The sequence below is a fragment of the Pseudonaja textilis genome, chromosome Z (assembly GCF_049901715.1).
Source record: "Pseudonaja textilis isolate UNSWEBS1 chromosome Z, rPseTex1.2, whole genome shotgun sequence".
NCBI lineage: Eukaryota > Metazoa > Chordata > Lepidosauria > Squamata > Elapidae > Pseudonaja > Pseudonaja textilis.
The window spans coordinates 13,535,104-13,607,192 of NC_142008.1; the positions used below are offsets into that span (position 1 = coordinate 13,535,104).

At 39.3% G+C, this 72,089-nt stretch overlaps 1 long non-coding RNA gene across 1 annotated transcript; it reads left to right on the forward strand.

Annotated features, from left to right (window-relative positions):
* The first annotated feature begins 11,631 nt into the window (after positions 1–11,631).
* LOC148123908 (uncharacterized) lies at positions 11,632–35,272 on the forward strand. Its single transcript, XR_015740019.1, has 3 exons — positions 11,632–11,770; positions 32,489–32,606; positions 34,124–35,272. It is a non-coding gene; the product is annotated as an uncharacterized LOC148123908 (long non-coding RNA).
* Positions 35,273–72,089: the final 36,817 nt, after the last annotated feature.

Below are 72,089 nucleotides of genomic sequence, written 5' to 3' on the forward strand. Positions count from 1 at the left end.
TATTAATCACATGCTCTAGAAAACGTTACATTTCCTTGAGAGATAAGAATAGAGAAGGTTACTGCAGATTAATACTGAATAAATCTTCAATCTGTTGTCTAGGTTTCATTTTCTCCCCTGTAAGCCATTGTATAATGTTGTAAAAAAAAAATTTTTCAGTAACTATCAAAACTTCTCACATAGTCAAAGACATTTTAGCAAAGTGATTATGGCCTCAAAGAATAAAGTCAATAGATACATTTTTCTTGATTTTTTTAAAAAATATAAACTTTATCTTTGTTCCAGGTTTTAATTAAACATGGGATCTGTTATTTTTTTTCCTTAAGAGCAAAGAGCTTGAAGTATTGAAATGTGTGGGGTACCAGAAAAAGCATTATTACTCAGATCTCAGCTATTGCTTTATTACATCTCATAGAATTATAGCTTTGGGATAGTAGCTGTTATGGAAATTCTCAGATATCCAGGTCATAGTTGTCTCAAAGGTGCTTTTTTCTTCAAAACACAACTGGACTGTTTTTCCTTGAGGAAGAAGAAGAAAATGTTTCACTTCTCATCCAAGAAGCTTTGTTATTGTTTAATTTACAATAAAAAGATAGGTATTGACAGTTGAGGGACACAGTGGCTCAGTGGCTCAGATGCTGAGCTTGTCGATCAGAAAGGTCAGCAGTTTGGCGGTTCGAATCCCTAGCACCGCATAATGGAGTGAGCGCCGTTTACTTGTCCCAGCTTTTGCCAACCCAGCAGTTTGAAAGCATGTAAAAATGCAAGTAGAAAAATAGGAACCACTTTGGTGGGAAGGTAACAGCGCTCTGTGCGCCTTCAGCATTTAGTCATGCCGGCCACATGAGATGTCTTCGGACAGCACTGGCTCTTCGGCTTTGAAACAGAGATGAGCACTGGAAGCTGGAAACAACTAGCATGTATGTGCGAGGGGAACCTTTGCCTTTATTGACAGTTGAGACTGGATAGTAAAGGAATGGAAGGAAAGGTTCTCCTAAGACATGGGAGGGATGGAAGAATTGTATTTTTTTTTTTTTTTTTTGGCAGTCATCTGGTCTTTAGCACTCTCTGAGAGCTGTTGATAAACTTGGGGATTTATCTCTACTCTCAAGGTCACTGAATCAGGGTACAATTGGTTGTGGAATTTTCTTGAAACTGCTGGGTCTTATTCCCACCACCCACTGAGAGTGGAGTGTTCAGTTCTAATATAGATGGATTCTTTTATCCCTCTTTCAATTCAATTCAATCCCTCTCTATCCAAAATGTGGACAGTTGAGGCCGTCCAACCTCAAATGTCAGCACCTATTCTTACATTCCCCTGCCATCAGAACTGATGAAGTCTCTTGGATGAGAAGTGAAACATTTCTTCTTCCTCAAGGAAAGAAAGAATAGTCCAGTTTCCTTTTGAAGAAAAAAGGCTTTGGTATAGAACTAATAATTTTCAACATGTCCAGCTGAATTATTTTGAGTAGATAGGACAAACTCATAGAGTGAACTGATAAGTTTGTTTATTGACGATATGGATGGAGAGCTGGACTATTCAGAGAATCCCAGTCTGAATAGCAGGTACACGAAGTGCCCTGTGTTCAATAATTAGACTGCTAATTTTGGTTGTCCTAAAAGAGCACATATCAACATACACTTAATTAGGGTAGGTTTGTTTGTTTAATTTTCAGGGAACAGCATTTTTATGTTATTCTGCTCTAGGTGCTATAATGGTGGTGCAGTGGTTAGAGTGCAGTACTGCAGGCTACTTCTGCTGACTGCAAATTGGCAGATTTAATCTCACCAGGCTCAAGGTTGACTCAGACTTCCATCTTTCTGAGGTGGGTAAAATGAAGACCCAGATTTTGTGGGGCAATATGCTGACTCTGTAAACCACTCAGAGAGGGCTGTAAAGCACTGTAAAGCAGTATATAAGTCTAAGTGCTATTGCTTTGCTATAATAGCTTCTCCAGCACTGGATCCTTATGTGATGATGGGAATGGATGCTATATACTGCTCTGAGTCAGCCAGATTTCTTCATCCGATCCTAGGCAAGATTCCACTAACAATGGACTACTATAGAACAACAATAGAAACATATTGAAGTTCTCTAGATGATCTCCTGGGAAATATTTGGTTGACCTTGTGTTAAAATCTGGATTCTGGATTAAGTATATTTTTTACGTGTTTTCTCTTTCAAAAAGCCTGGCATTAATCCAAATTATTATAGGAAAGGCGAAAGTTGAGAAAAACAAGGTATTTTCTTTTTACTCAATGATGGAAAAAATACATCAATGTTCAACTGATTAGCAATATTTATCTTATTCTGCATGGTTTATGGTGATGGTAATATAGTCCTTAATGTTAATCTTAGCCAATGCAAATACCTGTATTACTTAACAAAACCACTGAAGGTGTTTTTGTTGTTGAATACAATTATATCTATCCATCTTAAATTACAGATAGGTATCAGATCACACATCTCACCAAGTATTTCTTCTCCATTGGAGGCACAAGGAGTTGAGAGAGACGCAAGTCTTCTTGGTAAAAGTCCCCACACTTAAGATATGTTCTCTCCAGAAGTTGGGTTATCCCTAGCTTTTTTCACCTTTAGATAATTTTTGAAGTCCTTGTTTCAATGGGCTTTCAGACAATAATAGATCAAAATTATAGCTAATTTTTACTATTTATTTCAGTTTGGATATTACTTTAGTCATGAAAGAGGCTTAGACATCAGGATGAAAAACAATAACGAATAAGAGTAATGTATTAATGATATTACTCATGGTCCTCGACTTACGACCAAAATTGGGACCAGAATTTCTGTTGCTTAAGCAAGGTGGTTATGAAGTGAATTGTGACCAGTTTTATCACCTCTTTTGCCAAAGATTTGACAAAAGCAGTAAATCTGTTTCCCCCCTATTGATTACTTGTTGGAAGCTACCTGGGAAAGTTGGAAACCAACAGGCTGGTTGCCAAGCACACAACATAACCTTGGGGTTGCTGAAAAAGTGTAAAGGACTGCACTGCAGCCAAAAGTGCTTGTCTCCCATCCTACTCCCATCTTGTTTCTCCATCTCTTTCTTAAAAGTCCAGTCTGAATTGTAGTAGATAGGGAAAAGGTGTCATTAAATCCAGATTATGGTTATCACAAGAACTGACAGTTCCCAGATTCTTGGTTTCTTAAGTGCCTCTCTAGAGTTCCTCTTTTAAAGATTTTTCCAGGGGTGAGATTCTACCAGTTCACACCTATTCACTAGAACCGGTTGTTAACATTCTAAGCAGTTGAGAGAACTGGTCGTTAGAAGAAATTACTGGCCTAATCCTGTAAGGAGGGCAGGAAGGAAACATCCTGGTGTTGCTTATAGAAACTGCCTCTCCGTTAACCCTTATTACATTCTTGGCAGGACTAGACTTCTTGTCTCAGGAACATCTCTGGAGTTTTTTCCCCTTCTTTGCTGGCACTTTGCTTGTGTGGAGTGACCATTCAAAGTTACAATGGCACTGAAAAAAGTGACTTATGACCATTTTTCACACTTACGACTTTTGCAGCATCCTCACAGTCATGAGAGGCCAAGCGAGGAGATGCGTGCCTCGATGTGAGTGATATTGAGTTGGCCACGCCCAGCCAATAACATGACCACCAAACCACATCCACCCAGTTACATGACCACCAAACCATGCCCACCAACTAAGCCATGCCCACAGAACCGGTTGTTTAAAAATTTGAATCCCACCCCTGGATTGTTCCCTTCTCACTATTCCCTATGCTTGTAACAATTCTAATTTGGTCACTTGCCCAATCTTTCTTAACGCTTTCCATAGAAGTAGAATATCTAGTTTGTCCTCTTTTTATTTTCTCAGAACAATTCTTCCCCATCTATGACCTCAAAATGTTCTCAAGACTTAACAAAATCAATAGACATATTTTCTAACTCCAGGGTGAATCACCTTTCTAAGATTTTCTTATTCTATACAACAGCACTGAGTCACAAAGAAACCTTTCTTGTCATCCTGAGCATATCCTGAAATACATTGTTCAGCATTCTGCAACATGGCTTCAGACTACAAAGGTGCTGAGTAACAATTTTTTAAAAAGAAAAAGCCAGCAATATCTTCTTGTCTTTTTCTTATTTTCACAAGCATTTCCCGTTAGCCATGTTGTGTAATTTCTATGTGAAGCTCTAAGTATTAATATGAAAAAAATCTCAGGTTGTTTTTTTAAACCAGGAGACAAATTTCTGATTAATAATTCTAAACCTGTCCTCCCACACTTCTATGGATGCCCAAGAATAGACAAGCCCAATATACCTCCTCATCCAATTATACCATTATCATCAACTTACAATAACCAGGTTGTTCTTCTGATTTGTTGATACATCTGTCCATCAAACTAAAAGTAGACAGTGAAGCAGAGATTCTGACTATTGCAATTTTAGTGTAGTTGGCTAGGTGTGTTTTGCAGTAGTGCTCTCATGGATTCTGTCACTAATTCTGGATCTATTGATACTGTTGTGTGATATTGCTAAGATGATAATAATTTTATTTTTAGATTTTTTTATTTTCTGGAGGTGGCTGTAGTGGACAATGGATAGAGTATTTGCTCCCCTCTATGATCTGTTCAACCTATATCAATAGGGCTGGAAAAATTCAATTTGTTGCAACTGTGATGCTGATATGCAACCTATTAATCAATTCCCAAGACTGGGAAGCATGAGTGCTTTCCAATTCCTTAGAAAACCTGCATGAAGCAATGACAGAGACAATCACCTGGATAGCTGAAATGGACATGCTGCTATGAGGCCGCAGCCATATCCCTGTAGAAGTTTTGAATGTGACTATGTGGATTGTATGAATATGGTTACTTCTCTTTGTGATTTTTCTCACCGTACATTAAATAAATAAATATTAATTCCTGGTGTCACTTGTAAATTTTATGAGTTCTCCTTCTACTCTCCTCCTCTAAATTATTTATGAAGCTGTTAAAAATACCAGGACTAAGAAAGAACATTGGGATACCCTACTGCATGCTTTCTTCCATTTAGATTGAGGATTATTGGAATCCTTACTGTATAAGGATTTTTTTGTTGAAAGAAGAAAAGATTAAATAAATGATTGCTGGATTTGGTGATTAAAAAAACATGAAGAAAATGGAAGAAGGAACAAGATGGTGTTTACTCAATAGAAATAAAAGTGGAAGGCATAATTATATGTTTTATTTTCCTTTCCCATTCTTCTCTTTCTCTTACTTTCCATCTTTTTGTTCTGTATACCTTTGTATATTTTATTATATTATTATATTAAACAATTCTAATAAAAATATCTAAGTATGGCAGAATTTTTTTCATTTGAAGAACCCATTCTATTATGCTATCTAGATGTTCTAAAGCGCCACACCAACACACACCCATAGACAGGTGTGCTACTATCTTTATCTATACAGAGCAAATCCAACCCTCCATATGAATAAAGCACAGCAGCAGAAATGTTTGCAGACCTGGTGCCTGCTGAATATATAGAATACTTAGAAGGAGGTTAGGGAAGAAAGAAAGGAAGATATAAGATTGCAAAGACTGGCAAAAAGAAGAGGATAGATTAGAAACTGCTGGACTGTCCTTATCACACCTGTACAACTTCCCTCTCTATCTGTGCTGCCTGGCTTGAAGTAACCTACTGATTAGGCAGGGGAAAAATATGTTTTTTTCCCCAAGCTGGGGAGTAGTGGTTGGAGGAGTGGTAGAAAGGAAGCTAGGCACTGAAAAAGTGAGTTTCTTTTGACATTCATTCCCTGCAACCCAAGCTGGAAAGATTATCGAAACTGTTGGAGAGAATAAACTACTGTACCACCCGTAAGAGTTTATCTCCTTGGTTAGGTTTTTTTTTCCTTCTTTTTTTTTACTCCGAACATTACTTTTAAGGCTTTTATTGGGACTACAGGGCTCCAAAGAGTCTGTTTCTACTTTCTAAAACCTATTCCTGATGGCTCAAGGGACTGAGAAGGATAAACTTGAGCAGATGCTTCCAAGTCCAGTGTTTGCTTTGCTTTATATGCTAGTCAGCTCTCCACTGTCTTACTGCAAGGGTCTCTCTGCCACAACTTTATCCCAAGAAGTGTAGTTTGGATGCACATCAAAACGTGGGACCCAGAGGGTTTGCTGAGCTGGAATTTGACCAGTGTACAGTAATGTCTTAACATCTCATGTTCATAAAGATAGTTGTCTTCTTTGTAGTCACCAAACTGCCTTGCTGAGCACTTTTAAGACAATTTTAAAAGCTTCTTACAATGGGAGCTACTAATCTGGTTAACTTAAGGTGTCAAACTTTACAGAATAACAGAAAAAGGAAGTAAGGAGGGATCTTGGAGGTCTTCTAGTCCACCCCATTTCTAAGCAGGAGATCCTATATCATTCCTGACAAATGGTTGTTCAATCTCTACTGAAAAGCCTTAAGTGTTGGAGCCAGGGTTGGATTCTACCGGTTCTGTCTGGCTTCATAGAACCAGTAGCTCTGAAGAGCAGCGGACACAGAACCGGTTCTGTGTCTGCTGCTGTTTTGGCCCACCCACGCACCCGGGCTCTTACTTGACCTTTATTTCCTGCTTTTTTCAATCTCAGCTGCTTTGTGTGGGCACAGCTACGGTTGAAAAAGCAGGAAAATAGTACTTTTTCAAATGCTGCGCACCTGCGCGCAGCACTGCTCAGTTGTCCGGGCAGAACAGCAAAACGTAAATCACCAAACCAGTAGTTGCACCAGTCAGATCCCACTCCTGGTTCGACACCCCCACAACTTCTGGAGGCAAGCCGTTTCATTGGTTAATTGTTCTAAAACATACCTAACGCTTCAACCTATTTTTCCCACAACAACAACAACCTTGTGACATGGATTAGGCTGACAGAGAAAGTGACTAGCCCAAAGTAGCTTAATTTTCCTCATAAAATTGTTTTATGCCTAAGGGAGACCTAGAAATCACATTGTCTCCCTTCTAATCCTGACACAAGTCTTGTGTAATGTTACACAGTTTTTAATTAATGTTCTGCACTTTTTAATTACAAAGAGACCAAAAAGGTTAGGTGAATGCTACCCCCCTCCCCAAAATAAGTGTTTTTTTTTAAATGTCTGTATCATGTGGACATTGAAAAGGTGATATGTGGATGCATCAAAACAGAATATCCTCCATAACCTCTTTGCGATCTCTTGAAGCTTGAAGGGAATTTTAAAGCTTACTGAGAATAAGATACAGGTAATCCTTGACTCACAGCAGTTCATTTAGTGACCAGTCAAAATTACAACAGCTCTGAAGAAAGTGACTTAGGACAGCTTTTCACACTTATAATGGAGGCCTCCCCATGGTCACATGCTCAAAATTCAGATACATTGGTAATTGACTCAGATTTGTGAACTTTGCAGTATCCTGGGCTCATATGATCAACTTTTGTGACCTTCTGATAAGCTAAGTCGATGGGGAAGCCAGATTCATTTAACAACTGTGTTATTATCTTAACAACTGCAGTGATTCACTTAACAACTGTGGCAAGAAAGGTTGTAAAATAGGGCAAAACTCAGGTAATAAATGTTTCACTTAACAACGGACACTTAAGTCGAGGACTACCCGTACAAGAAACCACTTTTTTTTAGGGAAGAAAACACTTGAAAATTCACAAGGCAGCTTTCAGTGCAGATTAAAAACAGGCTTATCATTATTTCCTTAAGTCTCAAACTTCTAGATTGCTACTAGAAAACTGTTGAGAGGCTGGATGTCCCCATGATATCAGTGACGCAAACATATATACCATGAATCACGTAAGCTCCTTGTTTCGGTTGCTTAAACCTTTACTCTTTTCCATGACAGAAAAGTTACCAATGAATTGCAACCTGTTACACACCCTGATGGTTAGTCATACTGACTGAAACCATTTGTCAGAGTTAGCTGGATGTCAGGGTTCCAAACAATGGACCCATAGAAAGTAAAACTTTGAGGCAGGAAAATTCCTCAAAGAACAGTTTTATTGGATACATTGTATTGGCCCAACTAGTGAAAGCCAACTCTAAAACCCGTGGCTTTCACCTAATTAAAAGTAAAAGTTTCCTCTTTCTCCCAAGTCACTGGTCACACTGTCCAATCCAGGAGCTGGACGGTTGCTTGGTTACTTAACTCCTCCTCTGGCCAGCCACCTGTGAGAATATCCTTGGTTCCCACAGGAAATATTTATTGTTTTGGCTACAAAACTCCATCTAACTATTTCCCCCATCCCCCTGTTGTGTGGCAACCCTGAAGCCCCCAAGATGGCCTCAGCCAGGTTCACTTCAGGGTTGACATCATTGTTGTATAAGATTTTGTTAACTTTTAAAACAGGGGTGTCAAACTCAAGGCCTGGGGACTGGATCCAGCTCACAGGGTGCTTAGATCTGGCCTGCACGGTTTCCCTGAAAATAGTGAAAGACCAGCCTCTGCCAGCAAAAATGGAGGTTGGGAGGGCCGCATATGGCACCCCCGCCACTGTTTTCATTGGCAGAGCACTGCAGAAGGCTGTCACAATTGAAAATGGACCCTGGGGTGGGTCACATGTGATCCCTTGAGCTCTGTTTTCATTGGCAGAGTGCTACTACTCTTTACAAACTACTAGCAAAAGTGGATCCCCTCAGCCCCACCCGGGCCATCACAGGTGCCCCCTGACATGAGTGATGTTGAGATGGTCATGCCCTCCTGGCCCGCCGAGGTCAAACACAACCCTGATGCACAACCCTTCAATGAAATTGAGTTTGACACCTCTGTCTTAAGGCAATGAGAACATCTACAAACATTCCCAGTGGATATCTTTAATCTAGTTAGTCAGGCACTGCATTTATTTATATACATTTTGTATTTAGAAAATGGTCTTCCAGATTGTTTACAACAAAACAAACCCAAAAACTAATTTCAAAAGCATCCTTCACTTCCTCCAGCCCACAGGGCAAGCATCGTTTTACTTCTCAGCCACCATTTTGATGTAATTCAAATCAAAATTCAATTCAATGGTCTGAATGGAAAAAAGTAACAAGAAAACATATCCCATTTCTATTGTTGGACTAACCCTTTCTTTGGATCAAGCACAACATGGCAAAAAGAATATCTCATCTTTTCTGTCCCCCCAGAACTTATAAGCCCAAGGATAAGAGAAGAAAGAGAAGAAAAGTCTCAGAATTAGGCAAAGTATTGCAATTGTAAGCTATACAGCAAAGAATCAATTTTATCAAGAACACACCTTCTAGATCCACCAGTATAAAAGAAAGTCAAATAGGACCCATTAGCATCGACAACTCCTTTTGCCCAAGTTTGTTTATATGTCCTAGATTTAATTCTTTTTTTTTTGATTCTATTAATTAAAAATTAACTCATTAATTAAAATTAATTAACCTGACAAGGCTGCAAAGCAGTGTACCAACATCTAGCATCATCTCTACGAGACAGTTAGATGTGTGCATTCTAGCTCTTTTCCGTTCTTACTGTTTCATATGCAAAGAAAGGTTTCCATAACCTTTTCTCCCTATATTAGATGTTTGTTCTAGGAGAAAATAATTTTTTTCTTTATCTACATCAAATAAGTTCAATTTATAAGATCAGAACTAAGAATGACTCATAGTGTAATATCCAATGTTAGAGGACTACTGTAAGTCAGATGAATCCCTGAAAACCAGCTGAAGGAAGTCTGAAGTGCAGGTGGAAGATGCTGCATAATTAATCAATCCTTGGAATCTCTAAGTCAATCTGGAAAAGGCTTTTGCCTAAAACCTTGTAAAATTGCTGCCAGGCAATTAGAATAAGAGCCATGGTAGTGCAGTGGTTAGAATGTAGTACTGCAGGCTAATTCTGCTGACTGCCAGCAGTTTGATCCTGACCAGATCAAGGTGGACTCAGTCTTTCATCCTTCTGAAGTCAATAAAATGAAGACCCAGATTGTTGGGGGCAACTAAGGGGCCTTCAAAAGCTTGGAACTTTTGTGCAGCAGTTCTGATTAGGGCTTATGGGAATTTTAATATGTGAAAGACAAGTGGTCCCATATAAGCCAGTCTAAGCTCAATGAAAGGCTGAGCTTTTTTAGTCATGAAGGCCAACTGGGTGATTTTAGACCACTCCCTCTCTCTCCTTCCAACTCACCCGACAGGGTTGTTGTTATGGGGAAAATAGGAGAAGGAAGGTGTATTGGATATGTTCACCTCCTTAAGTTATTTGTAAAAATAATAAAAATTGGAATAGAAATACAAATACATGCATACATATATAAATACATACAAAATAAGAGCCGTGGTTAGAATGTAGTACCGCAGGCTAATTCTGCTGACTGCCAGCAGTTTGATCCTGACCAGATCAAGATTGACTCAGTCTTTCATCCTTTTGAGGTCAATAAAATGAGGACCCAGATTGTTGGGGACAATATGATGGCTCTGTAAACCATTTAGAAAGGGCTGTAAATCATTGTGAAGTGGTATATAAGTCTAAGTGCTAGTGCTACATAATTTGGAAGGAAGGAAGTTGCCTTAACCAACACTTTCTTCCCTATGCATGTGTTCCCAGTGCAAACTGAATTGTATCTTGATGAAGTGAAAGGAAACAAAGGGGAAATTTGAGGAAGGGGAAATTCATATATCTGCCAGAAGCTTATGTGCTGAAGCTATTGACTCAAGTTAGTTAAATGTTTTCTTTTCCTGTATAAGTGATGTCTTGTTTTCTACCATATGTTTGGAATGCTTGAGGGCTTTTTAAAAATTTCTTATAGTGATATCTTATATTTTGGAAAGTAGTAGAAGAAGCTATTGCAGCTCTATAGTTTGCTAAGTTCATCAATTTTACAATCTCTCTATGATCACTCTTGCTCTGTTTATCTTCAAAAAGTCTGATGGGCAGTTTTCGTAAAATCTTGGGATTTAATGAAAGACTTTGAGAAGCCAAAGAGGCTGCAGATTGCTGAATGGATGGAGGTGGATGAGTCGCCAACAAATAGTTAGGACATTTGCATACATTCCTTAGCTATTTCATCCTCAAATCATGGGAAGTTCACTCAAATTCACGTCTCTTTTGAGACACATTTCAAACAGGCATTCTGCCTATCAAAATGAAAAGGACGGGGGGAATTCAGAAAGCAACCTCCACAGCTCTGAATGTACAAGTGATTATTCATTTGAAGAGTGGCTATTGGAGTGATTTATTTGTTTACTTAGTTACATAGGAGTTCCCAGACATAACTGCTCATTCTTCCTTGCCATTTCATCACCATTTTCACTGCATGGCAGATTATCAGCATAGAAGTTGTGTCAACTTTCCACCAACACAGTTTGCAAAAAAAAAAAAAAAAACCCACTTAAATGCTCTTCTTGACAATGGGCTATTTTCTCTCAAGTAGTAACCTAAATTGTACTTCCTTGGGCCACAGTTCCTTGCTGAACTTGCAAAGGAAAACCAACAGGCTGTGCTGGATAACTGTACATAATGAAATTCATATTTGTTGCAACATTGTACAGAGCACATCCAACCAGGTAAGTACTGAATGCCAGCACCTTGTGTCAACATGTTGAAAGAGGATTGTTTTGTTTTGTTTCTTCCCCAGTTGTGTAAAAAGACACAAATCAGCTGATTCATCTGTTCCCAAACATGAAAGGTGTAGCTCTAATTTCCAGTGTTTCATTTTCTAGCATTCCTGTCAAGCTATTGCTCTAAGTCTTGTTTGAGTCCCATTGAAAACAATGGAATGACTTATTTGCTACACTGATTACAATTTGACCAGCTTTTTCCAAACCCTGACTGAACATGGTAAGAGCATCTATTAATGATTATATCATGACAATCAATGTAGCAACATGTAGTTATTTTCTCTTTGTTATTGCATTTGGGGATGTAACCTGGGCAGCTCTGTTACAGGTGCCCCAGTCCTTTCTAGGGAGGTCTAAGTGAAACAAACCATCTGAACAGCTTCTGTGAAGATTGTTTTAGGCATCTGTCACTTCCATGGATTTATTCAAATTTGGACCTCAGCTGCATAGCCCAGGTGATTGGCTGGGATATGCTCTGGCAAGACTATCTTGGAAAACTTTTGTTAAATCTGGGAGGACGGTTCAAGAACAGAGGCAAGACTCAGATAGTAACTAAAGCTCTTTATTTGTGACTTCAGATCTGAGCAACTAACCCCAGCCGCAGCAGCCCCTTATATAGGGCTGGCTGCGGCTAGGCAGCCAATGAAGGCGATTTGAGTTTGCCGCTCTTGGCAGGGCCAATCGCGGCAGCCCATTTACTGGCCAATCGCATCAGTCTATGGCGACCAATCACGATCGGCTTTCAGCAGGCCAATCAGATTTGCAGGCTATGAGCCTGCTAGTCTGGAACACCCCACCGCTCTCGGTTCCGTTTAAGGGGTGGAGTAATATAGTCTCGCAGGTAAGCAGGTCTTCGCACCTGTCTGCCTAACTTACGCAGTTCCGCTTGACCCTGTTCAAACCCGGGTTCAGATGGACTGCTTGCTGGATCAAACAGGAACGGTGAACCGGTGTCATGGTCAGGGCTCTCCTCTGGTGCCTCCGGGGTGATGAAGTCCTCAGCCTCGCTGTTACTGCCATGGCTCCCGGGGCTCGCTGAACCTGCCTGGCTGCTGCTTCCTGGCGAAGCGTTCGACTGTCCAGTTTCAGTTGCAGCTGGTGAGTGTTGCCAACCATGGTGCGGTGATCTCGGTGATAGCTCGGAATAGACAGGTGTTGGTTCTAATTCTGAGTTCACTGCTTCCCCTCCCCCCCTAGTGTCAAAGTTAGGGTCAGGGTTGGAAGATGTGGTTAGTCTGGAGCGCAGTTGGTCAATATGGCATTTCCATGGTCTGCCATCAGTGGTGAGTAGACAGTAGGAGCGGGGGCCCGTAACTTGAGTTACCTGGGCAGGAATCCAAAGGGGATCCCCAGAAAAGTTTTTTGCAAAAACAAGGTCTCCTACCTTGAAAACACGGTGCTTGCTGCTGGAACCCAGGGGCTTTTCCGGGGTGTAGGCAGTGTGCAAACGATCTAGAGGCGATCTGAGTTTCCTGGCCATCAGGAGTTCAGCTGTGCACTTGCTGGTCGTGATGTTTAGTGTGATGTGTTGTAGGAGCAGCATTCTAGTGACTTTGTCGTGGATGTTGCCTTGATCCATTTTCTGTAGGTTTTTTTTCGTAAACTGAACCATTCGTTCAGCCCGGCCATTCGCCGCAGGTTGAGTCGGCGATGTGAGTGCGTGTCGGATGCCCCGTTCCGCTAAATACTGTTCAAAGGCTAAGGCAGTAAATTGGGGCCCATTGTCAGAGACCAAGACATCTGGTAACCCGTGTGTGGCGAAGAGTCTGTTCAGTTTTTTAATGACCGCCTCAGTAGTGGTTGCTTTCATTTTATTGACCTCAAGCCAGTTTGAGTAGGCATCAACAGTTATTAAGAAGGTGTGGCCTCTCATAGGTCCCGCAAAGTCAATATGAATGCGAGACCAAGGACCCCTGGGTGTTTCCCATTCTGTTGGTGGGGCTTTAGGTAGAGCTGAGTGGTTTTCCTGGCATTTGTTACAAGAGGCGACCCAGGTTTTGATTTGTTTATCTATACCTGGCCACCAGGCGTAACTTCTTGCCAGCGCTTTCATACGTACGATGCCCGGGTGTCCATCATGTAGCATTTGCAAAACCCTTTTTGTAACTTAGTTGGTACAACAACTCGGTCTCCCCACAAAACGCACCCTTTTTGTGAAAAAGTTCCGTTTGTCTGTTTTTAAACGGCTTAAACATTTCCTTAGTGTCGTAATCTGGCCATCCCCTCTCCACCCAGCCAAGAACTCGCGCCAAACAAGAGTCTCTTTTGGTTTCAAAGGCAATGTCTTGAGCCATTAGTGGAGGTGATGGCATTGTCTCTATTTGCAGTACGGGGAGTGTGGGAGCTGGGTCTTCCTGTGGCTCGGGTAGCGGTGAGCGGCTCAAGGCATCTGCATGGGGAATAGATTTCCCCGGGCGGTACTTTAATTGATAGTCGTAGGCAGCGAGAAATTCCGACCATCGCGTCATTCTGGGGGAGAGAATGTGTGGAGTAGGTTTGTCGCCCGCCAGGATCCCAAGTAGTGGCTTATGATCCGTTATAATAGAAAACGGTCTCCCATAAACATATTCATGAAATTGTTTTATTGCAGAGACAATAGCAAGGGCTTCCTTATCTAACTGGCTATAGTTTCTTTCTGTTTTTGATAGAGTTCGTGAAAAAAATGCAATTGGTGCTTCTGAGCTGTTTGGTAGGACGTGGCTCAGGATAGCCCCTACCCCAAATGGTGAGGCATCACACGTGACCGTCAAAGGTAGTGTCTCGTTATACTGAATTAGTACTGCCTTTGAGGTAAGGAGGTCTTTTACTTGCTGGAAGGCGTGTTCCTCCCGACGTCCCCAAATCCAGGATGCCCTTTTATCGAGTAGTCTATGAAGGGCTCAGCAACAGTCGCCTTCTGGGGTAGGAAGATGTTATAAAAGTTAATAAGTCCCAGGAAGGCTTGGAGGTCGGTTTTGTTTTTAGGTCTTGGGGCGTTTTTGATAGCTGCCAATTTTTTTTCTGTGGGGTGGATTCCCTGCTTGTCAAGGAGGTAGCCAAGAAACTCCACCCTTTCTGTGCAAAGCTGGCACTTTTCCTTCTTAACCTTGAGGCCAGCATCTTTGAACCTCTGAAGGACTGTTCTGAGACGTTTTTCTAATTGGTTTTTTGTGGGTGCTGCTATTAATACATCATCAAAATAGGGCACGGCCCCTTTTATCCCTTGTAATAGTCTCTCCATCAGGCTTTGAAAGATGCCTGGGGCTACGCTTACACCAAACTGGAGCCTGTTGCATTTGAATGCACCACGATGTGTGACTATAGTTTGGGCTTCTGCAGTCTCGGGATCAACTGGTAGCTGTTGATACGCTTGGGCCAGATCTAATTTTGCGAATATTTTGCCACCCCCAAGTGAATGCAGGATATGTTGAACAACTGGCACTGCGTAGGCGCTCTGCTGTAGCGCGTGATTGAGGGTGGCCTTGTAGTCACCACAGATTCTTATGGACCCGTCAGGTTTTATGGGGGTGACGATTGGTGTCTCCCATCGGGCGTGGTCAATAGGTTCTAACACGCCTTGCACAATTAATTTGTCCAGTTGCTCGTCAATTTTGGATTTAAGAGCAAAGGTAACTCAGGCGTGGCTTTAGACGAATGGGTGCTATGTCGGGCGAAGATTAAATGAAATAGGGGACCCCTTGTACTTGTCTAGGCTTTCGTTGAACACTTCTCAGAAGTCGTGGACGAGAGCCGCCTCCCAGTCATTGTCTTCAGTATGATGGATGCCAGCCACTCCGATTCCTAATGGCGCGAACCACTGAAGACCCAATAGACTTTGGCGGTCTCGGTCTATGACGGTGAGTGGTAGAATTGCCTTATGTCCCTTGAGCGAGACCTGCACATGGCGGGTACCTGCGACTGGAATCCGGTTGCCTTGATAGTCTTTCAGTATGAGTCTCTGACTGCTGAGGTCTTGGCGTCGGATGTTGGGGACTAGCTGCTTGAGTGTTCTCCAGGATACCATGGATAGTGATGACCCAGAGTCGACTTCCATGTTGCACGGTTTGTTTTCAATCGTGACCTCTACTCGGATCTTTTTAGCATCAAGTGATGAGGTGTGGCCGATGGTGATGGTTTGATGAGCCTCCTCTCGTCTGGGGGCGTCGTTAAACCTTCGGGGTCTGCTGTACTGGTTCCACTGGTTGCTAGGGCGGTCCCTCTGCGTGGTGGCGTTGCCATCGTTTCTCTTTGGGCTGCTCCCTCTCCATCTGGGGCTGGAATTTCTCTTGTTTCTGCATACCTTCGCGATGTGTCCTCGTTTCATAAAAACAGCATATGGCATCTAAGAATCTGCATTCGGATCGAGGATGGTTTCCCCGCATCCGGCGCATTATAGTTGGCTTTAACTGCGACCCGCTGAGTCCCGTTGCTCACGTTCTGACTGAGCCTGTGGACTTCTTCTTCCTCGCTGTCTGAGGATGACTTGATGTCTTCGTGATGGGTGGTTGATGTGTACTTGTCTGAAGGTTTCCCAGCATCGTTGGTGGGTTGGCGGTTGGTCCCGCTGGTTCGACGCATTCGTGCTGCCGATTCTGAGCGGCTTCGGCTGCTGTGGCATCTGCTATGGCATCTGCAAGCGAGATGTCTCCCTTGGCCATAATCTTGCTCTGGACGGTGGGATCTCTGAGGCCAAGGACAATGCGATCTCTCATGGCTTCTTCGAGGTTGGCGAAGCCACACAAACCACCCAGTTTCCTCAGGTCTGCCACAAAATCCCCAACGCTCTCACCTTCACGTTGGTCCCTCTGGTAGAACTCATGCCTGCGAATGAGAGTTGGCACGGCTGGGGCGTAATGGTTGCGCAGGATGGGAGCAAGGGTGTCTCAATCCATGTTTTTAACTTCAGCTGGTTTGGCTAAGGCTTTAGCCATCTTAAAAATGGCTGGTCCACAGTGGGTTAGAAAAACGGCTCGTTTCTTGCTGAGCGTGACATCTTTGAGGTTGTTGGACTCCAGGAACATTTGAAATCTGTCCATGTATGAGTCCCAATCTTCGCTAGCTGGATCGAATGGTGCGGGTGGTATAGCGCTGCTGGCCATGTCGCCATCGTTGCGCTCTGTCAGCCATGTGTTCCTTCGGCTAGCTCAATTCAATAGCTTCTGTTGCCTCCGCATCCCATCCTCGTCACCAGTGTTAAATCTGGGAGGACGGTTCAAGAACGGAGGCAAGACTCAGATAGTAACTAAAGCTCTTTATTTGTGACTTCAGATCTGAGCAACTAACCCCAGCCGCAGCAGCCCCTTATATAGGGCTGGCTGCGGCTAGGCAGCCAATGAAGGAGACTTGAGTTTGCCGCTCTTGGCAGGGCCAATCGCAGCAGCCCATTTACTGGCCAATCGCATCAGTCTATGGCGACCAATCACGATCGGCTTTCAGCGGGCCAATCAGATTTGCAGGCTACGAGCCTGCTAGTCCGGAACAACTTTGATACTGTTGGCTACCAGGAAGTGTACAGGTTCTTGGAGCCAAGTGCAGCCACATGGACTTCTTAGTTGGTGATCTGTGGGAAGCAGGGGTGGGATTCTACAGGTTCGCACCTATTCGCTAGAACCAGTTGTTAACATTCTAAGCAGTTCAGAGAACCGGTTGTTAGAAGAAATTACTGGCCTAATCCTGTAAGGAAGGCAGGAAGGAAACATTCTGGTGTTGCTTATAGAAACTGCCTCTCCGTTAACCCTTATTACATTCTTGGCAGGACTGGACTTCCTGTCTCAGGAACTTCTCTGGAGTTTTCTTTCCCTCTTTTGCTGGTACTTTGCTTGTGTGGAGTGACCATTCAAAATCGAAATGGCACTGAAAAAAGTGACTTATGATCATTTTTCACACTTATGACTGTTGCAGCATCCTCACAGTCATGAGAGGCCCGGCGAGAAGATGCGTGCCTCGATTTGAGTGATATTGAGTTGGCCACACCCAGCCAATAACATGACCACCAAGCCATGTCCACCCAGTCACATGACCACCAAGCCACACCCACCAACTAAGCAATTCCCACAGAACCGGTTGTTAAAAACTTTGAATCCCACCCCTGGTGGGAAGTCCAAGGAGTGGTGAATATATGCTTTAATGAGAGAATGATTCCAGGGGTGGGATTCAATTTTTTAAACAACTGGTTCTGTGGGCGTGGCTTAGTTGCTGGGTGAGGCTTGGTGGTCATGTGAATGTCTGGGCATGGCCAACTCAACATCACTCACATTGAGGCACGCATCTCCTTGCCAGGCCTCTCATGACTGTGGGGATGCTGCAACAGTCGTAAGTGTGAAAAATGGTCATAAGTCACTTTTTTCAGTGCCATTGTAACTTTGAATGGTCACTCCACACAAGCAAAGTACCAGCAAAGGAGGAAAAAAAATTCGAGAGACGTTCCTGAGATAGGAAGTCTAGTCCTGCCAAGAATGAAATAAGGGTTAATGGAGAGGCAGTTTCTGTAAGCAACATCAGAATGTTTCCTTCCTGCCTTCCTTACAGGATTAGGCCAGTAATTTCTTCTAACAGCCGGTTCTCTGAACTGCTTAGAATGTTAACAACTGGTTCTAGCGAATAGGTGCGAACCTGTAGAATCCCACCCCTGAATGATTCTGCCTGTTTTTAAAGAGGCAATGTTCTCCCTCAAGAAGTCATTTATATACCCAATAATGTTGGACAATTTCCAACCTGTCCAATCTTTTGAAAGGGAAGATGGTGGAGACGGTGTTTGGACTGCATCTTCAGAGAGGAAGAAAATTATCTGAACCCTTTCTATTGGATTTTAGGCCTGCACACAGTATCAAAAAGGCATTGATTGTATTTGTTGATGACCATAGAGGGATTGAAATGGGGGGATGCATCCATTATAATATTCCTTGACCCCTTGACAGTCTTTGAAATGATACTTTCATTCTGGACTGGCACAGGAGCCTGTTAAGTGGGAAGCACTACTTTCCTTCTTCCTTCAGAATTGGTTCCAATTGGCAGTGATGGGAGAAGTTCAACTCTCAGCACCTGCTCGGTGAGGTGCCATCACTTAAGCAGTGTTATCTGATAGGATCTTCTAGAAGAGGTGCTTTCTCTGTCACTTCACTTGCCACATGGAACAGCATTCTTCCAAGATTCATGTGGTTCTGATTTACAGTTTTTTTGAGTGGCTTTTAAGCAGGGGTGGGATTCTACTGGTTCGCAGCTATTCGCTAGAACCGGTTGTTAACATTCTAAGCAGTTTGAAGAACCGGTTGTTAGAAGTAAGGAAGGCAGGAAGGAAACATTCTGGTGTTGCTTACAGAAACTGCCTCTCCATTAACCCTTATTACATTCTTGGCAGGAATAGACTTCCTCTCTCAGGAACATCTCTGGAGTTTTTTTCCCCTCCTTTGCTGGTACTTTGCTTGTGTGGAGTGACCATGCAAAGTTACAATGGCACTGAAAAAAGTGACTTATGACCATTTTTCATACTTACAACTGTTGCAGCATCCCCACAGTCATGAGAGGCCTGGCAAGGAGATGCGTGCCTCAATGTGAGTGATGTTGAGTTGGCCATGCCCAGCCATTCACATGACCACCAAGCCTCACCCAGCAACTAAGCCACGCCCACAGAACCAGTTGTTTAAAAAATTGAAATCCACCCCTCCTTTTAAGGCCAATATTCTTCCCTTTAGGCATAGAATGAGGAGGGTTTGGGGTCCATTTTACAAATTGATATTGTTTAGTCATTTTGGATTAAACCAGTGAAGTTGGATTTGGTGTTTTGTTCCCTTTTGTATAGTTACAATGTGTTGTTTCACATGTTGAGTTGGTGGCTATGTAAATTTTAAAATAAAGTGTTGCACTTAAACAATCAGTATATTCAGTAAATATGACAAATTCTGGGAATTATATTCCAGGAGAAGATCCTGAGGGCTTCAAGTCTGAACTAAAGCAACATTAACTTAGTTTTCCTCCAACATGGTACTATATATACAATACAATCATCCCCAAGAGTTAACAAGACACTCTATCTCTCTGACATATTTTGCTGATGAATCAAATTCATCTCCTAATGAGGTTTAAGATAAGCATTAGGGATTAATTAAGTTAGGGACTTTTCCCCATTACAATAAATCCTCTCACGTCTTCACCATAAGTCTATGAGCAGGAGACTTTATATGAAAATTAAGGTATTTATGGAGTCAGTTCTTCTTTCTCTTTACTTCATGTTTTAGCACTTTTAGTGTTAATGGAATGGAGTAGATTGATCAACTTAATTTTAAACTGGAAAATCCCAGGTTTCTAGGTTTTTGAGGTTTAAGGCATCATTACTTTCACTCAAGACAAATATCTTGTGCTTTTTATGGTGCCTAAGTAGCTGTTCCTAGATAGATCATAGGATCTAAAGCATGGCTGACTGGGGAATTCTGGGACTTGAAGTCCACAAGTCTTAAAGTTGCCAAGGTTGGGCACACTTGATCTAAAACCAACCCATAAAAATATACAGTTAGAAGTAAATTGCAAGCTTTCATCATCAAGTCAGAGAGCTAATTCACTTGCCCAGGTTGAAGAATTTTCTGGGTTGTTTTGCTCCATTTCCTCCCAATCCATCTGCTTATTGCTTTATTCAGTGTTTGCCAAAGTATTCTCTGTGACCTTTTCTAGCTTCCAGCCCTTGTAGTTAAACTCCAAAGATGTTTTGATGCAGATGTTCAAATCTGAGTCACAGCATATTAAGCCTCTTATAGCCCTTGTCCAAAATTGCCAATTTCAAGCTGAAACACAAACTGAAATAGAATGGAAAGAAAGAGGCTCTTCTTCTCTGTCTGAAGTACAAGCTTGAATAGACTTTTGGCTGCAATCAAAAGAATTTTTCCCTACTTTTAGTTTTGCTACTAGAAGCTATGAGTAATTCAAAGGTTGCCTCTTTGCAAGATGGATAACATCTTCAGAGATTCTTCTAACTGTGTGTTCTCACATATCCAGCTGGAGACAAGGTAACAGGCACCAACGAATAAGGAATACCTCTCCCTTGCCCCTCTTAAAATGTTGGAAGTATTTTAATAGTATGGTACTGAAAATTTATCCTGCATTTTAATTTTACAACTCATCTTTCATTTGATAGGAAGAATATTGTTTCAAGTTTACGATCATTATTTTATCACGCGAAAGACATTTTCAGTGACCTCTCTGGTGGGGCTGATGTGGATTCTTGTACTTGTTCTTAGTTAATTATGAACAAGCAAAATGCCATCCATTTTATTCCCAATATCACCTCTCTATCAATCTTCAGTAGAGCAGTCCACAGGACTAGAGACTAAAGAAAAAACAGCACCATTGCTATGCATTATTTGTATTGCAAACCTCTTCCACTTTATGATCTTCAGATCTGGTAAACAGAACAGCCATAAAAGTTGAATCCATAGAAATTGAAAACCTATTTACATTGGCCCAGTGCTAAGTTGGTCTGCTTACTGTTTATTGATAAGTTTTCTTCAAAAGAGCTTTCTTGGTGCCAACCAAGCTGAACTCAGTTCAACATGGCTTCAACATGATCCAGTAGGAAAGCAGTGTTTTCTCTGGGGACACAAAACACATCTGGATCCACATTTTTGATTCCAGTTCACATTAGGAGGAGCACAGCCCCATAGCTATGGGGCAAAATCATAAGCTATGGGGCTGTGTGCCTCTGTGGCAGTATTTTTCAACTCTGGAAACTATAAGAGGTGTGTACTTCAACTCCCAGAATTCTTTATCCAGCATGCTTTTTAATAGAGGCATATTTACCATGTGGAAGGTTTTCCATCTTTGTACAAAGAAAGGAGACAGAGGCAGAGAAAGAGAGAGCATGAGATGTAATGGCATATTAGAGGAGACTGGGTGAAGGGATACTGCCTAAGGAACAGTCAGGTAAGAGACCATATAGCCCATAGCTGCATAACGGGCAGAACAAGAGACTCAGAAAGAATCCTCCCTACATTCTCCAGTGATAAAAGTAACAGCAGGAGAATTTTACTTTCAGACGAGTAAGATTCTGCTAATGTAGCTTTATTAAAAAGTAGAGTTAGTTTATCTGGTCATGTTTGTTGTGTGGCCTACCTGATGAGACTGACTGTGACATAAGTGAGGAAAGAATAGAAGGGAATAAGAAAAAAAAGAGGAGAAGGGTACTACTTCATTGGTGTATGTTTTCAGCATCAGGAAAAGACAGTATATTTACACCTGGTTAGGTATGGAAGGAGGAAAGATGGTAAATTTTCAGGACTTTGCAAGTACAGGCTTCCTATGATAAGGAATGGTGAGAGGCACTAGCAATTGGAAAGCATGTAAAGCTAAATAGATAAATAGGTACACTTTGGTGGAACGGTAACAGCTATATGACCATGGAAGTGTCTTTGGACAACGCTGACTCACTTGGCCAAGAAATAGAGGGGAACACTAGAGTTGCACATGACTGGACAGGAAAAACCTTCACCTTTAGTGGAAGTGGACCTCAGCTCCAAAGGCCATTAACTGTATGAAAACAAAATAAAACAGGCACATTACTTTCTGAACTAGCCTTCCCCAAAATGAGGGAAAGAAGCTGTTGTGAAGGGAACAATCTGAAACACAACATCTTTCCTCAAGAAGGAAAACACCTCCATGAAGATCAAGTGGAAGGTCAAGTAAGTACAAGCACACAACACTCCACCAATACACAACATTCCAATAAGAGCATTCCTTCTGTCCAATGGAATGGAAACAAGTAGAAAGAGAATCTTTGAGAAATACTCTGCCTATTAGTAGTATCCTCCCAAATGGAAATTTTGAATCATCTTTAATTAAACTCTGGTTCGTTTAGAAACTCTGGTACCTCAAGCTAAGGTAGCAAATGATAGTAATAATGTGTATTGCAGGTAGTGGTGAGGATAAATCATACTTCCCATTCCTGATCTGCAAATTATGAAGCATTGCTACAGGCAGATACATAGTCCTGAAAAGTTATCCTTATTATTCTCACTTCTGCCAGAATTTTCTCTCCTCCCCCTTCCACCACCCACATCTTCTAATTTAAATACTACATGTCCATAAGGTCATAAAGATTCTTAAGAGAATGCAGGCTGAATTTAAACATTCTTTTTAGAAGCAAATTTATGCAGAGCAGATCAACACATGCATTAAATACAAGGTCATGGCTCCAGGCATCCTCACCATATCCACTGTAACAATTTCAGAATGCTTAGTGTTCCTGTTTGCTCAGTTTTTACATTTAAAGAACACACAAACACACACACACACACACTTTCTTTCTGGGTATAGGATTTTTTTGGGGTGGGTGGAGGTTTAGGGGGAATCCATAAATAACCTCAGCAAATCACAAACCACTACATTGTGTTCATTTATCACCAAGATTATAAGCCAAATTTTATACTTCCTTCCTTGCAAACATCAGGACTGTTGAAGGAAATCACTGCCAGGAGTAAGATGTAGAATGAATTGATGTTTTGTGTTGCTTTTGAAATAATCTGACCATATCAACCACTGAACTAGTACTTTTTCTACATAATTGATCTCTTTAATTCCCATATGTCTCCATACAAAAGTTTTTGAGTGATTGTTATGGTTGTGTTTGTGTTGTCTGTATGTCTGTTCATGGAGAAGTCTGTCTCAATTTCTGGTGATTTCCTGGACACGTTTCTGCAAGTCTTCTTGGCAATATTTTTCAGAAGTGGTTTGTCATTGCCTGGTTACTACGGTTGAGAGAGAGGGATTGGCACGATGTCACAGTTGGCTTTGTGCCTCAGTTGGTACTTGAACTCAGAGTCTCCTGGTTTCTAGCCCAGTGTCTTAAGCACTACACTAAACTGGTTCTTTCTATGGTCATATACAGCATTCAAATAGGTCTATCACCATACTTTGCCCTTTAAACAATACAACATCCCACCACGAACAGCATAAATATGCTTAGGCTACAAGTCTCACTTCTCCCACATTAGGATTCTACATTTCTTCCTAATAACAATAGCGCTTAGACTTATACACCACTTCATAATGCTTTATAACACCATGTCAGAATATTGCCCTCGACAATCTGGGTCCTCATTTTACTGACCTTCCTTGGAATGATGGAAGGCTGAAGTCAATCTTGATCAGGGTTGAACTGCTGACTATCAGCAGAATTAGTCTGCAATACTGCATTCTAACCACTGCACCACCAAGGCTCCTATCCTATCACTGCCCTAGGGCAGGAGTCAGCAACCTGCGGATCTGGAGCCCTTATTGTTCATATGGCTCTTGCAACTCTGTGCTGTGGTTCCCTGTTGCTAGTCGGCTCCACAATTGATAGGGCTTTGGGCTAGGACAGGTCAAGGAAAAAGGACACCACACTAGGAGGAGACTCTATGGTGGGGGAACTGCCATAGAGTATGGTCAGCTCCAGAATTGAATGGGGGGCTTCCGGTTAGGACATTTGTGGCTTTTTGAGTGTTTCAAGTTGCCGACCCCTGCCCTAGGGGTCATCCATAGGTTCACTCTAGCATTGTCTTTGTGAGTCACAGAGAAATGAGAGAGGTTCCTAAAAAAGGCTGGGCCACTTTGGACTGCAGAAAGAAAATTCTATTTTACACTCCTTCCTCTAGAAATTTTGGAAAAAGAAGAAAACGTTTCCTTCTATGGTGATGTTCATTTCAGGTTATAAGAGACACAGAGGATATGTTTCAAATCTCTTCACTTAATGAACAAAACAAGTTGGAGCTCACTGCAATTTCCTTCTTGGCTAATAAAATAATAATAGTATACATATACGATACATGCAAATAAAAAAAAGATTGTTTCATGAAGAAAAGAAAAAGGATGATAAAAGTGTCATTTAGTAGGAAGGGAGAGAGGGAGAGCAGGAAGTCTGGATCCTGCTAGTAAAATTGGAGTTGCATGGGTTATAACACTGTACAATAAAAATAAAAGAGAAGAAAATCTGTTTTAGATTAAGTGGTCCTTTGTGTTTATTAATGTATCTTTCCAGAGATACTTTATTTTACCTCATTCTAAATCTTTGGGATGATTTTACAAGAGGATACAAAGACAGTATAGTTGTCCTTTGGTTTGGCTTAAAACGGATATGCTATTAATCAGTGAATGGATTTGTGGTTACAGAGGTCATATTAGGATATAGAATTCAAGGTTCATATCTTCATAAGGCTTTTACTTGTCCTAAAACCTACTTAGATGGTTATTCCAAGGATAAAAAAAAGCCCTAAGTCTTTGTGAGCAAGTCTACATTACAATACAAGAAACAATTACTATTGTTTCCAAGATTTTGTAACAGGGGGAGGGGAGAAATTTACATCACAGAAGCTCTACGATATTATGGAAATTGAAAACCTCTAGTTTGATGTTTCTCAACTTCACAGGTTGAAGATATATGGACTTCAACTCTCAGAATTCTCTAGCAAGGAGAATGCCTGGGAAATTCTGGGAGCTGAAGTCCACACATCTTCAAGTTGTTGAGAAACACTGTTCTAGATGATGACCCCACCACAGAGGTGGTAATGAGCAGGTTCTAACCAGTTCTGGAGAACTGGTAGTAGAATTTTTGAGTAATTTGGAGAACCGGCAAATACCACCTCTGACTGGCCCCGCCCTCATCTGTTCTCTGCCTCCAGGGTCCCAGATGATTGGCTGGGTCTTCTCTTGTTGCCCTCCACAGGAGAACGAAGCTGGAAAGCAGGTTAGTGGGGTGAGGAGGGAATGGGATTTTGCAGGAACCTTCCCCCAGGAGTGGGGAGGGAATGGAGATTTTACAGTATCCTTCCCCTGGAGTGGGGTGGGAATGGAGATTTTACAAGATCCATCCCCTGCCACGCCCACCAAGCCACACCCACAAAGCCATGCCATGCCCAACAAACCAGGCTGATAGGATCAGTAGTAAGAAATTTTGAATCTCACCATACATTCCACTTTCAGAATCACCAACTTTCCCTTCAAAAACTGCTTGCCCTTTCTTGTGCTAATGAAATGAAATCAACATGCAGCAGCTTTCTTTTTCAATCTTGCTGCCCTCCAGATATGTCCTCCGCAGGGGCCATTTTGTGAGCATGCCCGCAAATCTCCCTATCTTTTCCCCGTGGAATATGAATTATTGCATTTATGACCTTGTCTATACAATAATTATTAAACATTTAATGGGCAGGGGTTAAATACAATAAGAATGAGAAATAATTACCAACTTTTAAATCCTTCTTTCCCAGAGAAAGGAAGACTGGCGACTTTATTGTCAGGGATTTTATTTTAAAGTCCTTCTGCATACAGATCTTTTCATAACTTGGTATCGATTTTAATTAGAGATTGCAGGGTGTGTTTTACCTCATCTATTTAATCTCATCCATTTTCAGTCTGTCTTTAAATGCTCAGTTTTAAGTGCTTCCTGATGTACAGTTTTTAATTGCCTATGAAATGCTTTCAAAACAATCACCCAGGTTTCAGAGAGCACAGTTTCCAAAAAGGCTATTTCAAAGTCACAAATATACTGCTAGCTGAAAGCTTCACCAGCAGTTTCTGGAGAAATGTGGGCAGCCAAAGAGAGGAGGAGTCTGACAAAGGAACAGATGTGAGAGAAGAACAACCTGTGCAAGGATTCAACAATCTGTGACAACATCCTCCTTGGCCCTTTTTGTCTTAAAATTAATAAATTCAGTTCCTCAGCTATTGTATTTTTTGTTGTCTTTCCTAGAACTGCAACTGTGGCAGCTATTTAGAATCTTTACAGATCAACCCTTTTCTAATTACAGATACTCCTTGACTCAAAACTGTAGTAGAACCTGCTTGTTATAGTCATAAATCATGATGATTGCAAAAGAGGTCACCAACACAACTGACCCAATTTTACAATCATTTTGTGTGTGTGTGTGTGTGTGTGGTAGTGGTTCAGAAAACTAGCTGTTTGCTCTGAGCTTGTTTTACCAAGAACTGAAAACAAATGCCAGTTTTGGCAAAAATGTTATAAAATGACCAGAGGACACTGTAAACAACTGAAAATGCAGTTGCTGAGCACCTGAAATGAGATCACCAGTGATTATGTGGGGCTATAACTTCAGAATCAGGTCATAAGTACCCTCAGGAAAGTCGTTTATAAGTTTGAATGGTGAAGTGGTAGGTTGTAAGTCAACAACTACTTCTATTAGTCTTTGTTAACTTCACCTATGATAATTTCAATGATAGAAACACACTGGGGTCATATGAGTCAGGACATCTTCATGAAAATGATTATGGGTAGATGGTGGCATTTGTAAACATTTGTCACAATGACATCATTGTGTCACTGTGTCATCACATCATTGGTGAGTGGTGTTATTTCTGTCCTCTTGCCTTTTCATTGAATAAAACCTAAGCATACACTCGAACTGTGATTTTAAAAATGTCATAAATATAAATATGGATAATTTAGAAATGTGCCGCCTGCGGTCCGATCTAAGCATAGTTCACAAAATTGTCTACTATAACATCTTGCCTGTCAACAACTTCTTCAGCCTCAATCACAACAATACATGGGCAAACAACCGTGACAAACTTGATTGCAGAAAATATGACTTCAGCAACAGAGTGGTCAACACCTGATACAACCTACCTGACACTGTTGTTACAGCCTCAACCCCTCACAGCTTCAACCTAAAACTGTCTACTGTGGATCTCACCCCATTCTTAAGAGGTCCTTAAAGGGGGCGTGCATAAGTGCACCACCATGCAAACTGTCCATGTCTTACTGTCCCCATTTATCTGTATTTATTCCCTTGTTCTTATGTTCATATTTGTACTTGTTGTCTTGTACGTGCTTGACAAACAAATAAATAATAAATTTATATGTTTATGCATGCAAAATGTCATAAATATTTATATATTTATGCATGCATGAATGTAAATTATGCTTCAAGAATAGCCAACTCTCACTGGCTTCTATAGCCTATTCCTTAAAATAAGGCTGAAAATAGACTTCAAAACTAAAGAAGTAACAAACCACTCAAAATTATGTGCCAGAGACAACGAATAAACTAAAATCAAACCAATATCACATTTTTTTAAAAAAACATGTTTTCCAGGATCACAAGGAAAGGTCTTTTGCATCACCGACTTGCAATCCAATTAAACTAGAAATGCCAGAGATTGAAAATTAGAACTTCAACATATAAAATACATCTTCCCGTGTTTGAGCAAGATTCTCTCTTAATTGGCCTATTGTCTGTAAAAGGATTAAATTTAAAAAAGAAGCAGTGGCATATATAGAAAATAAGGTTGGATCTGTATCTAAAACAGAAGAATCAGAAAGGCAGAGAACAATTCTGAATAATATGCAAGAAAGAATATATGTGTTTGAAAATCTAAATATACGATGCAAACTGCAATAGCATCACAATTTCATAACATATGTGACAGAAATTATCTGATTCATGCCATGTGTACAATGATAACATGATGTGCACAATATTGTTTCAATCTGGGGACACCCATCCTTGGATAACCAATTAAATTAAATCTGCAGCATGTAAATGTATCTTGTATACAGGTAGTTCTCAATGTATGATCATATTTGGGATAAAACTTGCACTGCTAAGCAAAGCAGTTGTTAAGTGAGTCATATCTGACCTTATGTTTCTTTGACATGGTGGTTAAATGAATCACATGGCCATTAAGCAAATCTGGCTTACCCCATTGACTTTGTTTGTCAAAAGCCAGTTGGAAAAGTCACAAATGGTGTTTACATGACACCTGGGAGTCAGGACACTGCAACTATTGTAAGTGAACACTGGTTGTGAAGTTTCTGATTTGCTCCAGAGGTGGTATTCAGCAGGTTCTGACCAGTTCTGGAGAACCGGTAGCGGAAATTTTGAGTAATTCGGAGAATCAGCAAATACCACCTCTGACTGGAGATTTTACAGTATCCTTCCCCTGCAAAGCCACACCCAGAACCAGTAGTAAAAAAATTTGAATCCCACCACTGATTTGGTCACATGAATGTGGAAGCTGCCATGGGTGTAAACGCAGGGACTGATTGTAAGTCAAATTTTCCAGTGCCAGGGTAATTTTGAACGGTCACTAAATAAATAATTATAAGTAGAGGACTATCTATATTTTGATTCTTTTTTTTTTTAAACTGAGCCTCTCATATTGTTCATGGCAAGTGGACAGAGATAGATAGATAGATAGATAGATAGATAGATAGATAGATAGATAGATAGATAGATAGATATAAAAATATTTGTAAGGAAATACCAATGGTGCTAGTTAGAGATGTTCCTTATAATAATTAAAAACATAAAATATGGATCCAGTTGAAACTGCAAACTGATACCTTTCTCACTTCTTTGCTTCGGCTTTTATTTTCTTCAATAAAATAAAAAGAGAACAAGGGAAGAAAGTAACACAATGAAAAATCCTATGCAGAAAGGTTTTTGTGTATGAATATATCTTAAGAAAAAAAAGATTTTAAAGAATATTTTCAAAAAAGAATGATCATGTTTCATTACAGTTGTCGGTATGTAATCTACTTCAGTAACCAGTTCATGCATAAAGTCATAAACTCCAGAATGTATCCATTTCTTTTTAACCTAATCACGAGAATTTTCCCCTGTAGATATAAGCTTGCTTAGGAATTGCAGAGACTGTTATTCTGAGTTCTCCTTTCCATGTTGTTCTTCTAATCTAACACGGTCAGCTATAAAACACATCATCAAAGGGAAATGAAGAGACAAAACCTAGTGGCAAATAACCCAGGCCAACTAATATAGATTAGCAACAACCAAAAAATAGCTCCAGAAAATCTGTTGACAAATCGAGAGAAAATTTTCTCTGAGAGCCAGGAACTCTAGAGTCCCAAAGTGTTCCTATCAGCATGGTTTTATCCTCAGAAGAGTCAATTCAGGAATAAACTCTTGTTCTGTGGTTTTAACTTCCTTTTTTTAGAAGACTTTCTCCAATCTGATGTTTTCCAGATGTACAGGAAGTACAACTTTTCAAATTCTGGAAATTCTATGAATTCAGGTTCCAAGATACCTGGAAAATACCAAGTTGAGGATGACTGTCACATAAACTCAAAAGCAATAAATTATATAGTATTTGCAGATGGTGCCAGGTTTTAGGTCAGAGCAATAAAAACTTGTCCTACACAGAGAAGTATCAACTTCAGCTGATGACTATAGAAAAGTTTCTAAGTGTTCTGGATTTAGTTAATAAATACAATCCTGTTTCCACAAATTGTCAAGTATCATTAATGTCATTTTAAGCATTATGGGTCAAGGTTGGATGAAACACCATCATTAGTGGTAGATTATTTACCCTACGTGCAGAAGATCCCAAGTGGCAAAATTTAAAATCCTGGAGATTGCTAGATTGCTCAGTACATGGCAACTTCCTGTGTCGTGGCAAGGACTTCAAGAAGCAAAGCCACTACACCTCACCTTAAAAAACTGCCCCAAAATTCACAGATTCAGCCTAAATATCTGTTGACCTTTCTTCCTGACTTTGTGATTCATGAGTCTAATAATTCACTTCTAGTAAATACTGACTGTTTCATCTATAAATCTTGATGCTGACTGAGCCTTAGTCAATGTTTAGTAGTACTTATAATAAATCAATAATTGTCATCATTACCAACTGTATAATGATAAAAAGGGCAAGGACATAGGTGTGTAAGGTATAATCATGGGAAAGCAAAATACACATATACACACACACCTTAATGAGATGCAAAGAAACACGTAGAGCTAAAGAAATGCAACAGGAACAGATAAGGAAAATGATGGGTGTTCCCTACCAGCCCAAACAATCCATTTCATTTTACTATGTTTCTTGTCTCTCCACCCGGAAAGAAAATTATGTCAAAAGTGACTACAATCCATAAAAGCAGTGCAAATGTAAAAACTGGTTCAAAGTCAAATGTTTTCAAGGTTTATGGAAGAGGGAAGGTTTTTTTTTTTAAGAATTGGACTTGGCTCCTAATTTTTGCCCTGGGCTTCAAGCCAAGTAGGCCTTGTGGTGTCAATATTTACAACCATAGATAAACGTTTGTGAGAGTCAGAAATATTCAGGTGAATTTCACTAAGCTACAGAGAAAGTAGATTTTTTGATACTCATTTTACTAAACAGATGTGGTTGGTCAGATACCTGAAACCCAGAATTCAGGAAACTGTGTAAATTTATTACAATTAAACAACACACAACTATGTGTGCAACACACAAATGTTAACACAACTCATGGGAACAGAAAATATTTCATCTGAACAGTTTTACAGGGAGATTTTGATTTGCTGTTTTCATCTTATTTACGCCTCTGTATGCTAGAGATGTTGAGAAGTACTTATTTGGCCAACAAAGGAAAATGGTCCAACATTTTAAAAAGAAACCAATTGTTTCTCTGATTTATTTCTCTGATTCATCAGAATGTTACTTGGGAGTAAGTGCCAATCAACTTCTAATTAGTCTTGAAAAGGCTGCATTGTTAATCTCTAATTCTGCCTGGAAAGAGCCTTGTTTCCAAATAAAAACCTCTGAGTGTTTGCAAGATATTTATTTCATGAAAAGGTTGACAGGATGAAATGATCCATTTTTATGGGGAACAAATAGCTTCAGCATCATCACTGACACAACAAATCATCCTCAGATTTGAAGATAAATATTAGTCCCTTCTTCAGACTCTCTTCAGATTCAGTACAGCAGGTGTCAAACTGATTTTATTGAGGGCTGGGTTGTGTTTGACCTTGGGGGGCCAGGGTAGGTGTGGCCAGCTTGACATCACTCATGTTGGGGCACCCGTGGTGGTCCAAGCATTCTGCCAGTGAAATGAGCCCCCAAATTCCGTTTTTGGCTAGGATAGCCTCCTGCAACCCTCTGTCAACAAAAAACATAGTATGCGGCTCTCCCAAGTTTCATTTTTGTTGGCAGAGGTACCATGGGCCAGTCCTTGGCTGTTTTCAGGGCAGCCCTGTGGGCCAGATTTAAGCAACCTGCATGCCGAATCTGGCCCCTGGGCCTTGAATTTGCCATTCTTATCTACTGTACAGGTAATACTTGACTTCGTGACCCTTCAGAGTTACAGTGACATTGAAAAAAATGACTTATACCATTTTTCACACTTACGAACATTGCAGCATCTCTGTGATCACATGACCAAAATTGGATACTTGGCAACTGGCTCATATTTATGACGGTTGCAGTGTCCAAGGGTCAGATCATCATTTTTAGTGACCTTCTGACAAGCAGCACTGTGTTATTAATTTAACAGCTGCAGTGATTCACTTAACAACCATGGCAAAAAAGGTCATAAAATAGGAAAAAACTCATTTAACAACAATCTTGCTCAGCAACAGAAATTTTGAGCTCAGTTGTGGTTGTAAATTAAGGACTACCTGTGATAGGTTTCTCACTTCCCACTAAATCCTAAACCCACGTTGAACAAATAAATAATATTATGGTTAATGTGATGTCATGATTCTCACCAAATGTTTGGTGAATGCCTAGGTTCGAAAAAATATAAATACGACTCCATCTTAACTCTATTTAAATTATTAAAAGTCTAAAAATGCAATGTAGAAATTCTTTGCCTCAAAAACAGTAATGCTTTGCTTGATTTCTTCGTGACAAATAAGAAGCTTTGAACTGTGTATTTCCCCATGTCCTTTCATAATTTAAAGAGGGAGATTGAAAGTCTAAATATGGACATGATATTTATCTTCCTGAGATTTATGGTATTAACTCACCAGCCAGGAATGAATTATTTGGACATTTTGTCCATAGAGAGCTTCATCCCCAAAGAATCCTATCAATGTCCAGTATCAGAGATATGCATCAATTTGATACATGATCCATCATATTCCTGTCAATTTTTAGAAGTTCATTTGGGTTGATAAATAGTCTACCCATTATCTTAATATAAACCAATGTCATTTTCACTCATCCCTTACCACTTGTCTTTGTTACTTCTCTGCCTCACCAGGTGGCAGCAGCCTGCTGATCTTCTCTGTCTTGAGAACCTAAGCAGGATTGGATCTTGGTTAGTCCTTTCACAAGTCATGCCAACAATTAGCGGGTCTATCTATAGCCTAGACTGAAAGGTAAGGAATAAAAACATCCTATAAGAAGCCAATGATAAAATATTGCCATACTGCATGACAAGAAAACTGCATGGAATTGAGTTTGACTTAACAGAAACTTTACCTTAGTGTTATGCCAATGCAAGAAACTTGTAATAGCATCTCTTACAGTTTCGCTTAAACTGAGATATGAAATCTGTAGAACTCTGGGAAATGTTCTAATAAAGATTAATCAAGAACATAATTCTTATCAGAACTAACCCACCACTATGAAGATGTGTGGAGGAGGAAGAAGAGGAAGAGAAGTAGGAGTTAATACGTTCCCTATATCACATCTGTGTGAACTAAATTTAGATTTCAAACTGAGGGAGGCTAGAGCTTGTTTTCTTCAATCTGTTCTCAGCCAAATTTCACAACCTATAATAATGCATAGTAGTCAAATAAAATCAGATTAACCACACTGTTAAATTGCATAGCAAACCCTGTAAAAACCCAAGAAAGGCACTATAAAACCTTGTAAAAACTCAGGAAGGCTCTATAAATCATCGAATAAACAACTATTTTGGTTTTAATGCACTTTTGACTACGTATGCTTTGTTGTGTTCAGCTTATTCAAATTTTGATATCCTGTGCAGTCCTAAGTGTGGGGCGAATTATTTATTTATTTAGCATATGGCAAAAATGTTAAAAAGCATGTCGCAATTACATTCTCAATGAGAAAGAATGAAACTCTTTACTCTATTTACAGATTCAAAGGTAGACTCATGTACTCAGTACATGATGCATGTAGAAAGTCTCTGAGGTTCCCCTGATTTGCGCTCCAAGAGCACTGTTCCACAATATCTGTTCCGTTCCACATTTTTCTAACTTATCAAGTAGTAGATAAAGTAGACCACAACCTACTACTTGATAAGGTAGAAAAATATGGGTTAGACAGCATTATCACCAGATAGATTCATAACTGGCTGACTCAAAGTGTAGTCTACATCTACATGGAGGGGAGTAAGATGGCTTAAAATGCATCATTATGAGAAGACCTCAAGAAAACAGTTCTTCTAAGGCAAGGATGGTAAGCTCGAACTGAATCAGGGTTGTGTTGGACCTCAGGGGGGCATGGGGTGTGGTCAGGTCGACATCTCTCGGGTTAGGGGCACCAGTAGTGGCCCGAGCGCTCTGCCAATGAAAACAGGCTTCTGAGCTGTTTTTGGCTGAGACAGCCTCCTGCAACCCTCACCGAAAATGGAGCTGAGTCACTGTGGGTTGGTCCTTCGGTGTTTTTGGCTGGGACAATCCTGTTCTAAGGAATTAGCATATAGAAGTCTCAGACCAACCATCAAAATAATGAGGGATGCATGTTCATGTTCCAGAAGAGTAATGCTTTTGTCTGTTTGTTCAGTAGAATGTCTCTTCCCAGTGTTGTGGAATATTGTATTTGGGTGCTGAATTGATCTTTTATGTAAGTTTTCTCTTTATAGAAAATTATGTTGCTGAATTTCATAACATATAATTTGGCTAAATGTCTTTATTTCTGTCCTCAGGGTCTCAGTGGCAACATAAAAACTGGGTTGTAAAATGATTAATTTACCAAGTTCTTAATGAGTGGCTCAGTCTCTTGTTTTATTTTATGGGCACGCATGTACATCGGACAGAAAGACAAGAACCTCTAGAAAAATGGAGGAGAGGAATTAAGGTACCTGCGGTTTCCAACATATTCTCCTTTCTACCATTGCCATCTTGAAGAACTGATACTGCTGCTTGAGCAGACTACAAGACCTGCAATGTCGCTTCCAATTCTGTTATTCTATATTTTGACATGCACATAATCCTTGACTTATGACCACAATTAGGACCAGAATTTCTATTGCTAAGCCAAATTATTGTTAAGTGAGTTATGTCCAATTTTACGACCTTGTTTGTTGTTAAATGGTTGTTAGATGAATCAAATGATTATGAAGCAAATCTGGTTTCTCCCATTGACTTTGCTTATCAGAGTCCATCTGGGAAGGTAACAAAAGGTGATCATATGACCCTGGGATGCTGCAAACATTATAAATATGTGGTGCTTTCCAAACACCGAAATTTTGGACACGTGACTTTGAGGATGCTGCAACAGTGCAAGAACTGGTTGTAAGTCACTTTTTTCAATGTCATTGTAACTTCAAATGGTTTCTAAATGAATAGTTGTAAATTGAGGATTACTTGCAATGAAATCATGGGTACACAGTTTCAGGGGGTGGTTTATAATCTGGCATCTGTTACTGCTATGATGTTGATCCCTTTGTACAAAGTTAGATTGATAAAAGGTTTGATACAGTACAAGGTGAATGCTTATTGCTTTATTTTTGTATATTGATTTCAGCATTTCATTGTAAGACTATCTTACAGATCACAGGCTAAATTTAATTATTAATTAACTTTAATACTATTTAATAAATTATCCACATTCCACCCACCAGAAGAAACCTAGTTTGTTTTAACTGACATTATTGATACAAACTTTGCTTGGAAAAGCTTTAAAAGGAAAAACAACTGTAATATCCTGTGTGATAATTTCTCCCCAATACTTGGATGCAATCCCTTTTTTTTTAATTGTTAGCATAGGTTCTACCTCTGGGATACTTGGGGAAAAAAGTTTCATCATTTCTGTAGCAGTGCTCCAAATAAACTGAAGCTGGCAATCAATTTCCCCTCTGCTCCAGCTGGTAATAAAGAATAATTTCCCTGTACGCTCACATTTCTTGCTGTGTCTCTTGTTTGTGGGCTCAGAATCAACAATTGAGTAAACGGTTCACTGAGATTAGTTTCACACAAACAGGTAATGAACTATTGTGTCTATCTTGTCCAAGACAATGGTGACAGATGTTTTATGTTTAGTTCCCAGTCTAGGTATAGATTAGCATATTCAAGATAACTATTTAATGAGTATGGCTTAGGAAAAAGCCTTTCCCCCATGCCGTTACAAATATAACAGGTCTTTACTGAAAACATATTAACTAAGCCAAGGATTTTGGTCATCATATTTAAGAAGGTGATTAAGAAAGATAAACAAAACCTGGGAATATACTAGTATCCCACAGCTTCTGAAATTGCCTGTTGATAGTTAGCTTTGAAGGACTTTTGTATGCTCATACATAGGGGGTGAAGTTGTAAACGCTATCATTAGCCAAACAGCCAAATAATTTCCTATGGTAATTGTTAGATGGCCCTGAAAAAGTCCTATCAGAAAGGTTGCTATAGTGACATTCCCTTTGATACCTTGGACAATGTATTCAAGGACAAGGTTGCTTAGATTTTAATTCCTTTGGAAGAAAAGTATTGTTATATGGAACAAAGGAAGAAAATCACAGCTGGAATCCAACAATAGCTGGACAGCCATAGAGCCATGAAGGATGGTTGCTATTTCCTATGGTTGCCAACTCATCACACACATTAGTGACTGAATGTGAATCTATGCTTCAGGTCCTTTAACAGATCCCATATCCCAAATTTTCATGGCTCATAGAAATGCCTCTTATTCAGCTACATTTGAATGCTTTGTGATGATAAATACTGAAAATAAGCCTTGAGAAAACAACAGTTTCAATAATTATCATACAATATATTTAAGGTCCAAGTTTAAGTTTAGGAAACTTAACCAGAATACTCTGGCTATTTGACTATATAACATAGAGACATTGATGAGCTATAGATAGAACAAAGGAACTCTAACTGTAAGTTAAGACACAGCTACAATGACTAGTTGAAAAACTGGCAACCTTGCAGGGAAAATCTTAATTGTCATGCCAAAGAAAAAAGAAAGTTCCTTTTCTATTTGCAAGTCACAGACTATCCCTTATTACCCCAAACTATTTCATCTTGGCTCCTGATTGTCTGGGTCCATTTTGATTTTATTACTCAAATAAATCTCTCCCAAACCAAGTTCCTGATGAAACTTGCCAATTGCTAAAGAAGGCAGAAGGCTGTTGGGGAATGGATCCTCTCACCTGGATATTGGCTGGACCAGGAAGGGAAGCATCCGAGAGTGCAAATAGGTCTTCCCTGATTTGAATTGCTGCTATCACAAAGCATTCAACATGCCTACTTAATTAGGCAACTTGTATTGTTTGCAGGGCCTCAGAAAATGCCCCAGTGCTTTGGCCCTTCAGGCCAAGATAAACATGGCCATGTGCTAAATGGCTCAAGGGAAGAGATTGGGAAAGTCAGCATCACCCCCCAAAGCCCTGCAGCTAATTTATAAAGAGAGAGAGGGTGAGAGAGAGAAGAAAGGAGATTTAATTAAGCCACATCCAAACGTCCTTTATTTGCATTTAGGGAAAGCATCTGTCTTTGTAATGGGATGTGCTGGCAGGAATCCTTTAGAGCGATATAGGAGGAGAACATAATACACATTGAGAACACTTGTTCTTTTCAAATTCACCGAAAACATACAGGCTTTAAAGAGGATAGGATCTTTTGAATCCTTTAGATGCACCCTTTACCAAAACAACAAGAAAAGCCATTTATTTTCATGTCATTAGTGCCTTGGCTTAAAAATTGCTGACATCTCCTGGGAAAGTTTAAACACAGCAACACTTGTTTCAAATCGTCTCCAGCATATGCTTCAGATAGCTACATTTTTTGGAAATGTTGATGTGGGGATGTCCTAAAATCAAGGTGTAAAATGACAGGTGTGCTTCTGACCGAACTTCTAGCTCAACCTTGGTTAACGGTTTTTGTAGGATAGGGGCAAAAGAAAACAAGTGATGGAAATTTGGTAACTTATTTTACCTGGATCAGATATTGGGATATTAGTTGAAAAGGCTATGATTTATATTGTTATGGCATTGAGCAAAGGATGCCATTCTGGTGACATTGTGATATTCTGTGGAATGTAGCTGCTATGAACTCAATTTCTAGTTTAGAGTACTGTACATGGTAGTTTCCGATAGGTTAGAAATAGCAATTCAATTGTGGTTTGTTGAAAATTGAAAATGTACTTATTTAATATTATTTATAATGGCCCCACCCATCTCAGAAGATGTGACTCTGGACAACTTAAAGTAAAACTATGAGATAACAATATAAAAAACAAATGTTATTGATTTTCTTTCAAAGAGGGTTAACTGAGAGGGCTTAGATACTATGAACATTGTGTAGTGGTTAGAATGCAGTATTGCAGGTTGATTCTGCCTGCTGCCAAGAGTTTGATCCTGACCAGCTCAAGGTCCACTCAGCTTTCCATCCTTCCAAGGTCAGTAAAACAAGGACCCAGATTATTGGGGGGGCAATATGCTGACTCTATAAGCCACTTAGAGTACAATGAAGTGATATATAAGTCAAAGTGCTATTGCTATATTATAAACAATAGAGATATCTCAGAAAACCACCATTCCCTTGAGACCTCCGAGACTGTTGGTAGAGCCAAGTTTGAGAGATTTCTGGAAGGATGAGAAGGAAGAAACCAATTTCACCTTCAGGGGAATGACGTCCCACAGAGTAGGTTCCATGACCCAGTTCTTTCTGTCAGATATAAGTCTTTAGTGAATAGGACCTGCAGCATTTACTGCTGCAAGGCAGGGATGGGCAGATGTACATTGGGAATTATTTCACCCCAGGCCATGAAAGGACTTTAAAGTTCAAAACCCACACCTCAAATTGAACCCAGAGGTAAATTGGCAGCATATGTCTTATACCACCACCATCTGTTACTGTTGCAGACAGCAGAGGTCTCTGACAGTGAGGACGAAAGGGAACCAATCAGAGATCCTGGTGAGGACTTGGATGAGGGTCCTGCATCTGATGCAGGGATGGGGCCAGGACTATTGGAGAGGGGGGTGCTGCCTTCGGAGCTTTTGGAGTCTGGCAGCAGTGAAACAGAGGACCCCGGGGAGCCTGTGCCCAGCGTGTGTGTGCGCAGGGCTGCTCGAAGGAGAGAGCAGCTGAAGCAGCAAGGGTGATTCGGGAGTAAGGCAGGAAGGTAATGGCCCCTCCCATAAGGGATAAAAACCAGCCTTCGAGGATGTGCTCTTTGCAGGAAGCCAAGAAGTTCTTTAGACTCTGAATCTTCGTTGAAGCCCTATAAACTCTGGTTTGTTTTTGAAACTTCTGTCGGTGGATATTTATCAGTAATTAGACTTCTGTTCTTGGTAGCCACTTACAACCTTGAAAGGGCTTGCTTTTATCTCGGACAATTAGATTTAAATGACTCTTGGCAGGGAATGCATAGAATTCCCAGCACCATATTAAAAAAGGTTTGCTTTTATACACAGTTTGTGTTTGTTTCATGTGAACAAGGCTTGGGTCAGAACAGTTACATAAGATGCATGGTACCTTGGAAAGACCCATCATTCTTGTAAGTTGTTTGTAATTTTCCAAAGATGACACCCATGCTACATAATTGATAAACACTGAGATACAAATCAACTCACTTTTACATGGAGTATCTGATACTGTGTATTCATTATATGGATAGTATTATGTTTTCATAGTAGTCATTCTACTGTAGAAAGCTCTTAAATAGGACACAAAGTTAGCAGCATCTTCTTTCTGATGTTTCCTGGTCATTGGTACTCAAAGACATGTTTCTCCTTATCCCTTCCAATCTTCTAATAAGTAACAAATGATCATCAAGGCTAAGAGGTGGACTTACACTTTATGAGATCTTCTGGTTGTGTTTTTTGCAAGGCTGAAAAAAAAGGGTGTTCCTATCAAGATTTCCAGGACTAGCCTTCAACCCTCAAGGGTTGAAGAACTTATACACTGATAGTGAAAGTAACCAGTGGTGGGATTCAAATTTTTTTACTACCAATTCTGTGGACATGGCTTGTGGGCATGGTAGGGGAAGGTTACTGCAAAATCCCATTCCCTCCCCATCCCACTAACCTGATTTCTAGCTCCGTTCTCCTGTGCAGGGCAACAAAAGAAGATTCAGCCGATCAGCTGGGACTCGGAAGGCAGAGAATAGATTGGGGGCAGGGCCAGTTAGAGGTGGTATTTGCTGGTTCTTCGAACTATTCAAAATTTCCGCTACCGGTTCTCCAGAACTGGTCAGGACCTGCTGAATACCACCTCTGCGGGTAACAATAAAATTCCTGTTCCAGATTTATTATCATGTTATGAAACTGATCACAGCATCATATATATTTACAGAGGGCGGCTGGTCACCTTATTATGTTCAGAACATTTCTATTCTTTTTTTTACATTATATTCAATTCATACAAATAGAATATTATTATTTTAAAATCTAATGCAAACTAAATTTAAAGAAAAAAAGAGAATAGAGAGGCATCCAAAAAGAAAAGTATGAATATAATAAAGAGAAAAGAAATATATAGGGGAGTAATTTCCATCACAATAATATAAAGAAATTTAGTAACTATTCACTCTTTGAAAATTACAAACATTCATCTCTTCATCCCATAGCCATGCTTTATCTATAAATCCATAAAACATAATCTTTTTAGTGTGTCAACAGAAATTCAATAAGGTGTTGTCAAAACTAACTACGTATCTTATTAGAGCCTTGATCAATTAAACCAACTTTGTACACATCTCTTTTATTTCTAACACTTTAAATCTTTAATTCAGTCCAATATTGTCATGGATTTCATTTTTTTCTCTAATCAAACTTCTTGAGGGCTTTAACAATCCTCTTTTTTAAAACCAGAAGGGGGGAAAAAGGACATACAGGTCACACTCTTGCGTTGTCATTTACATTTCTCTTTTAAATTTCAACATTTCTGTTCAAAATGTAGGTGGATGAATAATGTTGAGCAGGTTGCATTTGAGTCTCAAAGAGAATTTTTATGCCTCAATGACAATAGTTGCTCATGCTTTTTCCCATGTTTTGGCTCTGTATGAATGACATGCCTGACCCAAATAAAGGACTTTTGGGGGGTGGGGGAGGATGGGGTTTCCATTCAGTGAACATTTATTTCCTTAGAGATCAAGCAAGTAGCAACCATATCACAGTTCAGGCACAATGGTAATTTAGCACAAGTATTTTCAACATGAACCCTATGCATCAACACCAGTTCATACAGCATAGATGTTTTTAGGTATGTGAATTTTCTTGCATTAAAAATTGTGACACAAGTGACATTTAAATGTTGTACAGGTAATAGAGCTGAATTATATTAAAGGATTACGATGTTCCTGAACATTTGAGTCATGAAGAGTTGAGGGTCATCTGTTCTTTTCATTATTACAAGCCGCTCTTGGAACATAATTCTCCGAACAGACTTCAAGTAAGACTGTGCAAACATTAGGTTTGGAAGGTCTATTTAGACTTGGCATATATGATTACAGATAATTCAGTGAAAAAAACTAGCCTTTTTATTTGATTCTGAAAGCTGAATGAAATTGACCCAGTTTGAACATCTGAATTGATTCCAAACAATTATCTAAAACAAATAAATAATTGACATTAAATTTTGCATGTTACATAGAGGTCTGGAGAATAAATAGAAGGGAAAGAAAATATACCCCAAAAGATTACTTCTCAAAGTGACTGATGGACGTCTAACTTATACAACATTGACCAACTAGGTCACCGCGCACATGCTGGATCATTTTGAGCTGCCACTTAACTACCTCTGTTGCTGTCAACACAAATATATCAGTCCACTTAATAAATTATTTACCCATGAGATAAAAGCATCTGCCTCCACCTTGCCCTCTACCCCTGCCTTTGATGGACTTACAGTCTAAATTCAGAGCAGAAAGACATTTTACTAGATGAAAGGGTAGACAAAATTCATTGTGAAGCTTAGAATCCAATCTCTGGTGGATTTTACAGCCAGTCTAGGATGGAATTAATTTAACTGGATAGAAATAGTCAGGGGTGGGATTCGACCAGTTCAGACCAGTTCTATAGAACCGGTTGTTATGATTCTGCATAGTTCGAAGAACTGGCAAATCATGCCTCTGGCTGACCCTGCACCTCTCCACCCACCCCTCCCTTCCCTGCCTAGTCAGTCCTTAGCGCGCATGCACGACATCACTGACTGTGTTCTCCCCTGCTCAGTCACTGCTTAAGGTATTTCTTGTTTTCTTCCCTCCCGACAATCAGCTGTTCCTAAGATCAGCTGTGCCGGGATTCCCCTCACTTGTCTTACTGCTTCGCTCACGAGACTTTCCTGAGGCCCCCCACGCTCCATTTTTTGCCTTCCTGGGCCCCAGGGATGCTTCCTGAGAGCAAAAATGCCCCGCAGGAAAGTTTCCTGAGGCCTAGAAGGCCCCAGAATGGAGCATGGGAGGGGGCCTCCAGGCTCCATTTTTTTCCTTCCTAAGCTCCAGGGAAGCCTTCTGAGAGAAAAAAACATCCCCCCACCCTCCCAGGAGGCTTCCCTGAGGTCCAGAAGGCCCAGAAAATGGGGAGGGGCTGCAAAAAAACAGAGCCATGCCCATCCAGACACATGGCCACAACCACCTAGCCACACCCACCTAGCCACGCCTGGCAATAGTATCCCACCCCTGGCAATAGTAGTGTAAATATTGGTAGGCCATCAAGTATTAGAGTACTCTGGATATTGGGTTACAGCTTCATGATGATGGTAAGCTGGAGAAGGCATAGATCAGCTTGGTTTACAAAGAGTTAATACACAGACCCTATGAACACATGGAGATAATTCACTATGTATAATCTATATATTGATTTGCATGGCAGTGCTAAGCCATAATATGAGTTGATTTGTGTTTAGTATGATCAGCAGGCACATCAGAAATAGGGGAAATGTCATTTTAAAAAATGCTGGCAATGTCCCACAATTTTATATATACAGATCACTATTAATTTATGAATTCTGGTTTTTATTTCAGCACAGATTGTTCCTGGTGTTGCTTTTAGTTCTGTCCATTAAAGACGGCAGTACTAGAAGTATGAAATGAAGAAAAGAAACAAGGTTTGGATGAGTAAGCAGTAATTGCTTTATTCATTTACAAGTCTGATTCTGGTTTGTTGCCCCTGGCTCCAAAAAATATGGGATTAAATAATGTGGTTAAGTATTATGTATGAACATAGTATGTGTATAACAATCCTGATAATCTCATTCAATGCTTTTTCTACATTATCTTTGGAACTTAATTAATTGTTCATGAACTCTTTGATACTTCTTATTGGACTCTACTGGGTGGTCAGTAGACCCAACTGAGAAGTATTGCATTTATTCAGGTTGATCTGATTTTTTACTGGTTAATTTGTGGTATGATATATCAAGTCCAGCATCTTTTTTCAAAAAAATGATTAACCTGATATGTTTTACATATATGCCTTAACAGGAATTATGATTCATTTTCCTTGGGAGATATGAAACCTGCTTCTAGAAAAATTGCAAAGAGATATAGTATCAATAAATTAATTCCAGGAGTCTATTTGGTATAGTGGTTAAATCATGAGACTAGAAATCATGAGACCATAAGTTCTAGTGCCACCTGAGGAACAAAGTACCCTGTGACCTTGGGTTAGTCATTCTCTCAACCCTAGGAAGGAGGAAATGACAAATCACTTCCAAAATCTTGCCAAGAAAACTGAAAGAATATGTCTGGGCAATTGCCAAAAATCTGCAGTGACTTGAAGACTCTCTCCCCCAAAAGTATCAAAACTAGAAACCAAAAACACCCAAAGATTCCAATGAAAGAATATGTTATAAATCAGATTCAGATTAAGTGACCTGGAGCCCTCCCAGTAGTTTTGCCTCCAACTTTCTCAACTGCTGGATCAATCAATCGAGATCAAGTGAGGTACTAATACCACTCCTTGGTAAGACCACACCTCGAGTACAATTTTGGTCACATTATAAAAAAGATGTTGAGACTTTGGAAAAAGTACAGAGAAGAGCAACCAGGATGATTAGGGGACTGGAGACTAAAACATATGAAGAAGTTACAGGAACTGGGCATGGCTAGTCTAGTGAAGAGAAGGACCAGGGGAGACATGATAGCAGTCTTCCACTATTTGAGGGGCTGCCACAGAGAGGAGGAAGGGGTCAAGCTATTTTCGAAAAGTACCTGAAGGCCAGACAAGGAAGAATGGATGGAAACTGAACAAGGAGAGATTTAACCTGGAAATAAGGAGAAACTTTCTGACAGTGAGAACAATCAACCAATGGAACAGCTTGCTCTTGGAAGTTGTGGGAGCGCCATCACTTGAGACTTTCAAAAGAGATTGGACTACCATTTGTCAGAAATGGTATGGGGTCTCCTGCTTGGGGGGGTTAGACTAGATGACCTACAAGGTCCCTTCCAACTCTATTATTTGTTATCTGTTATGTACAAAGCAGATTCGAATATGAACCCAATCCATCCTGGAGATCACCAGACTTCCAACTACTGAATTAAACTAAATTCAATGTTGAGATGGACAGCAAATCTGAAAACCTGCTGGAATGTTTCTTTACAATAGAAATGAGGGTCAGTATAGCAATTATATTGGCTCCTGTAGAAACATAATTTTATGTTGCTAATGAGATTCACCAGCTCATTATAAAGATCTCCAAAACCTTGACATTTCTGGTTAGTTGTTAGCTTTCTTCTTGATGAGCAGCCTTTTCCCCCAAGGAATAAAAAAGAACAACAATTCTATTTTAATTCTTCATAACTGGATATAGAGAGATGCAGTGGACTGACTCATTTTTTCCATATGCTGTTGTCAGGGCTTAATGTTGTCCTTCCATTTCTGGTAAATTACTACATTGCTAAAGTCTTACACTAGATGTGATTTAAATCTGGTCCTATATTGGATGATGTGTTTGCATCTGCATAATCCAAAACAATACCCAGAACATTTCTCCCTTTTCTTTTCTTAGATGCATTTATGGAAAATGGAGGAGAATTAGGAGAATGAATTGGACATATGTAATGTAAGTATGGTAAGTAACTATTAGCCTTAATTCACAAGGGAAAGGACAAAGTTTCCTGCTGCTAAAGAAGAATAATTCATTAGGTATTGTGTGCAAATTAAACCAGTGATAAATATACTGCTCCAGTCAAATGATAAAATAATTTGCTTTGACAAATAAAATATCTACAAATCAGTATTTACTAGATTTTAATCAAAATTGCAGCTGGTTTTTGTTAAAATTGTAATTCTTCGGGATTCTGATAAAAGCATTTGATTATTTTTGTTCAAGACATTAAAGGTCAAGTTCAACAGAAGAATTTTTCAGGGCTCAGTTTGGGAATAAATGGAATACAATTATAGGCATTTCAGTTTTGGATTTAGACTTTAAACATTAAATCTTTCCCCAATCTACCTCCTAATTTGGACAATTCAGAATGATGGAAAACAGACAAGATCACAGTTCTGCTTCTATCTTTATTTTTTCTGGCCATTTGCAATTAATCAGACTTCTATGCCTCAGTGTAAATGAGGGGATGATTTGATATTACCTAATCCAGCATAAACTATCGTTGATCAGAAATTTAATCTATTTTTTCCTTTCAACCATTCTTCCTGACACAAAGATCAACCCTGAGCTTACTCACAGACCAGGTCCATTGAATCCAACTAAGTAAATACACTGCAACTTCCTGAGAAATATATCTAGGACTGCTTCTAAATTAAAAATTAACTTCTTCCTTACCTAAATACAACCCTCTATGTGTTTAAACCAGAAATACCAGTATTCATTCAACATACTATGAAAATGTATGGCATCTGTTCACAAAGAGTATATTTATTTGTTACTTATATAAATAGTATTTCCTTCTTTTCTAACCCCTATAAACTATTCAGGGTAGTTTTCAACAGCCTGCAAATCAGCCTTCTTTTCAAGGTTCAAACCAATTAGCATGCATTTCATTTAGCTGATTTGGTGAATTGATCGTGTTCTGAACTCAGTGTGGAAAATGTACATTTGATCATGTGCAAAAGCTTGTCACATCTTTGAATTGATTTTGATTTTTTTTCCCCAAAATTATTTAGAAAACCAATGTGCCTTCCGAAGCTGTGGGCACTCCATCATTGGAGGCTTTTAAGAAGATATTGGACAGCCACTTGTCTGGAATGGTATAGGGCTGTGATGGTGAACCTATGGCACATGTGCCAGGAGTGGAATGCAGAGCCCTCTGCAGGCATGCAAACCGTCGCCCCAGCTCAGTTCTGCCGTGCATGCGTGTGCACCTCCCACTGGCCAGCTAGTCTTCAGGTCTCTGCTGTGCATGTGCGGAGGGCGGGGGGTGAGGTGCAAGTTGGGGAGTATGCATGTGCGGGGGGTGCGGGGTGCATGGACAGGGGGCATAGGAGCAGGGGACATGCATGAGAGATGCACATGCATTGCATTTGGGGTGTTTGCACGTGCACACTTTGGGCACTCAGTGCTGAAAAGGTTAGCCATCACTGGTATAGGGCAGTGATGGCTAACCTTTTTGGGCTCCTGTGCCAAAAATGTGTGTGTGCACTTGCACGCTCACGTGCCAGCACCCAGAAGGCAATGCACACACCCCCAACATCCCCTACTCATGCGTGCACAATTTCCACCCCCCACCCCCTTACCTGCACTGCGCCTCACAGCTGATTTTTGGCCAGTTTGAGGCCTTTTTTGGCCTCCCAGAGGCTTCAGGAAAGCTTCTGCAGTCTTTTCTGGACAAAAACTAGGCCCGTTTCATCACTTCTGGTATCTCTGGAAAAACAGGAAGTGATGAAATGGGCCTAGTTGAAAAGCCTTCAGAAGCCTTCCTGAAGCCTCTGGGAGACCGAAAAAGGCCTCAAACCAGCCGAAAAATCAGCTGTGAGGCATGGGCATGCACAGTGAGGTAAGTTTGCCTGCAGCTCACATGCCGGCACAAATGACTGCGTGCCACCTGTGGCATGCATGCCATAGGTTCGCCATCACTGGTATAGGGTCTCCTGCTTGAGCAGGCAGTTGGACTAGAAGACCTCAAAAGTTCCTTCCAACCCTGCTATTCTGTTCTGTTCTACTCTGTTTTATAAATACCCTGTTCAGTCTGAAACAATTTAGGATTTTAATTGAAAAACTAATGGGTTTGGAGATTTGATGAGCTTCATCTCCAAATGAATCTCCAGCTGAATATTTGCCTTAAACATTTGCAACAATTGAAATCACCCCCAAGAGTAGGAAGATATAGCAGATAACATAGTCAATTAAAACATGCACTATCTGGTGAACAATTTTTTTTTCTAATAAGGATGTTCTTAACAAGTTAAGAACCTCACCCCACCCTCTCCCAGTCATATGTCCTAAATCAATTTTCTATAAATGATGTCCTCCAGCTACATGGACTAGAACCTAAATGACATCTTGATTAGAAGTTCTGCTTTTTAGTCCAACCTGATTAATAAAGGCTATACAGAAATATGTTGGATTAAAATTATTCAGCATTGCATATTCGGCTTCTTAAAAAAATAGCATTTTTACCATACAAAGGAAACACTACTTTATAAGATAAAGGTTTTTTTTAAAAAAAAAAAAGACGAAAAGGACAGCAAAATATTGTGGTTTTTTTTCCTTTTCTCTCCCTTCCCCACTAATCCTTTCAGCAGTAAAATGTCAAGCTTGTTTGTTCTTTGGCTGAATTAGGCTTTTGTCTTTTACATGCTTGAACTCTAATTAACAGCTCCTGATGGTTGATTCTTTGCTTCTCCTTTCCACTCATTTCCTGAATGTGTTCCATATGGACATAAACATGTTCTTGTTGGGCCAGAGAAAGAACCATCCTGTCAATCTTTAGTTTACAAAAGGAGTTGCCAACCAGAAGCCTTGAACTGAAGCTGACAGTGGCAGACAAAATGACTGGAAATGCTACTTGGATGCTACTTGGATCAAGTGGGTTTGCTCAAAAGAACTGAAGTGGGCCATTTTATGGGCCAATTGGGCTAGCAACTAAACTTTATTTCCACATAGGGTGGCAACAATGGGGAGTCCTCTTCTAATAACCTGAAAGATATTCAAAAACTACAGAAAATGTAGATCTTCAGCTTTGACTCCAAGAAAGCAAAAGAAAGCACTGTATATCGGACATTAACACAATTGAGTGGGTTCAGAGGTATTTCTCAAGAAAAGTACTCCACTCTAAATAGAATTCCCTATGCCTCCAGGCTTGAAATTTTGGGCCTAGACAATCTGGAACTGCACCGCCTGCGGTCTGATCCAAGCACAGTTGGACAACTGTCTGCTATAACATCTTGCTTGTCAATGACTTTTCTTTCGGGAATAATTCTATTGTCTTCTTTAAGAAGTATTTAACAACTAATATATTGCAGCATATTAGAAGAGCTTTCTCTAGATCAGTGATTCTCAACCTCAGTATCTTTAGAATTGTGGACTTCAACTCCCAGAATTCTCCCTGTGGTGGCTGGGTAATTCTGGGAGTTGAAGTCCATATATTAGACCAAGTTGCCAAGATTGAGAAATGATGTCTAGAGTATATTTTGAACAGCAAGATCCCGTGGTAAGATATAGGAGATTCCATGTAATTGTATTAAAAGAAAGAATGTGTAAACATGGTACACCAACTTTTGATGACATTATATATTCTATTTGATTGCAAACTATATTCTGCAGAAAAAACATTTATTTATTTATATCCTGTCTTTATTATTTTTACAAATAACTCAAGATGGTGGTCATGTCCAACATACCTTCTGCCTTCTATTTTCCCCACCCTGTGAGGTGAGTTGGACTGAGAGAAAGTGAGCAGCTGAATATCAACCAGTTGGTTTTTATGCTAAAGCAGGACTTCGATCTCATAGTTTCCCATTTTCTAGCCTAATGCCTTGAAAATTAAGAGGAAAAGAACAGGATACTCAGAAGATTGGGTGTTATTTCTTGCAGGGAACAAGCCTGCATATCCTTAGCAATTTTTATGTCAAAGACTATTTTGAAGAGGGTAAACTACCTTGAATGGATTAAAGTTGACTACAGGGATGGCAATTTATCATATATATACCCTATTGTTTTCTTTGTACCGTTTATTTAGCTTTTTGATTTGGTCAGATGACTAATCAATAAAATGTATTTTTGTGGCTACTGAGAAATGTTCTCCTTCCTCTCACAAATTCAAATGAATTGTTCATGCAGCTCCTCTGCCCATAAATTTGTGTGGAGAACATTTAAAAGCTACATTATAACCAGCTTTGGAGCTTATACCTAGTTATCATGAGTAAAGAGGCCTATGGAAGATCTAGGATTCATTCATCTGAAAAAGTGTGCTTTAGGTTATGCGAGCTCAAGTAAAAAGTGAAGTGCCTGATCAAAGACTTGCAGGGTATCTGTGGCTGCAAATCCCATAACATTGCCTAGTGTGTGCTGCATGCTAAACTGTGTTGGAGGGTAGTAAGTGCATCATACAACTCATACAAATGACCCATTGACATAAATGTCAATTATTTGAAGTAGTTCAGACAGGAAACCATGATTATTAACACTATCTCTATTGCAAAGTTATTGTCACAGAATTTTACAAGACTGAAAATACATTTCTCCCTACTTATTACTTTCCAGTAAAGGGAGGGGCCTGAACTGTTTTCCATGTCCCAATTTCTTCTAAGCTATCTCTAATATGACCATTGCCCTGACTGTGGCTTTTTCCTCATTCTGTGCCTCAAGGGATATTTCACAGACATTATAGTAACCCAGATGAGATGTTGGTAGCCCCAAGCAAATCTGGCCTTGTTTAGGGCTAAAATAGTTCCCATAACCAACTAAGTCCTCTCATATTTCATGAATTTACCATGGAGTTAGTTGACTTATGCCGTAAAAAGATCTTGTGAAACCAAGTTCTCTCTAGGAACTCCTACCTTCATTTCAGATTTGAACCATCCAGGAGAAGAAAGGAAGTAGGTAGACCAAGCCCCCTTAATCTGACCATTGTGACACTACACAGATTTATTTTCTCAATCAACAGGCATGAAATGGGGAGAAAAATTGTGGCATCTGAAAGGATCAAATAAATAAAACAGTAAATAAATGAGTTAATGACAAATTCAGTTCCATTGCATTGTACTGCTGGCACACAACTGTAAGGTGATTTAGTTGGAGAAGCTACAATATCTCACACATCATGACATTATCCTAAAAATCTAGAAAAAATATCTCACTGTTATATCATTGGTTCACTTCCCTAAAGGAGATATATGGCTGTTCTATGAAGAACCTCCATCTCTCTAGTTGTAAAATACAACAGTATTTAAATAATAATTTGTTACCCTTCCACAAAACAACAACAACAGCAATAATAATAATAATATTAATAACAACAACAACAACAACAACAACAACCACCTAGACACGCATGCCTAAAATCAGCACTTTGGAATACAAGCATAATAAATCAAATAAAACTTTCTCCTTCTTGTGGTTCTGAGTAACTTCCACTGCCATTTTGTTTTGGTTCACAATGTCCCCCAAAATAGATTTTTTATGGATTTATTGATTGAAAGGCCAATAAAGTTTGATAGTTTTCTAGCTTCTTCCAGAATAGGAGATTTTAAGAAGTTCTCTCACTCTATAATTAAGCATAACAAAGCAGAAAAACTGCCTTTGACCTTTGAGCATTATACATAATGGTGCATAAAAGTGTGTGGGGTCAGTGAAACTAAATTAAAATCAAATTCAATTAATTGAATACACATCATATAATGTATTTCCACTTGTGTTCATTATTTTTCCCTGCTGCTGAATTAAAATTTACAGTTTCAGAAGGACTCAAATAGTTGAATAGGGGGCAGGGTGTGTATCAAGTTATGTTTCATGATTAAGGCCATAATATGAGGGCCATGGAATTCCAAAGTTTATTTTGGTTAAAATTAAGCGGAGCTCAGAATCTGAGCCATCTATCTTTCTCCATTGCCTTGTCAGACAGACAGGCAACAAGGCAGGAGGGAAGTGAGAAAACAAAGGCCCAATTAAAAAGCAAGGTATAATTTTTTTCAGAAATGAGTTTCTGAAATTGGAAATTGCTTCAGTACATAATCATATGATTTCTCAGTGGTACTTAGATGTGAATTATAGGGTGTTTTCCTTCATGTTCTTGCTAGCAGTGGAAGCACTAAGTTTAGGGGTTGCTGAATGCCAATTGGACTAATCACAGAATATTTACAGTTCAATTACACATAACCTCTGGGAACGATAAAATGATTCATTCTAACATGATGGTGTTGTGTATCAGGACTAATTTTGCATGTAGCACTGCACAGCCATCCATTTTTCCTCTTGTCAAGCAGCATACATCCTTGTGCTTTAAATATGCCATGGACTACAGATGAAAATGTATTAATAAGTATGGTAAGTAAAATAAAAGGTCCATCTACAGGATTGTTCTGAAAAACATTTGCTGCTGAAAACAATGGGAGTCATTAGCTAGAAAGCTGAACAGGAAGGTTTATTCAGTATTTGAGAGAGGAAATAATAAAGTCAACAGATTAGCTAATTTTTAAGTGGAAGAAGAGTTTTAGCTACAATGTGCAAGTGAGTAAGTAAAAATCCCCCCTCCCCCCATTAACACTGGTATCACAGGAAGCATGTTGATAATGCAAGATTTTTGTATAAATGACACATTAAATCCCTGAGAGGAAACCCCCTGCAGAAAGTCCCAGGATCAATCTACGTAGGAAAGTTGTAGAATACAACCATCATGAACTTTAATTGGTCATTATTTTATTGACTCCAACAATCACATTCTCTGAGAGCATATTGAGTTCTTTTTATGTGGAATGTTCCAAATTTGACCAATTAGGGACAAATGAACAGAAGAAAATTCTGTATCAAGCTAATGACCTCATAGGACCTTTTCATCTACCCTGAATTACCCAGTTCTATAATTGTCCAACTTTCCTTTAGACTTCCTTCCTAATCAGAACACAAGCCCTTTTCATGAGTCTCTAAAGGCACTGACATAGTTCTATTGCTTGTAGCACATTTTTTCTCTGTTAATGTTTCATGAGGATTGAATGTGGACGCATGGCTTCTCTCCAGAACTGTGAACTGCATCATTAAGGAACAGCACTAGGAGTCACATGCAGTGTTTTTTTAATAGTAATGGACATCTGTAATGGTTTCCTTGCCTCATTTTTTCTGGAAATTCAGAGAATACAACAGGTTTCCTGAGAGCAATCAAATGATTTTGTGCTGGAAGACAACAGGGAGAAAACTACAAAATCATCACCAACGTTGTCCAAAACACCACCTCAGTAGTGGGATTTTCCATCACCATGTGCTTAAATCAGATTGGCTTAGCATTTCTTTCTCCAGCAGATGCCACCATTAAGTTGGAATAGAATACTCAGTATAACATCATATGATGCCCAAGCTTGGAGCTTATATTTATTATGCTAGCAGCACAATAAAACAAAAAATACTCCTAGAGTTAGTTATGAACCCTAAAATAGCACCCAAAGGATAAAGGCCACTGGCCGATTTATGGTGGTAACAGCTGTTACTGTAGTTGTTGGTACTTTTTCAAAGAAGGCATTAATGTCATACTTAATCAAGCATACTTTCATAGCATCTTTTAAGCTAGCCAAACCAATATCTGTTTGAAATGTCTGCCTCATGTGAATGATATCATTTAGAGATCCTATGGATGTCATAAATGTTTGTAAAATTGGAATGGTTATCCAGTATTAGGCTGGTCTACGGTAGATAAATGAGTTATTAGTTTCATGGCTAAGCAGACTTCCCATTTGTATGTCTAAAAAGTCAAGATAGTGCTATTTGATGCATGTAAAAAAAGGAAGTAATAAGCCATTTTGACTCTCCCCTCCTTCCCATTTTTCCTGAATGTAATGATTGATGTAAAAAAAATCTTCTTCATTTTTGTATGGCATTAGCAAGAGCTAAACCTTCTTCCAATTGTAGTGACAGTGTGAATCAAAATCCCAAAGCTTAACAAGGTTTTGGAAGACCTCCAAGTTCCCTTTCACCTCTGTTATTCTGTATTCTATTATGTATTTTTCAGAGTTGGAAACTACAGAAGAAACTAACTTCTCCAAAATTATGACTGAACTTCCCAGACAAGCTGAAACAAAAGTGTGTGTTGATACTTTCTTCGTCCACACCTTGCCTTTCACACAGAAGATGCAGCACAGCATATTCACTGAGAGACACACCTGAGGGGTGGGATTCAAATTTCTTAACAACCGGTTCTGTGGGCATGGCCTAACTTGTGGGTGTGGCTTGGTGGTCACATGACTGGCTAGGCATGGCTTGTATGTAAATATTGAAAATATTTATGTAAATATTGGATTTTTTATTTTTTTTAAAAGCAACTTTTACCCAAAATCAGGCAAAGCAGGCAGGCAGATTGAGTTGCTCACAGAATCACAGATTCACTCAGAGATCTATCTTTCTGCAATCTTTTGTCTGAGTCTGTCATATAAAATTTGCCAGCGAGCAAACTCACAAAATTAGCTCACAACACACCGTGTATATAAATAATTACTGTTTCATAAAAAAAGAGAGCAACTTTTATTTTTAAAAAGAGAGCAATTTTTTATTTTTTAAAAAGCAACTTTTACCCAAAATCAGGCAAAACAGGCAGGCAGATTGAATTGCTCACAGAATCACAGATTCACTCAGAGATCTACCATTCTGCAATCTATCCCCCAAGTCTGCACTGAAAAATAGAAGCTTCAGTCCTAAGGAAGGTTCAGCTCTGCTTTTAGATTAGCTAGAAAGCAAGAAATCTCCCGGAACAGCAGAACTACTGATGGTCTGGGGGTGGGGAAGGAAAAATAGCAACTTACCAAAAGAAGGCAAGTTGGATGGTGTGCATGCCAGGTAAGGAGTGAGTAGGCAGGGAAGGGAGGGGCCAGCCAGTAGAGCGATTTGCTGGTTCTCCGAACTGCGCAGAATCATAACAACTGGTTCTATAGAACCGGACCAACCAGGTAGAATCCCATCTCTGGACTTGAGCAATCTGCCTTATTTAAGCAATAACAAACAGGTAAAAGAAGCTTACATGCATGAATTGAAGCAAAGATGCATTGCTATTCTGCTCTCAAAAAGGGAGAAACAGTTTTGTTTTAGGAGTTACCCTTGAGAAGAACTTTCAACCAGAGCTTCTGGGGAAAAAAATAAGATACATCCTTAATCAGAAAATCACATTTCTGAAAATAGGTTTCTGCATGTGGCTCAGTTTATCTAGATCAGTGTTTCTCAATTTTATCAATTTTAAGATGAGTGCACTTCAACTCCAAGAATTCCCCAGCCAGCAAGGGAAATTCTAGAAGCTGAACACACGTCTTAAAGTTATTAAGGTTGAGAAATACCGATCTAGAACAATAATTGCATTTTCACTTGATATACACATATACTTTATCTAGAATAAATTCAGCTATTAGAGGAGGTTCCAAATCTTTTTACAGTTCTTTTCTTAGACTCAACATGAAATCACAGCCAGCTACTGTAGAAGGAGAGACACTTTTGTTCCTTGAAATTTTCTTTGTATCCAAAACAAAATACACACAGAAACAAAACAAAAATGCCAATTGGGGATTGTCATATTTGGTGATATTTCTCTCCTTACCATTCCTTTCAATCAATCTCTGTATGGCTGCTTGTTACAGATGTTTCATAATTGTCTGACTTTTGCATCTCATTTTGTGTGGTTTCTTATCAACCCACAGTTATGACGTGGGTCAGAATTGCAAGTCAGTATGAAATCAAGGCCACACAGTGTTTCCTTTTAGTTTTGTATCTGCAGCTTTTCTGTGAGTTTGAAATCAAGGACTTATTTATTTTTATATATAAAATTAATATGGTTGTCCATCTCACAAGAAATGGGCGGCATAGAGCAAGAAAAATTAAAAATATTAAATGTGTCAAACAATCATTTTTTAAAAAGCATACACAAGAGATTTGACCACCATTAGAACCAGTTCAAGATCTCATTTAGTTTAGTTTAGTTTTAGTTTAGTTTACTTTATTGTCATTGCATCTCGTACAACGAAGTCAAGCACCATCTTCAGTGCACATCATGACCATGAAAATAAACACACAAATCCTTCACCCTCCACACATTGAACCGAAACCCCCCAACACCACACCAACACTAATCCCAACCCCTGACACTGCACCAACAATTCTATACAGTAGAATTCAATAGAGTTACTGCCTTGGGATAGAAGCTGTTTTTCAGCCTGTTTGCCCTCAAATTTCATCTCAGGATCTCAGTTCTGCAATTAGCTTCTTTACATATGTGACCCAGGTTGAATTGACCTGTCTGGGTTGAAAAATATCAAGGATAATTATGCATTGCACTAATCACTTGGAGTTGGGAGATGCTTCTAATGTAATCTACTGAATCCCCTGCATAGATTGCCCCTCTGACTGTATAGGACACATGGGGAGGAAGCTGATCACCAGATCACAAGAATACAAGCGAGTGGTCAGCAAGGAGACTCAAACTCATTGGTAGCTTCACATTGCAATGAACAAAAACATACATTCAATTTCACAGCTGCTAAGACTGCTGGCTGTGCAGATACAAAGATAGCCAGGGAAATGATTGAATCCTTATCAGTCAACAGGAGTGCTGATTTACCATTAATTTATCACATACTTAGGATCCAAGGACTTGGCAGCACAAGAAAACAGTGGTTAATCACCAGCCATTAATATAGCAATCAACCAATAGGAAGGCACCACATAAATATGACACATAGAATAGCCCAAAATACATATTTTGGTAGAGAGAAGTTCCATGGGGATGGGCTCCAGTATGCGGTCCCAGTAATCGACCTGATTACTGGTCCCAGTAATTGACCAGATTGGATCGTGCAACATTATCCTGGGGCATGTATTTTTGTCTTCATTAATGAAAGATAACCAGATGATTAAAATAAGACAGCAAAAAGTTTTCCATACCCTTTCGCTGGCATCCAATACTCCTCTGGATACTTATTAGCAGATATCCTAATCCTACCTGACTTATAGATCATGCACATTATCTCTACTTAGATGGAAAAATCTTGTACAAGTTAGGACCACCCTCTCTTAAAAGAATGAAATACTTTGAGAAATATTTAAAAAGCCAGAAAATTATATATCAGTGGATGATAAAAGAAGAAACACCTCTTAAAGATAGAAAGCAACTCCCTGCCCCAGCAGATATTTGGAACCCATTAAGAAAGACTGGTCCAACCTATCTACAAGACAAAAGGCTTCCAGCTCCGGGGTAATGAGATCAAGACATGGTCCTTCAGAACATAATAGGACTGTTTAGCAGAAGACACAGAGCTCACTGCATTGCATAATCTTCTAGGGACATTTCATCACCCAGCAAATTTCAACCAAGCCTGGAAACTCAGACAAAAACATGACAACAACCAATAGAATATATATTCTTGCACAGGAACAGGATGTTCAAGTTCAAAGCCCAAGAAAAGGTATTGAAAACTCCCAATCTCAAATCCATGTGGTCAGTGTTAGATATGTGCATACTAACCTGTGATTGGCTGAACCGTGGAAGTGGGAAAAGCAAATGTCTGTCAATGGCTGAATGGCTTTAAAAGGGGCTGCCGTGGCTAGAGTTAGTCGGTCCTGCACAGAAGCAAATAAACAGTGTTACTGATCCAAACATCCTGCGTCTTCACCCCACCCACAATCTAACAGTCAGCTGCTCAGAACCATGTGTTTGATGGTTCTGCTTCACCATTAAACCATCTCTCCAATCAGCCTCCAAGTTTCCAGTGCCTTTCTCCTAGCTTGGAACTGAACCAGATGGATGGATATTTCTTCTGACAGTCTTTTTAAGAAAACTATGCTATGATAAACTGAGCCAAGCAACACCCAGAAAACACCAGAAACACACACACACAGAGGGAGAGGAAGAGGGAGGGTGGGAGGGAGGGAGAGAGAGAGAGAGAACCCAGTTTCTCTCTCTCTCTCTCTCTCTCTCTCCAACACATAGCATGGAAGGCTTTTATGCCATTGATTCTCTTAAGGATTATTTATGGATTTTGTACATGCATGTGCAAGTTTGAATACAATCAGATCATACCTTGTTTAAACATGAAGTAATGAGTTACTGATTAGTGGGAAGGAATGATCAGGCAGAAGGTTGACTCTTCAGGTTGCACGCATTCAGTGGGGTCAGGACTGGGACACCTAACAATGGAAATAATACTCTAACTAGAAAGTACTACAGATGGATTGGTTTTTGCCAACTAGATTAATACAGCATAGCTAGATGGAGCAATGCTTTGGCTCAGCTTTCTATGATCTTATATTATGCTTGAAAATCAAAAGATTTTTCATTCTGAATAGTTGATGAAAAGTAAATATAATTCATACAATATATCCCTTAAAGAGGAAAAAGAAGAAACCTTATCACAGCAATTAAACAAACATTCCCCTTAGTTTGACCTTTTGATAGATGAGCTGGGCTACAGTATTATGATGAAATGGCAATAATGTTTGATTTTCTTCTCCCTTGTTTTTATTGGATAGGCCTGAAAGATTATCAATATTTTCCTCACTTTTGCTCTGCACTTGGATGCTGTCAAGACTTGCTCATTTTTGGGAGGACTGTTTTTCTAATTGCAATAGTCTTTCCACAGTTAACTGCAGGTGTGATTGTCATGGATAGGTAATAGATCCATGGGGCATGAGAAAGGAATTACAGTTTTAAAAGTCTGGAAGTGAATAACTCATATCTAATTTGCACAGTAGCAGTGACATGATATCAGTATTTCAATATCTAAAGGTTGCCATAGAGAAGACTAGATCAACCTATTCTCCAAAGCATCTGAAAGCAAGACTAGAATCAATAGATGAAAACTAATCAAGGAGAGAAGCAACTTAGAACCAAGGAGAAATTTCCTGACAGAACAATTAATCTGTGGAACAACTTGCCTCCAGAAGTTGTGAGATAGGATAACCTTTGTTTGAAATGGTATAGGGTTTCCTGCTTGAACAGGAGGTTGGACTAGAAGACCTCCAAGGTCCCTTCCAACTGTGTTATCATTACACAAAAATACACTTGGCACTTACAGCACATATATGGCCACTTGTACCACACTGAAGTCACATCATTTTTTAATGATGGCTGTAACCTGGCATTTACCTCCAGTTTTCAGCAAAACTGGTCCATAGCAAAACATTGGTTCAGTTAACAACCATGTTGGTCACTTTATTACCATGGCATTCACTTGAAAAAAAAAAAGGTCGTACAATCAGGATGGTCATGTAAGTGATCCATTTACTAAGTCACAACTTTCAGCCTTAATGGACCAGATTGCATTATAGTCATAAAGAATATCTGCAATCAGTCGGTTCTGAATGCTACTCGTGGCTTGGTTACTTAATCCCTTATTAGCTTCATCCTGATGATTGACAGCTCAGGGTATAAGTTGACTTTATTAAGAGAGGCTAGCTGCATTCCTGCAACATAGCTGATTAAATTTTTGATGCTCCCAAGGAAACAACAGACAATTTAAGAAACAGGAAGCAATCCTGGTTTTATTGAAAACAGCCATATTATTATTTTTTGTTATAAAAGCTATCCTGCTGTTATTGCCAACTTTAAGATGAAAAAACTTGAACAAAATAATGAGAAATATGTGGAGACTGATCAGATGTAGCCATCATGGTTAGGTTGTAAGAAGTCTTAGTTCCAGCCAAATATAGTTCCATGTAGAGGGTAGGAAAAATAACAAGAGAAATATGATATAGAGAAGTTTCATTCTGCTGGGCTGTTAAAATGATACATGGGAATAATTTTGGGAGACAGGAGGAAGAGCCATAAACTAGTCAATGATCAGATAAGAGACATCTGAGCCTGCAGAAGGAATGGAGACATGGCAAATGTTCCAGAGCTCCCACTTTACTGTTTCTGAGACAGTAAAGTGCTTTAGTAGATGTACTTGCAAACTTGCAAGTTTCTGTTAATGCAACCTTAAATTAAAGATAGAATTAATATTCCAGAGTGTGCTTCTTGCCTGGACTACTTTGCAGAGCTTATAGCTGCACACTCTTTTGCAGACACTTATTCTGATATGAAAGTTCAGACTTGAATAATGTGACCATATAGAGAAAGGTGTAATTAATGCTGAGTATTTTTAGGTTATTTGTGGCAATGAACCTAGCCTGAAGGACCTGTCGGTCTTACGAGATGGACAAGATGAAAAAATCAACTCCAAGGGGAGATTAAAACTACCATTATTGAGATTGGTTATTATCAGGGGTGGGATGCCACCGGTTCTGCCCAGTTCTAAAGAACGGGTAGCTCTGAAGAGCATCAGACACCGAACTGGTTCTGTGTTTGCTGCTCTTTGGCCCACCCACCCACCTGGGCTCTTACCTGTCCTTTATTTCCTGCTTTTTCAACCTCAGCTGCTTTGCACGCCACAGCTGAGGTTGAAAAAGCAGGAAAAAAGAGGCTTTTCAAATGCTGCACAGCACTTTTCAGCTATCCGGGCGACACAGCTTAAGGTTTTTTTTACACGCGCATGCAGCATGCATCAGGTGCAAACTGTAGTCACTGAACCGGTAGTAACACCGCTGAATCCCACCCTGGTTATTATAGCATAATCTTGGAAGTCTGATCTCCCGAATCTCCTCCTCTTAGCTTAATGTATTAGGGAAGTGGCTGAGCTGCTCTTAAACATTATCTTGTTACCCTGGGTTTAAAAAATGCTTTATGCTCTTTTTCTTGGGTTCCTGTCTATACCACTAAAGTCATCTTCCTCGCTTTCTACAATTATCTATATAACCAGGTTCATTCAAAGCACTCCATTTGTTACTGAATTAACCCATTTCTTGGTTTCACATAAACGAATCTTAACCTAAAGTAAAGACAAATGTTAGGGATTCACCAAATCTAACTAAAGTTAGAATGAAGCAATCTTGGTAGATATTAAATGTGCTGCATGAACATGGGGGGCCTGCTAGGTTTTTCAGTAACAATTAAATAGATTAAATAATTGCAGCCACTGCATTTAGGGTGATAAGAAAAAAAATATGTCTGTGGAGTTTGACCTGAGATTCAGGCACAGATGAGACAGCCTTCAAAGGCATAATATATGTGTTGGGTTCAGCACAATGAATTATTCAGTGTTGCAGTGATTTTTTTTTTCTTCTTCTCACTTTCCAAAGAGCTCAGAATGACATCAGCTGAGGCTTCCCTTCAGAGATGCTGTAAAATTGCAAGACTGTGTCTTTCTCAAGGGAACCCAAAGGATTATGTATGAAATGCTTAACATTGTTATTGAATTAACCCATTTTCTAGGCTCAGGCAATATGTTGAATCACAAACTGACCAAATTGGTTGGATGCTATATTAAGGAAAAGGAAAGGAAAAAAAGAAACAATGTTTTGCACAGGTTAAGAGTACAATATAAATCCAGTCGGTAAGTTTCACCACGCTACCAAGTGCTGAATCCTGATCTCCCCTATCACTATGATTAGGTGGATTTCCAGACCAACAACTTTGCCAACTGTCTATTCTTCTGTCAAGCAAAGGCAATGGGGAAGCCAGTTTCACTCAACAATTGTGTTACTAACTTAACAACTTCAGTGACTCACTTAACAACCATGATAAGAAAGTTCATAAAATAGGACAAAACTCACTTAACAAATGTCTTAGCAACAGGACTCTTGAGCTCAATTGTGGCCATAAGTTGACGTCTACCTATTGAAAATGTATTACCTATAGTATAAAAGCATCAGAGATTGATCTGGGTTTTTTTTTTTCTATTTGAGGAACTACTCCTTGCTTTCCTTCCCTTGCAATCTTCCTCTGTGTATAGTAGCTTGGGTAAAGACCAACTGGATGAAATAAACTTTCATGGACTGATTCTTTTTCATCCATCTAGGAGAAACAGAAAAGTTTCCTTCTTGCTGTTTCCCAGCAGACGAGTCAGTATGCAGAGCACCAGCTTATTTGTCCCCCATATGCCAAATCTTGAAGGTTCAAATTGAGATTACCAACCCAAACAATGGACCATACTTCTAGGGAAAGTTTTCTTGACAAAGAGAGATCAGTTCTGCTCAGATGTTTCACATTGTGTTTCTGTGAGACTTATTCAGAATGACCTAGAAGGGAGGTTGCTTTGCAATAGATATACTCCGTATTGGAGAAGATCATTCAGGATTGGGAGACTATGGTTTTCTTTAATGGAAGAATGTCCTGTACTGATCAAGCAAACTGATCAAACCGATCAGGCAGGCCAGTCAGAATATGTGAGTATTGTCCCCAATGGGGTCTCTGCCAAAGACATCCAACCATCAAACAAATCTGCAGCATTGTGACCCTGTAAGATTATATATCAAGAGGCTGTGAAATTTCACGCTCCTTAGGTTGTCCAGAGATTCATCTCAAATCAAAACTAGACTAACTCATTGCATAGAATCTTTCAATACTAGAATTCTGTATTTTATTTTTACCCAATCTATATATTCAATGGAAATACCTAAGTATAATTGTTTATTATTTTACTTGTCTTGAAAGTAGAAAAAAATATAGCTGATTAACAATGTGCAATCAAGTCAATGTTGACTCATAGTGATCATATAGAAAGGCCTTTTCCAGGATGATCAGTCTGTAGCCTGATCAACAATGAATCCATTGCAATTGATTCCATCCACCTTGCTTCTGGCCATATCCCCTTGTCTTTTCTTTTATCTTTCCCTGCATTATGGGCTTCTCAAGGGAGATAAAATACATTTCACATTAAAAGGAGAAATACAGAAACAGAATCTTCACAGTGACGCTTTCCCTTGTGCACTGTTTTTTAAACGAAGGGATGAAGGCATTCAATAACATTCTTGGCTCATCTTCTCCTAGATTATTTTATCACATGCTGAATAGTACTAGCACTTAGACTTATACACCACCCCAAAGTGCTTTACAGAACTGCCTGGGCAGTTCACAATGTCAGCATATTTATTTATTTATTTGTTAGTTTGTTTGTTTGTTAATCGCTTACAAGATAATAGGTATAAGTATAAAAATGAGTAAGAATACAGGAAATTGGTATGAATAAATGGGAACAATAGGAAAGGGATGGTGGGCATGATGGTGCACTTATGCACGTCCCTTACAGACCTCTTAGGAACGGGGTGAGGTCAATAGTGGTTACTTTGAGGTTAAAGGAGTGGGGGTTAGAGGATGTAACAAAAGAGTCAGGTAGTGCATTCTAGGCATTGACCACTCTGTTGCTGAAGTCGTACTTTCTGCAATTGAGTTTGAAGCAGTTTACATTGAGCTAGTATCAGTTGTATGCTCTTGTATTGTTGTGGTTGAAGCTGATGTAGTCATTGACTGGTAGGACATTGTAGCATATGATTTTGTGTGCTAAGCTTAAGTCTAACCATAGGCGGCATAGTTCAAGGCTGTCCAAGCCCAAAATCTCAAGCCTGGTGATATAGGGTATTCTGTTGTGAACAGAGGAGTGTAGTACTCTTCTCATGAAATACTTCTGGACTCACTCCCAATAATGCCCCCAACAATCTGGATCCTCATTTGACTGACCTCAGAAAGATAGAAAGCTGAACCAACGTTGAGCCAGTCAGGATCAAACCCCAGGCTATGGACAAAGTTTGCCTTCAATACTGCTCTAACCACTGTGCCATTTGCACTCAAGTTTAACTCAACCTTAATCATGTCAGGCAAGACATCCCAATAAATTAGACCAATAACTCAACCTTGACTACTCTATGATATATGGGTTTCAATTCCCAGAATGCCCCAGCTGGCAAACTGGCTGGGGAGTTTAGGAAGCTGAAACCTGTATAGCTTAAAATTTCTAAGGTTGAGAAACACTGCTTTAAAGAAATGCACCAATATGGATAATCCTGCTTCTAAGATATCTTTTTTGAAAGTCCAATTAATGTCCTATAGTTCTGCACTGCAGATTTTTAACAGCACAGTCAGAACATCCATCAGTCAATTGCAATAGAAACTTGGTGAACAGAGCAGTGCATTAAATGCATAACTTATGGAACTTAAGACTCTTGCCAAGAAAATTGGCTGAGAGCTGCTGAATAAATAGAATAGCTCCTTTACAATAGAGCTGCTTCATTCCAAGAAAAAAAAAATACAGATACATGGACTTTTAAGGATGAAAAATAACCAAATGCAACAACTAAAATCAAGTTTAATTTTTCAGATACCCAATACTGATAAGTAAAATTTCCAGAAATATTTATCAAGGAGTATGAATAAATGACAAAAGAGTATATAAAATGGGAAGATAGTAGATAAAGCACCATAATTATTTTGCGATGTGCTAAAAGTCCATGCCTAATTTTATTAAGGGAAGTATATTTTTATAATTGAAAATTGAAGGATAAATCAGAAATTCTAAAAGAGGTAAACAACAATAAAAAATATTGACAATATGACATTTTGTCTCAATGGCCAACGTGCATATGTATTCATTCAAAAATCCATTTTTGTTCACTTTCTGCCTTAAAAACAATTAATGTGAAAAAATCTGTATAAATCATTTTAAGTAATATTTTGAATGTATGTTCTTTTTACAACACATATTATATTGTCCAAATGGGTTTTCTTACACTATATGAATCATGAATTGTAATTGATGGACGTGACCTTGAAATTCTCTACAGATAATCCTCGACTTATGGCCACAATTGAGCCCAAGATTTCTGTTGCTAAGACATTTGTTAAGTGAGTTTTATCCCATTTTATGACCTTTCTTGCCATAATTGTTAAGTGAATCACTGCAGTAACACAATGATTAAGTGAATCTGTCTTCCCCATTGAATTTGCTTGACAGAAGATTGCAAAAGATGACTACATGACCCCAGGACACTGCAACTGTCATAAATGTGATCATGTGACCATGGGGGGGGGGTGACGCAATGGTCATAAGAGTGAAAAACAGCCATAATTCACTTTTTCACTACTTTTGTAACTTCAAACGGTTACTAAACTAACTGCTGTTAAGTCAAGAACTACCTTGAGTCTGGATTCTGACAAGTTCAAGACTGTGTTTTGGTACATCTTTAGATCTGAGTCATGAATTGGAAGACTGTTAGGCTAGTTAGACAGAGCAGCTTTCTTAATCTTCCAATTCATGACTCAGATCTAAAGATGTACCAAAACATGTCCAGATTTATCATATGGAATCTACTATGTTAGTTAGACAGAGCAATTTTCTTAGATTCCATATGATAAATCTGGACAGATAGTATCTTTAATAATCAAAGGAATCGTCAAAAAGGAGCAAAGATGGATAAGCCTATCCACATGAAGATTGTATGCTAGTATGAAAGCTAGTTTGAACATATTTCTGTGATCAATAATGTCAACAATGTTCATTTACAACATGGTGCAGTGAATGGAAATAATAATGAAAGTAATATCCCCATTCCCCCTCATCTATTGATTTGAAATTATACAATTCCTTGGCACTTTTAAGCATGGTAATCCATTGCAGTGAAATATTGGTTCATGCTACCTCCTCACTTTTGTCTGTTTTAGCAGATCCTTCAAGTGGAATGGTGACCTGTTGACTTCACTCTTTATGAAGCAGGGAGAGAAAGTGGGTATTAGCAAATTTGCCCTTATTTTGAGTGGTGGGAATGACTGGTTCCCTCTCTCGTTTTAAGGCAGACTGGGAATGGTCTTGACTGTTATTGTATTGTGCTCTTTGTTCTCTCCCCCAATATGTTGAAGACATGAGAAGAAATGCATATGACTTGCAAATCTTTCTGAGGGTTTGGTGGCATGAAAATGATGATGATGTAGAAGGGACACATGCCAAAGTCCAAAGATAAAAGCTCAGGAAAGAAACTGTAGATCAGTCGATATATGGAAACTTTTACTAAGCACATTTTAAATGTTGATACAGTATTTATTATTGCCATGCATTTTGGAATCTCAGATTGTCTAGAGAATACTCATATGGAAAAGTCTCATCTAAGCGTTGTGATTAAAATTCACTCAGACATTCCTCCATTATCAAGTGATCCAGGTTGGCTGTGTAATACTCATTCATTTCAGTAAGACTAAACTTATGTATCAACTCTCTTAGCCCTCAGATTTTCCCCTGTCTGTCTTTCTGTTTGTCTCTCTCCCCCCCCCCCAATGTATGTGTATGTGTGTTTGCATATATGAAAAGGCTGGGGAAAAGTCTTTAAGTAAACTGTTCAGAATTAATTGATTGTGGCACTGTACAATTTTTATACAATAAATAAGGACTATTTTACTTTTAAGTCGCAATGCTGTAGATACTAAATTGGAACCACATCTGAGTACATTGTCATTACGTACACAACCAACCAACAACTCTACCTCTTGCAGTTTCCTGTTATATTTTTTTACAATTCTGATTTAGTTAATGTTCCGCATGCGTTCTTTTATCAGTCCTATTCACTAATTCCAGCAAAAAATGATTTCTAATTTCAAATTCTGCAGTTGCCTTGTTCATGCAGTCTCTCTCTCTCTCTCTCTCTCCTTTTGTAGCTTACTTCCTTTTAAAAATGCTGCCCTGTAAGAGTAGGTTCTGAGACTGGCCTTGATTATGCAAAAACTAAAATATTCAATTACTACAGCAATAAAACGGTAATAAAATATGATCATGTAACAAAACTTTGAAAGGTACTTTGCTATGACAAACATTTATGCAAAGCACTCTTTGAAACACCGTCAGTAACCAAAGCAAATAGCAAAGTTACTTGATATTACATAACTCTGATGTCTCATCTGATCATTCCAGTAGGCTATATGTACTTATGCATATCTACAGTTACTTCACAAAACAATTTCAAAAGGGTGTTCCCCAAGGATAGTACCCTTCAAAACTTTGCTCTGAAATTAGATCTATTTTGAAGCAGCAGAAATACTAATCTACAGCTGCTTTGAATAGACCAACAAAGAGAATGACTGATCAGCCAGAAGATTCAGGGGACCAGAACATATAATATTTAAGAGATAACAAACATTATTACAAATATAAGTAAAAGGTAAAGGTCCCCTCGCATATACATGCTAGTTGTTTCTGGCTCTAGGGCGCAGTGCTCATCTCCGTTACAAAGCCAAAGAGCCAGCACTATCCGAAGACGTCTCTGTGGTCATGTGGCCGGCATGACTAAATGCCGAAGGTGCACAGAGTGCTATTACCTTCCTACCAAAGTGGTCCTATTTTTCTACTTGCATTTTTACACACTTTCAAACTGCTAGGTTGGCAGAAGCTGGGAGAAGTAACACAAGCTCACTCCATTACACAGCACTAGGGATATGAACCATCAAACTGCCAACCTTTCTGATTGACAAGCTTAGCGTCTTAGCTACTGAGCCATCATGTCCCACACAAATATAGTACATTCATTAGAATAGGATCATGTCCTCAACCACACATTGATGATACAAGACTTGAGATGTCTTCCTTATGCAATGGATTATGTATTAGTTTTCATGAGAGGCTGAAGTCTTGCTACAACTAATATAGAATCAAATGCACACATCATTATAAAAATGAAGGTTTTCTTAACACAGAAGCTGTGCCTGTTCTGATGGAATAGTACTGATTATTGCCATTCATTCACTGAATTTTACTTTCTGAGGGAGGCTGTATACTTGTATGAGATGGATATTCAGGATTCTGCATGTTCACAGTGAACTTAAGTAAAATTTGTTTCTTGATAGGTCTCCTAAACCCCAGCATTCTTGGCCTTTTCTCTTAAGATTTTGTTCTTTGCTTAATCCTGAATTGATGGCACTGAAGCTCTGTCTGAAAAGACTTTTTGAGATTTGTTGAAATCAGTAAGCATTCAAGATGAGAACCCACAGTGGTTTTACGTCAGGGCACTAAAATTGCTTCCATATTATTTTCCATCCATTTTTGTTCTTCCCTGCATCCAAATATTTGGTTTCTGTTTGTTTTAAACTGCAGCTGCTGTGACTTAAGAAGAACCCTTCATGGTGATATGAAATGACAATTTCAATACCCCTGAACCATTTATCCTTTTGTATGCTACTTTGCTGATTGTAATGTCAATAGAAAAAGCATTTGAAATAACAACATGATGGCTGGAAAAACAGAGCTAGCAAACATGATTAGAAAGGGCCATTTCCTTCAGCTGGCTTTTACAAGCAAATGTTAAATCTCAATTACAGTTGGAAAAGAAACCACAGAGAATGGAAAGAGATGGCTAATGTGAGCCCCTGGTTATTGTTCCATGCTAACTGTATTTTCTTGTAAGAACAGTCCAGATTGAGAACTTGAAAAAAGACACACTTGGAGAGTCCTAAGAGATTTAGGGAAGGAGGATGGATATGAGCTGAAACTCTCAACTCAGATCAAACCTTGACTTAGGTATTCACTATTACTTTTTTATTTTTATTTTTTATTTTATTCAAAAAATTAAAATACAAAATCCAAAAGAAGCAAAATTAAGAAAGACAAAACAAAACTAGAGAGGAACATTAAAATGTGAATTAAAAAGAATAAAGACCAAAAACACAGAATATTATTGTAGTTGCAATAGACTTGTCAGTGTTCAATTACAGGGAATATTATGTATTTTGGGGGTTTTGTGCTTTTTAATTAATGTTAATGTTAATGTTTTTGTCTAGGGATTCACTATTACTTATTTAAAAATGTTCTCATATGTTTTGAACTTGAAACTTTGAAGCCCCCAAATAAAAGGCAGAGTTGGACAAGGGGGATTCTGAGAATTGCGATCCCAATATACTCATATTAATGTAGAAAATGCTGTTCCATCTTATGAAGTCTAGAGACAATTTGAGTTGGCAACCAGGCATAGGATACTACATCAGTTAGTGCACTAAAAGAACACTCATAAAATGTTTAATATGCATTTACAGCAAATGCACTTATAAAAAATAAGAGATTAACATTATGAAACACATACTGTCAATATTGTTTTTCAAATTCCTGGTTTAAAAGAAGTATTCTATATTCCAAGGCACCTCATTTATAATCAATTTATTTGTCAAAAGGTTCTTATATAGTCTAGTCCAAACATACATGAAACCAATTTCCTATGAAATCCAAATTTTATTCTCTTGGGATAGGTAGAATAATTGAAATAATTGCATAGAATAGAACAGAATTCTTTATTGGCCAAGTGTGATTGGACACACAAGGAATTTGTCTTGGTGCAAATGCTATCAGTGTACATAAAAGAAAAGATACATTTCAAGAGTCAAGAATCATAAGGTACAACACTTAATAATAGTCATAGGGTACAATAAGCAATCAAATCATATTAGCAAACAGTCAATATAAATTGTAAGGATACAAGCGACAAAGTTACAGTCATACAGTCACAAGTGGGAGGGGATGGGTGATAAGGAGTGATGAGAAGATTAATAGTAATAGTAGTGCACACTTTGTAAATAGTTGAACAGTGTTGAGGGAATTACTCATTTAACAGAGCGATGGCTTTCGGGAAAAAACTGTCCTTGTGTCTAGTTGTTCTGGTGTGCCAGTGCTCTATAGCGTCGTTTTGAGGGAAGGAGTTGAAAAAGTTTATGTCTGGGATGTGAGGGGTCTGTAAATATTTTCACAGCCCTCTTTTTAACTCGTGCAATATAGAGGTCCTCGATTGAAGGCAGGTTGGTGGTAATTGTTTTTTCCCAATAAAACTATATTAGAATTCAAAGTAGTGGGGAAAACCCTCACCAGATGGATTGTGGGCTCCCATGAATTAAATGAAATCTAAAGGTAATATGTTCAGTCTCCAAATACAATAAAAATGTGATATTATTTCTAATGTTTCTCCTCTGTCTTAAAAGCAGTTTTGGAAAGATCCTAAGTAGCATTGTCATATAGAATTTAATGAAAGTGCTCAGTTAGACATTTATCCAATATGTTGTTGTTCAGTCACTAAGTTGTGTCTGATTCTTTGTGACCCATGGACCAAATCTATATGTATAAAAGTGAAATACTACTCATGCATCATCACAAAATCTCCAGAACCGTAAAGCCTACAAACTTGAAATTTGGAATGTATGTTCCTCTTAGCTTCTAGGTGCTCACTAAGAAAGGATTTTTCAAAATGACCATCAGAGCATTAGTATTTCATATATTATTATTAACACGCTCTGATGCTAAGGAGTTCTAATTCCCACCCCCCCACACCTGCAAAACAGAAGCAGAGGAGAGGAGTTTTAGTTTCACAGCCGCAAGCAGCTTTACTACAGAACAGTTGAGCTAAGCCACACCCAGGCTCCTTGCTGTCTCCTTGCTCACAAAGCAAATACTGCTTCAGTTTCCAAACAGCCCTCAAATCTCTCACACATTGACAGGACGCTAGCCAGGTGAATACCAATGGATGCTGGTAAGCAGAGACAGAATTTTTCTCCTTATTTTCCTCCCCAAAAACTAAGTTGGATCACATAATTTCATAGGAAAGCTAACGTAGCATAAAGTAAAAATAAGAGAATGGATAGATGGAGACAGACAGACAGACCGTATATACTCACACATATATTCTGTACTCTATTTATAGTTTTTCCTAAGTACATTTTCTAGTCATCTCCTTCTGCTCCATCACATTCAGAATTGGCAGATAACTAATCATTTTAGGCAAAAGTGTTTTCTAAGACTTGTTCAATGTTCAAAAGCATAATGAAAACTCCTCATAACACATGGACAAACTCAACCACAGTTTCACCTGGGAATCTATGTATATCCTAGACTTTTCTGGCTCTGCAGATTGGTGGCAGTGATAGTGGAGGGGGAGATGGGATGGTTTCATATGTACGTGCGTGCTGCTTGCACAAATGCAGTTTGTGTGCTTGCTCACTGCTTGTACAACCCAGTTCCTAATGGGCTATAGCTCAATAGTGGGACATGAACTGGGGGTTGGGGACCCCTGTCTTAGACCAAACCAAATCCAAAAATGCGAGGGAAATCCAGGAAGCTTGGCATTCTGACAAATCAGCCATCAATAGAAACATAGAGAGAAACTACATTTACACACCATTCCAAAGAGACACTAAATATTGATGGGGAGACCATCAGGTGATTTTGTCATATTTGAACAACAAGATCCTAGTGCTTTATTGCTGAAGACTAAACACAAGAATTTTCTTAGGCTGACAGTTTGTATCTGAGTAAGACTAGATACGGTTCAATGGCATTCAGGAAGGGCAGAGGGCAGACTTCAGCCTTCTTCCCTTGGCTCAGCCAATTTCTCTCCAGCAGTTTGTTTCAATATTGTCATCAAAGGGGTAGGGAGATTGCTGGGTGTTATATTTGAGATTTTAATTCTGTAGGCTGCTTGGAATAACCAGGAATGAGTTGGATGCAGTGGTGGGATTCAAAATTTTTTACTACCAGCTCTGTGGGTGTGGCTTAATGGGTGTGGCAGGGGAAGGATACTGTAAAATCTCCATTCCCTCCCCACTCCTGGGGGAAGGTTACTGCAAAATGACCATTCCCTCCCCACCCCACTAACCTGCTTTCTAGCTCCTGTGCAGGGCAACCAAAGAAGACCCAGCCAATCAGCTGGGATTCGAGCGGCAGAGAATAAATGGGGGCAGGCCCAGTCAGAGGTGGCATTTTCCAGTTCTCTGGACTACTCAAAATTTCCATTACTGGTTCTCCAGAACTGGTCAGAACCTGCTGAATACCACCTCTGGTTGGATGGCCATATACATTCCTTTAAGAGCTGTGATGACACAGTAATTAGAAGGTAGTACTGCAGGGCTAACTTCCTGCTCACTCCAGGAGTTCAATTCTGAATGGTTCAAAGTTGGCTCAGCCTTCCATCCTTCTAGGTAGATAAAATGAGAACCCAGATTTTTGGGGGCAATACGCTGACTCTGTAAACTGCTTAGAGAGGGCTGTAAAGCACTGTGAAGAGTATATCCTCTTCCCAATATAGTCTATCTTGTATCAGATTGTTCACCTACTCTCAAGGGAAAGTCCAGAGAGAAAAGGGACTGTGAGGGAAGTTGAAAGGATGGGAAGAGAAATCAGTTTGTTAACCTTCCTTCTGCTCATTGTTCCTAGAATTCAAGCCTATAATTCCTGTTACAAATTCACACAATTCAAAATAAATTTTCAAAGGATCCCACTTTAAGAGTATATTCCTCAGAATGACTCTCAAATAAAGAGGTATGGATATTAGTCCTTGTCCATCTACAAGTGCAACAATTTTTTTTATTTGCTTGAAAGAAATTGATTAACTTTCTTAATGGTGGAAAATAAGAGTTGATTTTCAAAATTACACATTATTACCAAGGGATGTGAGGAACATTGAAAAGATTCACAGCTACGTGTTAAGATATGTAGTAGCTGGACCATTGCGGTTGTGCCATGAGCCAGAACACATAGTTATAGATGATTGGTTGAAGAGTGCTGGCACCTACCTGAGGCAATGTGGTATGTGATTGGTTGCTGTGGGTGTGAAGGAGAAATTTCCCTGTTTTCTCCCATGTTTCTTCTATGTGCCCTGTGATTTACCTCATGATGTTCCTGTTTGCTTGGCCACCTTGTTTGGTGTGTGTGTTGTTGTTGTAGCTGTTGTTGTTATTGTTTAGTCAGTAAGTAGTCTCTTACTTTCTGTGACTCCTGTTGGGTATATGGATACACCAACTAGGTTTGGGTGAATAAATATATGAACCTAGGTTTAAGTGTTTGTAGCTTTAAGCACCAAACTGCAATGTAATTAGATAATTAAGGGTGCGGTTGCAAGCAGCAATATAGGGCAGTGAGAGTAACGTAACACTTCCTGGTTTTCTGGTCTGGTCTGCCTGGTCTCTCTGCTATCTGCCTGCCTGCTGTTTACTCCTGTATGAGACGTCTGCTTGTTGGCTACTGTGTTGGATACCATTTCTACTGAACACAAGGACTGTTTACTTGGTGAGCTGATATCCTGCGAATACTCAGCGTTGTCTTCGAGAGAAAGGTATCGGAAGGAGCAGATAAAGACATTTTACTGACTAGTTTAATGGACTAGGTTACTGGATGGATATATTGGATAATGACATATGGACTGAATGACACTGCTTAAACTCTGTGTGAATTAAATAACTATTTAAAACTGCAAACAGTGTTTTTGTCTCCAGTGTGTGTATACTCTTGGGCCCAGCCTCTCTCTCATTTGGCTGCCTGGCTTGACTGCTGCTGTGCACTCTGCTTGGGGGTTTGTCCCCAAACACTAACATTGGTTATGGGCCCAGTGAGCACAGTCTAACTAACCAGGTTATAGCAGTGAGAGTTTGGTCTGAGTTGCACATTACTGTAAAGACAAACTGTTTGTTAAATAGTTATATATCTGAAGAGCAATGGCACAAGTAAATTTGCCAAGTCTGTACATGATATCCAGACTCGATGGAACAAACTATGTTTCATGGTCAATGAAATGTAGTTTACTTCTACGAAGAGAAGGTTTGTGGGACATAATAACAAACCCACCAGATGTATCTAACTTAGATCCTAATGATGAAGAGGATGATAAACTGATACAAGACTATGAACGAAAGAATGAGCAGGCTTTATGCATCATAGGACTGTCTCTCTCTGACCAGCAACTGATTCATATCCGTGGAGAGGAAAATGCTGCAAACTGCTGGGAGAATCTCAAGAAGATTTATGTTCGAGACAGTGTAGGAGCTCATAT